The sequence below is a fragment of the Callorhinus ursinus genome, unplaced genomic scaffold (assembly GCF_003265705.2).
Source record: "Callorhinus ursinus isolate GAN/ISIS: 27379988/994484 unplaced genomic scaffold, GSC_fseal_2.0 scaffold9, whole genome shotgun sequence".
Lineage (NCBI taxonomy): Eukaryota > Metazoa > Chordata > Mammalia > Carnivora > Otariidae > Callorhinus > Callorhinus ursinus.
The window spans coordinates 59,007,909-59,070,344 of NW_027397071.1; the positions used below are offsets into that span (position 1 = coordinate 59,007,909).

At 48.3% G+C, this 62,436-nt stretch overlaps 1 protein-coding gene, 1 long non-coding RNA gene and 1 pseudogene across 2 annotated transcripts; 2 read left to right on the forward strand and 1 right to left on the reverse strand.

Annotated features, from left to right (window-relative positions):
• Nucleotides 1-17,378: 17,378 nt before the first annotated feature.
• Nucleotides 17,379-25,477, reverse strand: DMRTB1 (DMRT like family B with proline rich C-terminal 1). Its single transcript, XM_025871860.2, has 4 exons — nucleotides 24,832-25,477; nucleotides 23,037-23,242; nucleotides 19,538-19,730; nucleotides 17,379-18,265 (listed from the first exon to the last, which is right to left on the reverse strand). The coding sequence occupies exons 1-4, from the start codon at nucleotides 25,376-25,378 to the stop codon at nucleotides 18,183-18,185; spliced, it is 1,029 nt and encodes a 342-aa protein (XP_025727645.2). The 5' UTR covers nucleotides 25,379-25,477; the 3' UTR covers nucleotides 17,379-18,182.
• A 10,043-nt stretch (nucleotides 25,478-35,520) lies between these two features.
• LOC141373443 (uncharacterized) lies at nucleotides 35,521-60,553 on the forward strand. The gene is made up of 3 exons (XR_012379475.1): nucleotides 35,521-35,736; nucleotides 46,007-46,145; nucleotides 60,328-60,553. It is a non-coding gene; the product is annotated as an uncharacterized lncRNA (long non-coding RNA).
• On the forward strand, nucleotides 35,829-38,374 carry LOC112823996 (solute carrier family 25 member 3 pseudogene; annotated as a pseudogene).
• Nucleotides 60,554-62,436: the final 1,883 nt, after the last annotated feature.

Sequence of the window (62,436 nt, forward strand, 5' to 3'; positions counted from 1 at the left end):
GGCTAGGAGTAGCTGGTTGGCTTGGGTCATGGCGCCCTCTAGTGGCTGTTCCTTCAGCTTTCCCCACAGGCGCTTTTCCTGCTTGAAGTGCTGGGGGCAGGAGACTGGGGGGCCCAGAGACTGCAGGGGGCTGTCCCCAGTGGAGGAAGGGGCCAAAGACCTGGATCCCACTTGCACTCACTGTAAAACCTTGGACAAGCTCTTGAACACCAATTCATCAGAAGGGACTTGGAGATTACTAATCTCCCCCTAACTCAGGACTCAGAGAACAGCCTAGGGATGCCAGGCAGGTGTGACATGTGCCCAGGGAGCAGGCGCAGGGGTGCTGGGGAGGGTGCACCATCCTGCATGCGCTGGTCCTGGAGAGAGGGTTTCCAGAGCCAGGGAGACCAGATGAGAAGCCAGAGGCCCACCCCCACCCCTGCCCAGGCCCCAGAATCGTCTGGTCAGCCACCCCCCTCTCCCTGCACTGCTGCCACTGTCCTGCCTCCACACAGCCTGACTCTCAGCTGCTCCTCTTGCCCCAGACCCCCAGCACCACCGGGATGCTCACGGAGGCTGAGGGCGAGTTGGAGTTCCCATCCCAGCCTCTGGGCTGCCCCAGCCTTGGGGCCTGGGGCCCCTCTCCCAGCTCCGCACCCCTCCACTCTCAATGCTCACACACTGGAGACGCCCAGGAGCCGGCCCTGTCCAGGTGCTGGCGACAGACTCTCCTGGAGCTCACAGCAAGCCTCCTCCCATCTCCCTTCTCTCCTACCTCCCAGAGCCCCACCACAGGCCTGCCCTCCTGCTCCCCCCAGACCCACATCTGATGGCCCTCTTGTGACCACTGGCCACAGACCCACAGCCCTCCCCATCCTCCATGCCCCATCCCCTGCCCCCTCCGTCTGCAGCCTTTCTTCTGCTCTTTTCTCAGCAGCACTAAGAGACGGTCTCAGCTCAGCTTCACACACGCACTGCCCGCCTGCCCTCACCAGCCACTTCCCATTTCTGTCCTGCCTTCAGAGCCCAAGTGTTCTCCCACTAGCCCTTCCTGCCTCACATTCACTCCATCACCCCTTGTTCCCGAGCCCAACAGACATTTTTTCATCCCACTCTCAGCCCATTCACCCAACGAGCTGGCCAGGCTCACCCCACACCATGCCCTGTGCCCTTGGGTCTCTGGGCCTTTGCACCTGCTGTTCCCTCTGCCTGTAACACCTCCTTTCCTCACAAACTAATGCCTTCTCATTCTTCAACACCAAGCTTGGGTGTCATTTCCTTTAGGAACGCTTCTGGGATGCCCCAGGCTGGTTCGGGCATCCTCTAAGCACAGCCCATGATCCATGTGACCCGGCCCCTGGATCTCTCAGCCCCAGAGAATTTCTTTCAGTTTCTCAAATATGAAAATTTCTTTAAAAAAAAAAAAAATTTTTGGGCGCCTGGGTGGCTCAGTTGGTTGGGCGACTGACTGCCTTCAGCTCAGGTCATGATCCTGGAGTCCTGGGATCGAGTCCTGCGTCGGGCACTCTGCTCAGCAGGGAGTCTGCTTCTCCCTCTGACCCTCCCCCCTCTCATGTACTCTCTCTATTTCATTCTCTCTCTCAAATAAATAAATAAAAAATATATTAAAAAAATATTTTATTTATTTATTTGACAGAGAGAGGGAACACAAGCAGGGGGAGTGGGAGAGGGAGAAGCAGGCTTCCTGCTGAGCCAGGAGCCCGACACGGGGCCCGATCCCAGGACCCTGGGACCTTGACCTGAGCCGAAGGCAGACACTTAACGACTGAGCCACCCAGGCGCCCCTCAAATATGAAAACTTCTTTCCAACCTCAGAACCTTTACACGTGCTGCTTATCTGCCAGGTCCCATCTCTGTCCACCCTGTCCCCAATTTATGTTGGGAAAACCAGTGTCCCCTCCTCCAGGAAACCTCTGTCTCTTCAAGCTGGCCAGGTGCCTCCCCAGGTCCCACAGGTCCCACAGGTCCCAGGCTTCCTCCAACCAGCGCTGATCCCTCTGGGCATCACAGAACACGTACACATGCATCTCCTATAAGAGTAACAGCTCATCTTCCTGGGTACTTTCTAAGCACTTTGCATGTATTAATCCTATAGTGTATAGAATAATCCTACTGTTATCCCTGCTGCACAGATGGAGAAAGTGAGGCCTTGTGTCCTTCATCCAGGGCCAGAGCCAAGCACGCAGTCTGTACCGGGCAGGGCTTCCCAGACCCAGAGCTCTGCAAGAACAGATGCCTCCAAATCTGGTTTAAATGGAAACCAGCCTCGGAGGCACTCCCCTCCCCACCACCAGCCCTGGATGAAGGCTCTGCACCCCCTTTCATGCTGTTTATTCTTTTGAACAAATTGTGAGTTTTACAAGACATTCAGGGCCTGCGGAGGCAAACACATGCTCCCACGGCAATAGCTCTCGGACCGGCTGGGGCCCCAGCCCCGCTCCTGCCCGTGCTTTGCCATGCGCTACAGGCACCCTCCAGCAGGTTCCCACCCTGCCCCTCGGCCTCCAAGGAATGAGGGCCTCCCCATTCTGCAGCAGCTGGACCCTCATGACATCCTAGGACAGGGCACTGCCATGATGTCCGCTCAGCAAGGGAGGAAGCCGAGGCCCCGAGAGGAGAGGCAAGGTGCCCACAGTCATGCAGCTGGTTAGGGAAGGAAGCTGGGAATTCGAACTCAGGTCACCTGGCTTCTGTCTTCAAGGCCAAGAAAGCAGAGAGGTTTCGTGTGCCTTGTGGCTGGCCTGCTGTCCTCCATTCATACTGTCCTGCAAAAGCCTGGAGTCCTAGCAAGCAGGGACATTGTATTCTAGGCCTGGGTCTGCACGCTGGGAGGTCACACACCTCCCCAGGCCTCAGTTTCCCCTTCGAAAGAACATCAGGTCACACCCCTCTGAATGGTGACTCTGCCAGTGATAAGGTTCTCCCTCTCTCTTTTCTACCAATTTTCGAGTAACTCTCAGAACTGTCCAAAACACTGGAGCTTGTTTAGTCCAATATGCATTTCCCAACTAAAACTTTGTTTCTCAAAATAAAGTAATTGAACAAGTGTCCCATAAGTGTGAAACTATGTAAAGATTCAACTATGAGGCAACACCTCCTCTGAGGGATAAACTGGGCGGGGGGGGACCTTGCCTTGTATTCAAGCATATGTGGGAGCTGCCCGTCCTCAGAGGCCTGGAGGAGGACCCTGGAGGCGCTAGGCTTCTTTCGGGGGCGCTGATCCTAACACACTGTGGAGGACAAAGATGTGCACAGCCTCATTGCCACAGCATTCAAGGCCTTCCTGCATCTGCTCTAGAACAGCTTCTCTGGCCCACCTCTTAGTCCAACCTTGTGTGCCTGTGCTCCAGCCATCCTTCTCTGAGCTCCCCAAGACTCCAGACCCATGGGGACAGTTCCTGGGAGGGGAGGGTTGTAGACCCAGGTGGGCCAGGGCAGGCATCTGAAAGGTAACATTGCCCTGAAACCAGAAAGACAAACAAAGGGCCAGACCAGGAAAAACATTCCAGGAAGAGGAAACAGCAGGTGCAAAGGCCCTGGGGCAGGGATGAGCTCGGAGTGTTTACAAAGAGGCCAAACTGCTGGCATGTGGCAGGTGAGGGGAAGAGTGGTAGAAGGTGAAGAGAGAAGCGGGCCAGTAGGGGCCTGGGCAGTGATGTCCTCAGTAGCACTGGCCCACAGTGGAACCCTCACACCCGAGTGCCAGCAGGAGGGAGAGTGTGAAGAACCTGGGTCGTCATGTGGGAGCATCACTGGGGGGTAAAACAAATGGGCTACAGCAGCTCACAGCAACATGGATGAGTGTGAGCAATATAATATTCAGTGAAAAAAGTTTGCTCCAAAGACAATAGCCTAAAATAACTCTAAAAAACCAACCGTTTAGGAATACATATGGGTGTGATGAAATTTTAAAAAAAGGAAAGCAAGCAAATGAGGCACTGGGATTTGGGATGCTGGTGACCGCAGGTGGGGGAAGTGAGAGCAGGATTGGGGACCAGATGGCTGGGTGGAGGACTTTTGTCGTGGGTGCTTATCACATTATTATAAACAAACAAGCAAACCAGAGCGGCTCATGCATGGACCCGTGGTGAATTTGTCTAATGGACCAGCCTAGGGAGGAGCCATTTGATCCAGAACCTCAGAGACCAGGCCCGGGGCTTGGGGTTTTACTTGAAGAACAATGGGAGCCCCTGCAGGCTTTGGGGCAGGGGAGTGACTTGATTTGATTCCTATTTTATAAGGACCACCCTGTTTATGGAGAACAGAGTGAGGGGTGGGGAGGAGAGGGAAGTAAACCCACCAGTTAGAAGGCCCCTGCCATTGCCCAGGCAAGGGGCGATGTGGGGGTGCAGGGGGCCAGCAGTGGCTGTTAAAGTGAGGGCTCTGGTTTGCCCCTCAGCCTGGAGATGTGGGCTGCTTACTCTCCCTTTGCGTCTCACAGATGGATCTCCTCTCTTCTCCACACCACTTTGTGTCCAGAGGGGCTATGACCCCTGCAGACAGCATCCCCCGGGCTCCCTGTCTCTGGCTTCCCGAAGGAGACCAGAGGGCAGGAGGAGCTAGAATCTGGAACATCGCCACTACCATGAAAGACACATGGCTACACCTCCGACCAACTACTACTGCATAAGAAGCTCATACTGAAGGGGTCTCTTTGGATTTGGGAAGTTGTCTACACTACACCTGGGGGCCGTTTATTCATCTCCTGGGGGCCTGGCACGCCTGCCAGCCTGGGATGGGCTGGAAGTAAGAGAGGGCTCTGCACTCTGCCCGCCGCCCTGCCACACAGGCCCGGTGCCCCGGGAGACCCAGCGGAGCGTGAGTGTCTGGGGCAGACTGGGGTGGGGGCGGGGTGCGATCGCCCGCATGCGGCACAGAGTCCGAGCAGGCCACTGAGGTTCTGGAGCCCAGCCGGCTCTCCTCGGCTGGCAGCTCTCCTGCGGTAGAAAAGCTCTGGGAGAGGCCAGACCCCCCAGCCACGGGACACCCCAGGGCTGTGTGACCTGAGCTGCTGGCCAGATGTCCTCCGGCTGCCTCCGTTCCTCTGCCCCCTGTCCTCCCCCCTGCTCTGGGCCCCAGGAGGCTGACCTGTAGGGACCGTATTAAGGGGCTCCTTTGCCCTCTGGCTTCTGGCTGAACTCAGCGTCCAGAAGCCCTGGCAGGAGACTGGAGGGGGTGGGGATGGGGAGGTCACAGCCGTTGTTCTCCCAGCTCCCTTCCTCCAAGGTGTCCCTGGCAGAGGTCATTGCTCTGTCATAGCAGATTCCTCACGTGACTGTCTCCTTCCAGGTCCCACGAGCTGCTCTGTCCTCTCACTTCTTCAGCCCTAGGGACGCTAAGGAACTCTCCAGTTACTGCACTAACCTACTGTAATTTCCTCCTGCCTACCGAATCTTTTTATTAGTTCCCTTATCGACACCCCTCCTTAAATTATTCCAATTTGAGCATGCTGTTTCCTGCTGAGACCCTGTAAGATGATAGGTGTGCAGGCAAAATTCTATTTAAAAAAAAAATTTTTTTTTTTAGAGAGAGCTATAGTGAGGGAGAGGGAGAATCTCAAGCAGACTTCCCTCGAGCATGGAGCCGGACCCCAACACGGGGCTCGATCCCAAGACCCTGAGATCATGACCTGAGCCAAAATCAAGAGTCAGACACTTAACCAATAGAGCCACCCTGGCGCCCCCATGCAGGCAGAATTCTAAAATGACCACAAGGGCCCTGCCCCCGGTATATGTGCCCTGTATAATCCCCCTTGCTTGAGTCTCTCCAGCGTCACTCCTGTGATTACGTTACGTAAGACCCTATCCTAGCTGACCGGAGAGAGAATCTCCTGCTTGAAGAAGAAACTAGCATGCTGGGAGAGACCCATGTGGTTAGGACCAGAGGATGGCCTGTAGGGACTGAGAGTGATTCCCAATCAACAGCCAGCAGGAAGAGGGGAACCCCAGTCCTGCAACTGCAAGCAACCAAATTCTGCCAACAAGCTGAATGAGTCTGGATGAGGACCCTACGCCTCAGATGACCTTGCAGTCCTGGCCGTCCTGCTGATTTCTGCCTGGTGAGATACCGAGCAGAGAACCCAGGTGTGCTGTTACCCAGTTTCTGAACTACAGACACTGTGAGATGAGAAGTGGGTATTGTTTGAAGCCACTAAGTCCATAGTAATCTGTCACGCATGCAGCAAAAGAAAATGAACACCCTGGATTGGATCCAATCTGCTGCCCCAAATCATAAAGCTGGGTGTGAGCAACCGCACTTCCCTGTTCAACGCACATGCATGCACAAAACTGGGCTGGAGCACGTCCAGAAGGCACAAGCAAATCAAATGGGCACATGGCATAGATGCCATGGGACCTGCTGCTGGGGTTCTGCCATCCCTTTGGGGGGATTTCCTGTGACTGGATAGCAGAAGAGAAACCACTAGAAGCCCCAGGTTTACAAATGAGTGTGCACTGGAGTGGATGGAGGCACATTATAGCCCCACTCGGGGCTGCCCTGAAAGAGAGTCATGAAGGGAGGTTCTCCCATGGGTGCCTGACCGCCCCCTTCAGTGCAAGAAGAGATAGCCTGAGGTGTGCATTTCCACTGATTCATGGGCAGAGGTTCCTGGGTTAGCCGGCGGCTCGGCGACTTGAAAAGAACAAGATTGGAAAGCTGGGGACCAGGAGATAGGTATGTGGCCCAGTGTCTCAAGATAGACACGGGGCAAAGACCTTCCTCTCCCATGTAAATGCGCACCAGAGGGTAGCCACTGCAGAAGAGGCTTTCGCAAACCGGAAGGACAAGATGACCCACCCTCTGGATGTGAGTGCAACCCTCTCCCCAGCCAGGCCCGTCCTCGCTCCATGGGCTCGTGAACAAAGTGCCCACGGCAGCAGGCGTATTAGTCTGCGTGGGCTGCCATAACAGAGCGGGTGGCTTAAACAGCGGAATTGCACTCCTCATGGTTCTGGGGGCTGGGAAGTGCAAGGTCAAGGTGCCAGCAGGGCGGGTTTCATTCTGAGGCCTCTCCTCTTGGCTTGGAGGTGGTGCCCATCTTACCGTGTGCTTCCATGACCTCTGCATGGAAAGGAAGAGAGGGGGAGCTCTCAGGTGTCTCTTCTGATAAAGACACTAATCCTGCGGGATCAGGGCCCCTCCCCTAGAGCGTCATTTAACCTTGATTACCTCAGTAGAGGCCCCATCTCCAAATACAGTCACATGGGCGGGTTGGACCTTCAACATATGAATACCAGCCGGGGTAGAGGCTTCTCACAGGCTCAACAGCATGGACCTCCCCCTACCAAAGCTGATTTGGCTACTGCCACTGTTGAGGCCCCAGTCTGCCTGTAACACAGGCCAGTGCTGCCCAGTTTGGGCGCCACTCCCCAGGAAACCATGATGATGGCAAGTTGATCACATAGGAGTGCATCAATTAATCCTCCTGGAATCTGGGTATAGATTTGCCTTCTTTGCTGGCTGCTTCTGTCAGTGGGACCATCTGTGGCCATGCGGAATGCTTTCTCTACCACCAGGCGATGCCGTGCTGTATTGCCTCCAACCCAGGAAAGCAACACAGGGACAGCGGTGTGGCAGCAGGCTTGCACCTAGCAGCTAGCCTGTGGGCATGGTGGGGCAGCCTTCAGAAGGTTTAGTGACAGTGGCAGCTGGAAGCTAGCACCGTGGGAGGTAACAGAGCTGTCGCGTAGGATGGGATGTGTGCCTTAACTAGTGACCAGTGGATGGTGCTGTCTCCCACTAGGAGCATCCCCACTCACTTTTTTATTTCAGTAACAGCCTGCTTGCATGGGATTCGCATGTCACACCATTCACCCATTTCAAGTGTACAATTCAATGGTTTTTAGCGCCTTCACATTGTGCAACCATCACCAGAGCCCACTCACGCTTACACTTCCCTAACTCTCTTAACAGAACTTTTGTTTCCCATATCTGCAACACAGCAGATCATGTTGAGCTCTGCCCAGATCCCCTTGGATTTCTTTTTTCCATATTTGGGCCCCTCCTGGGTTCAGCATGTTTTTGCATCCAACAGGTGCATCTGAGGCTCATTTTGAAGAACATCCCTTGGACCCCCAGAACCTGCTTGGCCCACAGGCTCAGACAGCTTGAGGTGCCTGGGCATGTACATCACCCCCGGGCAGCCCTTAAGCAGTGACTGAGAGTGGAGGGGAGCGGAAGTCCAACTCTCTGGCCTCGTGTGCAGATAACTTGGAGGCATGACGTCCACTCCAGAGCTGTCATGCTGAAGCTGAGAGCTGACCTGAAATAGCATCATTCTGGCATTCCCCCCTTCCCTGTCCTGCCCCTTACTCCCCCTTCCTGGCTTCCCCCAAGAGTACTTCTTTCATAAATGACTTCTCCACCAAACCTCACGCTAGCGCTCTGTTTTTGAGAAATCCACACCATGACAGCAGGCTTTGGCTCAGGAGGCTTGGGGGTGCTCCTTTCTCGTAGCCCTTCTCAAGGGGCTTCCACCCGGAAACACAGCCATGATTCCACTCGATTAGCAGTTGGGCTTCTTCTGAACCACTCTGAGCTCCTCGAGCCACTGAACTGATAGGCAGAGTCACCATGCTGGCCTGGGTGGGTGCTCCTGATTACCAATAGGCAAGTGGGCTCTGCTGCACATGGGGAATGGGGCGTCCCCCGGGGAGCCACTGAGGTCAGGGACAGACGCTTCCAGTTGGTAGGAAGCTGCAGCATGCACCAAAGCCAGGATGATGAGGACTCAGGCCCCAGGAGGGTAAAGAACTGGGTCATCCCCCGCCCCCAGTACAGAACTCCCCCAGCCGTGGTGCTTCCGGAGCATGAGGGGAACATAGAATGGGTGCTAGAAAACAGCAGGAATGACTGACTTCTGCCTCTTGATCCGAACAGTCATGGGGACCGCCGCCACTGTCTACACCATAAGTTGACGGATTACTTTCCTTCCCTTTCCCTGCCAACTAGCTCACGTCTTAGCTCAGGCTTCAGGTGGGAGCATGACTGCCGGAGAGCACTCATGGCAAGGCAGCAGCTGGGGGTTTCATTTCTCTCCCCCCATTTTTAAGATGAACCTTTCTTGCTCTTAGAGAAGAGCAAAGATTGGGCGTGTGGCACAGGGGACTGCAAGAGTGACTCTCCGTGTGCCCCTCCCCATCCCATTCTCGGCCCTTCTCTGTCCTCTTCTGTGCCCCGGGACCGAACCAGAACACTATGAACAGCATCACCCAGGCTCCTTGGCCCTCTGGCCTGTGGTTGGGTTTGGCCAATGGAAGGCACTAGAAGGAGATCAGAGGGTGGGAGGAGACCAAGGTAGGGCTGTATCCACCCGGTTCCCTCTATGGTCTGGGCTACTTTGGGAGGCTGCAGTTCTATTCATTTGTGACCACAGCCCCTGTATGACAGACCCACCTCCACAGCCTCCAGCCCTCTCAGGGAGCACTATTTGTGAATCTCTTGAACCTTCCAAGTTGACTTCTGTTTCCTACCAGAACCCTCATGGCCAAGATACCTACCGGACCGGCAGTTGGAGAGGTCGCATAGACAAAGGTGACACATGTCCAGAGCCCAGGCTAGCCCTTACCATGTACTAGATGGAGGGTAAGGGACAGACCTGCATGAGCCATTTGAGAGAAAGAGCCCTGAGAAGCAGAAAGGAGAGCCCAGGCCCCACCGGGGAGTGCTGACATGCAGAAGGCAGGCAGAGAATTGGGGGAAGCACAACGGATGGAGGAGCAGCAGCCACGAGACAGGAAGGAGAGAGGAGTGTCCCAGATGTCTAGACAAATGCGTGAGAATGGGTTAGGAGGTTGAGGGAGCAGAAGACAGAGAACTGACCACTGGATTTGGCCCCAAGGTCATCACTGGGGACCACAATGAGGGAGTTAGATGTCATCCTTACCTGCGATGAACCCAAAGAAAAGGCAAGTGAGTGCCATGAAGTCTTGGAGGGAGACCTGCAGGGCACAGCTGGCCTCAAAGGCAAGCAAGGCCGGACTTCCTCACGAGGCTCTGAGCAGGCTCCTCGGAGGTACCGACGAGGCCCGAGGGAGGGCTGGCCTAGGCAGAGAACACCGCACCAGCAAGGCCTAGAGGCATTTGGGGAAATTCCAGTACAATGAGGACTAAAGGCATAGAAGACTCTAGAACAATCAGTTGAGTTGCAGGTTTTGAGGGCCTTGCAGGCCAGCCTGGGGAGCTGGGCCTTGGTTCCAGAGCAGTGGGGAGCCAGAGAAGAGTTTGGGTGGGGGAGTGGTCAGGTTGGGGTGTTAGGATGCCCAGACCAGGATCTGAGAGGGAAACACCCACCTCATTGTAGGGGCAGCGCAAGGCCGGGCCCACCGTAGGTGCCTGATAAATGCTCACTGACTCTGGGAACAGAACACAGGCTGTTGCGAATGTTGGAGGTGGTGGCTGACATCACCCCATGACTGATGTTAATATACTGCAGTAGTAAAAGAATTTACTCCAAATTGGAAAAAAAAAAAAATCTAAAAGCCAGATGTTCAAAAGCACTGGCTTAATTACAGACTGACCGTGAAATGGCCAGGGTTTCAAAACCAGGTATGTTTCACACATTTCAGACCGAGGTGTTATCGCTCGTTTTTCCCAAGTGGGGCGAGGGGGGAAGCAATTGTTTTGGCAAATGGCTGACGACGTCAGAAGGCAACTCAGTGTTTGCCGGGGAACTGGCTTAGAGCTGGGAATTAATTGCCCATGAATGTGGAAAAACGGCCAAGTCCCCACAGAATGTTCCATGGACTGCGTCTACTACCCAGAAGAAGAAAGAAAGAAAGAAAAAAGATGATCTGATTCCAATTATAAAAAGAAAAAAGATGAAGAAAAGACACCACCCAGCAGCTAATTACTGACAGGCCGATGCCTGCGCTAGCTCAAATGCAAGAGCTGACATGATAGAATGTTAGCATCTTACTCTGCTGTTAATAAAATGTAGCACAAAGGCTCAGAGGAGCTGAACATCTGCTCACAGGATGCTGCCCAGCTTGGGGAACCCTCCCCGGCCTGCCTGCCCGTTGGCTTGCCACAGCTACAGTGGGGTCCCTAGCCTGCGCGTGCGGGGCAGGGGCGAAGGATGTCCCGGTGTGGGGAGTGGACAGCCCTGGAAGGAGGGAGACGGCGTGGGCTAGAGCCTGCTAGCCAGGATGCCCTCCGCAGATAGGCTGTGGGCGTGTCACCAGCCGAGGGTCTCTGAACGCTGAGGGGTCAGCTGGATGGCCCCACTTGAGAAGAAAATTCCAGCAGGAGAAAAACACGTATAAAATTAACAGTCACAACAAACGATTGGAAACCACCTCAAAGTCTCATAGCAGGGCACTGGTTAAGTAAAGGAAGAGGCATCCCTTCAACGAAATACGACGCAGGGGCTAACAAGAACGAGACAGCCAGGAGGCTCTCCAAACTTGAATGCAGAAGTTCACGACTGGGGTCAGGGAGTGAATTAAAGGCTCTGTGAACTTGGCTGGGGAAGAACTACATCTTAATTTTCGCTAACCTCTAACTGTAATTTAGTGTTTCCTTCAATTATGAATGTAGGTCGCAAACCCTGGAAGAATTATCAGGGACTTGGTCACCAGAGAAGTCACCGATTTTTTCATATGGCTTTACAGTTGCTGCAGGTATCTCAGAAATATCAATTACATCACAACTTTGAAACTATTAATAATGATTACACCCACCGCTCGATCTTGTTATTTAATGCATTAGTAAAGAAATGCCTGTATTACTAAACCACAAATGTATTTCTCTATTTTGACAAGTATATTAAACATAATTGGTTTCCTCTGTAACCTTATGTGTTTTATTTTATCCATTTAAAACACTGCTCTGTGAAGGGGTCAGAGGCTTTCCCAGACTGACAAAGAGGTCCATGGCTCAAAAAAGGCTCAGAAGCCCTGATCTGGTGTTAATGAAAAGAGAAATGTGCAGAACAGCGTGGATCATATGCTACCATCTGGGTGGCTTTTTTTTTTTTTAAGTAGATCAATGGAACAGATTAAAAACCTCAGAAATAGACCCACGCAAGTAGGCTCAGTTGATGTTTGACAAAGGTGTAAAAACAATTCAATGGAGGAAGGATGGTCTTTTCAATATATGGTGCTGGAGCACTGGGACATCCATGCGCCAAAAAAAAGGAGACTTCACCCTAAACTTCACACCTTATACAAAAATTAACTCAAATGTAACAGGTAAAAGTGAATCTGAATAAACTGGGTGGGCTGTACTAATGTCAATACTCTGGTTGTGATCTTATACTATAGTTTTGCATCATGTAACCATTGGGGGAAACTGGGTCAAGCATCCATGAGATTTCTCTGTATTATTTCCGACAAGTGCATGTGAATATATAATTATCTCAAAATTAAAGATTAGTTCAACAAAATAAAGCTTGTACAAATTGTCTCTGGAAGGAGACACACACGGAAAGGGGGACATTGCTGAGGAGAGAAACAAGAAGGGACAAGGGAGGTAGGGGAAAATCGGTTTCTGGCTTATACTTATAAATTGTGTACAATTTCCATGCATTCCTTATATTCAATTATTTTTTAAAGAAAAACAAACAAACATCTCCTGGGGAGACATGAAGAAATGAGCATGAGAAGAAATTATCCCAAAGTCAAAACTATTTCCTAGGTTACATTTGAACTGCAAGCATTATTATTGATAAAATTTCCCAGCAACCCTGTGAAAGGATTTTGATTAAAATGTTAATATGCTATTAATACTCATTTCCTTAAAAACTGACTTCATGCTTCTTTGTTCATTTTCAAAATGAAATTACAGGGTTTGGGGGAAAAAAGTTTAAATGATTTCATTCCATGTGTGAGAACCGAGCTGAGTTGCTGTGTGTATGCAGCCTGTCCACGTCCTGAAGAGCAGCCGGGCTGGGCAGCACATCCCAGGAGGCTCCACAACCTCCCAAGACTCATACCTCTCCCTTGTGGGGGAGCAGGAGAGCATAAGATGGCTAAGACCTTAGCTCTAGACTCAGGTGGAACTCTGATTTAGCCCCAGCTCTGCCACGTATAGACAGTATGGCCAAGCACAAGAACCTGACCTCTGTAGGAGTCCATCTTGCCATCTGTCAGACGGGGGTATTATGGTGCCTGCCTCGGCGGGGGGGGTGTCACTGTGAGAATTCACAGAGAGAATTTGTGGAAGGTGCTCAGTACAGTGCCTGGTACATGGGGAGCACCAGGAAGTAAAGAGCCACAGATAGTGGGCTTTGCAAGTCTTCACCACCTGACACAGTCTTAAAGAAAAGGCTGCTGACAATCATCCGACGATACAGTTACCACATACACCCTACACCGAGGTGGCATCAGAGGTGGTATTTCCTGCAAGAGCTGCCTGCGTTCTCAGCACGCCCCTGAACCAATGTTATGGGGGACAAAGGGAGGCTCAGAGAGGATATGGGTTGTGCCCAAGAACACACAGCTAGGGAAAGGCAAGGAGGAAGAGCAGGGCCTGAAGACCCTGAGCCTTGGCCAGGGAGAAGAGGCCATGACTCATCCAGGGTCTCTGAGCAGCTCCCCAGTAAGAGGAACCTAGGCCCAGGTCCACCAAGACTACAGCACCCAGGAGTGGAAGGAGATGTGAGGATCCCCAGAGCTGCAGAGAGAGGATCTCGTCCCCTGCCCCGGGCCCCGAAGGGTGTGTTTTGTCTACAAGAGGGTGCAGAACACCCCCACTCTCCAGGAAGACTGGAGGGGGGGTGTCATGGTGGGAGAGTTCTCCAGGAGGGTTTTGGGGACCAAACCTATTAGTCCAGCCTTAGAAGACACACCTCCATGCTCCACACAAACCCCAAGAACAGGCATTCTGTCAGTCCTGGCTCACACAATGGTGCTTATGGTGAACGCCAGGCCACGACCAGAGCTCAGGCACCAGCAAATGCTGACCGCCTTTAGGCCTGGAGATCCCAAGAGCCCTTTCCACCCCGGTCACCATGACGCCTGCTTTAGCATTTTCTCAGGGGCTCTGTGTGCTTTGGTTAGTAGAGGAGACAGTGGTTTCAAGAGGCAAATGTCCTTAGGCCGCTCTCCCTATGCTACGTTAGAATCTGCTCAGAAACTAGGGTGCGTTCACCTGACTTAAAAACAAATCTGGGGGCGCCTGGGTGGCTCAGTTGGTTAAGCGACTGCCTTCGGCTCAGGTCATGATCCCAGAGTCCTGGGATCGAGTCCTACATCGGGCTTCCGGCTCAGCGGGGAGCCTGCTTCTCCCTCCGACACCTCTCCCTTCTCATGCTGTCTCTCTCTCTCTCTCTCTCTCTCTCTCTCTCTCTCTCTCTCTCCCTCCCTCTCAAATAAATAAATAAAAATCTTTAAAAATAAAAAATAAATAAACAAAAATAAAATAAATAAAAATAAATCTAAAGATAGTAACTCGGGGAGAAATGGATATTAAAAACTCTGTACTGTGCTTAGGGATGTATGTGGCCCTCTGCACCCCCTTGGTCACTTAGAAGCTATGTGACTTTGGGCAAATCACTATCCCTCTCTTTGCCTCACTTTTCTTCATCAAATAGGAGTAATACACCTCTTCCCTGGCTTGTTGTGAGGATTCAGTGAGGGAAGGAGTGTGGTGCTTGGCACACAGTGTAGTCTCAGCAAAGGCTCACTCCCCTGTTCCTCTGCCCCGTGTGGGCTCCCAGCAGACAGAGCACAAACGTAAGGCAAAAGATGCTGCGGTGGGTGGCCAGAGGCAGGGCAACTCAACTCTCCACCCCAAATGCACAAAGTGACCCTGAGATTCAGCTATTCGTTCTATAACAGGCACTCGATAGTACTTGCCTTACCGATGCTGAGCCCACACTGGGAGCTGGGGACACAGGGACAAATGACACCTTGTCTCTGCCTCCAGGAAGCTGGAAGACTTGTGGGAGGAGGGACATCTACTCAGTGGGGTCCGGGTGAGAAAGGGTGACAGAGGGCCTGGACAGGCCCTGCAGAAGCCTCCTAACCCAAGCTGAATTGGCCTGGAGGAGGGGGCAGCAGAGCTAAGATGAGTAGGTGAAGCTGGAAGGAGTCTAGGTAGAGGACTCCGCATGCGTGCAAGTGCAGAAAGGAGAGAAAGGAGAGGAATAAGCCAAGGGACCCGGCGGTGGGCTTGGGACTGGTGTCTGAAGACAGAAGGGCACCTATTTCACAGGCAGGGCAGCGCAAAGATGATTGCTGAGCAGTTGGCAATCACACAGCCCAGCCTAGAGGTTCATCATTTTGATCTCCCCGGGAGATCCCAGGTCTCTGGGGGGCGCTTCAAGCCCGGCGCTGCATTAAAACTATTCCTTTGGCTCCGCCGGCATCGGACCTGCGTGCTTCTCTGTGGCCAGTCGCTAGGCAACGGGCCCCGCCCACAGTTGCTGCCCGCCCGCCCCCTCCTGGCGACGCTCTGACAGTACATCCGGCGTCAGGCAATGCCCGCCAGCTGCCTTCCAGAACATTCTCCTAGCTTATAGCCAAGCCTCAGTCGTTAGGGATGAGTAGTGCTGCTGCTGGCTCCGTTTCTCTCTTCCCATACTTTTCTGCCTGGACCTGGCAGACTCTACTCCTGCAAGACCAGGCTGGGCCAGCCTGTGAGGAGAGGAGGCTAGAGAGGTGGGCAGACAGTGTTGAAGATGTTGGCCCCAGAGCAGTAGGGAGCCATAGAAGGTGTGTGAGCAAGGTAGCAACACGTGCAGATCTGGTGTTTCAGTGCTCATGCCACTGCTGCTGGAGAGCCTGGAGGAACAGGGCATTCAGGGAGCACAGACTGGATTGACTGGGAAGGCTACAGAGAGCAGGGGTCCAGTGACCCCTCCGAGGTAAGCAAGCATGGTGAGAACAAGCTGGGGCTATCAGAACTTGGGCTTCACACTAGGGGTAAGGGAGGAAGGCAAGTCTCCAACCCTGCCCCACGGTTGTCTTTTCACCCCGTCTGGCAAGTTTCCAGGAAAGATGCTAGACTCTAGAGATTCATCAGATCACAGGCCTGGAGGAGAACTGAGCAATTGTCCCCTCTGTGGAGTCCTGTGGAGATGGACTCCAGCAACAGGACACTGCCCTTCTCAGCAGGCCAGAGCTTCCAATCTCAAACCCCACAGGCTAAATAAACATCCTGTGTCCTTGCATTGGTCTGGAATGTTTTTTTTTTTTAAAGATTTTATTTATTTGAGAAAGAGAATGGTAGAGAGGGAGCATGAGAGGGGGGAGGGTCTGAGGGAGAAGCAGACTCCCCGCCGAGCAGGGAGACCGATGTGGGACTCGATCCCGGGACTCCAGGATCATGACCTGAGCCAAAGGCAGTCACCCAACCGACTGAGCCACCCAGGCGCCCCCTGGTCTGGAATGTTATGGAGTCCATGTGGTCAGACTCTCATACCTCTCTGCGTGCATTGATGAGAAATATTTTAATGCAGCTTGGCTGAAAAATCTTTCAAAACATGGAGTCTAAAATAAAACAGTGTAATGAGTAAGTAGGGGCACTAATCCAGCCTTACTTGGCCATACTGACAGGCCAGGGTCCAATGAGGTCAGGGGGAATGGGGCCAACTGGAAACCAGGGCTCCTGCAGTCCTGTGAACCCAGGGGCAGGACCAGCACTGTTGTGAGGGGAGGGCTGGGGTGGGAGGAGCTTCAGCTGCAAAACCAGGCTATTCCAAAATCACATCATCTGGTCCAGACTGAAGCCAATGCTGACCTACAGGCCTTGGCATACTTAGGTCGGCCCCACTGAAAGAATCGTCTGTAAAGCAGTAACTGAAACATTCCTAGGACTGTATCCTGCTCCAGTGCCTTCCAACAGAGCAGGCCCGGGCCCAGCCACCGCACTGATGTTGGGAGAACAGCCAAGTATCACTTCTCAGCAATCATCCTGCCACTTGTCCTATAAGGGTGCTGGGACACCCATGCCTATAGGCCAGGCAGGAAGCAGGTCGGCCTGTTTTCTTGACTGCCAGTCCTTCCCTGGACAGAGAACAAGACATGGTCTCTCACCCAGAATCCTTCACTCTAGTCCCCTACTCTGTGCAACCCCCTACTAGGAGTGCCTACTTTCACCTTCAAGATGGAGTTGAGACCCCAACTTCTCCAGAAGGTCTTCTCTGCCACCCCCACAGCTGGGTGAGGGAAACTAAAAGAAATCTTTATATTTTGGGTCTGCATCAGATTTCCTCAAAAGGTCTCCACTGCTTAAAAAAAAAAAAAAATGGTGATATACCCATAATAATGATAGTCAGAAATCTAGTAGCCTGGCCCAAGCCTCTCGCTGGCTAACAGAGGCAAAGGGAGAAGGGAGGCAGGTTAGGGAGGGACTTGCCAGACCCCGACCTGACCCCTTACCCAACACCATCCTCCCAACAAGGATTTAAAGAGAGAATAAAATTTGCACGACAATTTCTACTGCTTATTTTATTTCAACAGTCTACTGTCCCCAGAGAAGAAACAGATACAGAGGTGATTTAGAAGCACCATTCTACTCTCTGAGAACAGCATCAGTGCTTTTTTTAAAGTTGGCAATCACTATAAAAATGTCAAATAGTCAAACTTTAATAGATTTTTTTTTTAAAACAGAAATGATGCCTACAGTGGCTTGAACTTTAGGGAGGGGAGATGAAGCAGCCCCAGCGGTTAGAATGCTTAGTGAAGCCCCGTGGAGAAGGGGCAAGGGGCAGTAGCCAGGCAGCCCTCGAGGGACAGAGCAGCAGGGAGGGACGCTGCAGAACCGGCTGTCAGCGCCCGGGGCCCCGCTGCCCACAACGGCCACCTGGATGTGTGGGGGGTTTGGTGTCTGTGCTGCCCCCAGCTGGGACCAAACAGAGGCAGAAGCAGAAGGCTGAAATAGATGGTGCCTCCTGTGCTAGAGTGGGGCCTGAGGAAATCAAAGACCGCACCTGGGAGTGAGTTTAACAGCCACACAACCCAGACTTGGTTAAATTCATTCCTAATGTGAGCTTCCACCAGCCCCGCAATCCTCAGAGCCCTGGCCCTCCCCTGCTAACCATCCTCCACACTCCCGGCCAGTCCCACACCTCAGGATTGAGAGAACTTTAGAAATCGCCCTCCTCCCTCCTGTCTTGAAATGGAAATTAATTGCCATCTTATACCTACCACCATCCTTCCTTCCTACACACGGCCGAACGCGGACTCATTGCTGTAACACCCCCACGCCCCCAGCCCACTGGCCCCAGTGCCCGGGGCCTAGTCGGACGGCTCCTGAAAGGGTGGCTGGCTGGGCTCACGGGGCGGCACCTCGGGCCCCTCGGTCTCCTGGTCCTGGTCGTCTGTGAAGGACAAAGAGGAGGGGCTGGATTTACAAAGAGGGGAATGACCTACTTTCAGAGATAGACTTTCGGTAAGGCAGTCTCACCATCCCCGGCCCCAGCGGAGAATGCCTTTGCCGTTCCTTTGCTAGGTGTCCGGACGCTGGCCACGAAGCCGGGGCCCCATGACACAGACTCCAGCTCACCCTCCAGCTCTGTTTGTCACCAGCTGGGTGGCGGGAAGCAAGCTACCCCGCAGCTCTGAACCTCAGCGTCTTTCTGCCTCGCAACATCACGTCAGCAAGGGGATGACGGGAAACAGTACATAAGAACGAACACTAACGCCATCCCCGGGTTCAGGTTCTCTGAATCCCCTCCTGAGGTAGGCACCATCGGTCCACTTTGGCAGAAGGTGAAGCTGAGGCACAAGGAGTGCATGGACTTGCCGCGGGTCCCACAGCCACTAAGTGCTGGAGTCGGGACACCCAGGCTGTCTGGCTCCGCGGCCAGTGTGCTTTAAGCCACATACCCTCTCTCCAGGCTGTGCACCCAGGCGTCTCACACACAGCAAGTGTGCAGTAGGCCTCACTTCCTTTCCCTGAGGAATCTCAGGGAAGGACTGCAAGGGAAAAAAAAAATCCTAGAACCTTTAAAACCGCAAGAGCCCTCAAAAGGAAACCGAAAGCGTTTTTACATCCGAAATGTGCGTGGACTGTCACAGTAACTCTGTGACAGGACCCATTTTACAGACGAGAAGATAGGCCTAGCTCCCTCCCGGTCTGACTCTGCAGAGTGGCCCGGGGCAGAAGGCCATCCCTAGCGGCCCCAGCCCGGCCCCAGCCCAGCTCCAGCTGCTGCTCCAGGCTCCGCACGCTCCTTCCCTGGCCGGAGAGGCCCAGCCGAGCCAGAGAGGCCTGGCCCCACTGGTCTCCTGACCGCACTGCGTGCCAGCACCCCACCCACCCCCCCTCCCCCGCCGCACCTCTGCCCGCAGGCGCTGATAAGGGGAGGGAATTAGCATCGCAGCCGGAGCCAGACAGGTTCTGTTGAAATCTGAGCGCTGCCATCTGCCATTTACATATGCGAGACCCTCTCTGGGTTCCACTGGTTTTCTCACCTGAGACTGGGGACCCCCTCTCTCAGATGCTTGCATATGGAATAAAGGGAGGGGTGTAGGGAAAGAGCTCATCCCAGGGCCGAGTGCGGCCCTTCTCTCTCACTTCAGATTAGGCCCCCTGCCTCCAGAAAGTCTTCCTGGCTCCCCAGAAACTGGCGGACGGGAGCCCCACTTACCAGCGGTTTCCCTGTCTGTATCAGATGGGACAGCGAGAGAGAAGGAGGCCGGCGGCGGGGGCGGCGGCAGCGGTGGCAGGAAGTGGAGCGCAGACAGGAAGCCCGGCGGGAGAAACTGAGGCTGCGGGGTCGGCGGCGGCGGCGGCGGCGGTGGGTAGTAGCTGGGCTGGAAGTCTCCCACCGGCTCGGGCACCTGCGGGGCACACACAGCCCACAAGCCAGAGAGGGAGAGGGCTAGCCAGACAGCCTGGTCAAATGGGTTCTCAGGCTCCTCAATGGGGGGGCTCCCCAAGGGGTAGATTCACCAGTGTGGCCCCCACACCTGGGGACAGGGCACTTGGGACAGGGTGTTTGGCCAATACCCCCCAAATGATTGGAGGCAAGAAGAAATCCAGACACATCTCAGGTGAGCCTGGGGAACAGCCACACAGTCACACTGAGCCCTTTTGTATATGCACAGATCTGGGACCTCCATCTACCCTCATGACCCCAGGAGGGAGGTTCTAGTACCCTCCTCATGATAATGATGGCACACAGTGTCCATGAGGGGCAGCTTCGGGCCCAGGGCCACAGGGCTGGTAAGCAGCAGAGGCAGAACTGGATCCGTCTGTCGGACTCTACTGCTCCGTGCTGGGGAAGGTCCGAATGCATCCCAAACCCCCGTGGTCCCTTTTCCTGATACAGCTAAGGAGTTAGACTCTATAGAGTCGGGGGGCCTTTGGAGGCCCTATTCCAACACCACAGAAGAGCTGGGTGCAGTGCAGCCGTTTCTGAGGCAAGGGCAGCTGGGGACGCCAGCAAAGCGACTCCGGTGGGCAGCCCTCTGTGTGGCTGCCCCTTCTTCCGAACATGGAAGCCACACTTGTGCCACGGGTCGCTAAGGCTGGAATGGGGGCGTCTGGAGGGAGGACTACATGGCTTAGCACTGAACAGACAAAGACATGAAAGCAATAAAAAATCATAATGAATTTCAGATGTAGTTCCTCTTATTTACTTCTGCATCCAGAAACTTCAGAGCACTTTACAAGCTGTGTTCTGGAGAACCCTAGTGTCCTATAAGATATTTTATGTGCTTTCAAAAGTGTTCTTTGACAAAGGAGTTTGAGAAACCCCACGCACTACCCCCACATCGGTGAGTCACACATGAGCACATTAAAGCCCTGAGGCAGTCTGCAAAAATCTCTTTAGATTAACCCAGCATTTCCTAACAAGGAAGAGAAGAAAGCCCACCTTCAAGTATCTACTACGTGCCAGGCCCCGTGCCAGGCCCTTTCCAGGCATTACAGCTTCTTCAATCTGTCAACGGCCCCATGAGATAGGTACTCTTTCCCCTACTGCCAGAGTGAGAACCTGAGTCAGACCCTCAGAGGTTAGATGGCTTCCCCAGGTCGTTTGGCTAGCTAACAGTGGAGGCAGGACTGGATCCCAGGTCTGTCCAACTCTGAGCTTGTGCCGTCTTATGGGAAGAGAACAGACGAAGTGAAGCAGCAGCAAATGGGACAGGGACAGGAAGACGAGGCTGAAGACATCTCTGGGGAGTATCTCAGAGCCCAGGCAGGGGCAGCGGGACAAGGATGAAAGCAATTCATAGGCTCTTGGGTTTGAAAGAGCATCAGAAATAAATGCCTGATCCTCTATCCAGACGAGAAGGGGGTAGGAAGGGGGATTATTAGTGCTTTAATTCCAAGTGGCTCAGCCAAGTCTCTCCCTGGATCACAGCTCCTGCCTGGGGCCTGTGGTGGCAGCTCAGGCCCAGATAAACCAACTGAGATCACACTCTTAACAAAGGCCGTCTGGCAAGCCTGTCAATCAGAGCTCTACCCTGGACGCCAGGCTCCATCCGAGCTTCTGTGTGAGCAGACGGTGGGTGCATGCTGCACTTGGCCAGAGCCCGCTCTTTGTGTGAAGGCTGGAGGCACTGTGCTCTCCCTGGACTGCAATGGGGTGGCCAGCACCCATAGAGTTCAGGTGCGGCAGGGGTGGTGGTGAGAGCCAAGGGCCATGTCTCCTCTGCCTCTGCATGACAGACATACCTTGGGAAGGAGAAAGTGAGTCCCAGACTTGGGGTGAATGCTGTTACTGACCAGCTACGTAATTTGAATACCAGGCCCTCCCTCCCCAGTTTTGTGACCATAAACGAATACCTAACTTCTCTGAGTATTCTTCCTCTACTCTATAGTAGGGTAATACAGCATACCCTGATGGCTCCCATAAGGGTCAGTAGGCACCCTGGAAATTATCAAGACCAGTGGTTTCTAAACTCTTTTCCCGTGAATCAATGGAAAATGACTTATGTAAAACTTTACAATGTCTAAAACAAACAGAAGAGATGCTGCTGGGGCTGCAGCTGGGGTGGGGACCCAGCGCCCTGTGTGCCTGACCTGTGTGGACACATCTGGGAGGGCATCCCACTGGCTCGGCTCTGCAGCTAAGACTCTCGGTTGGTATGTAAATGTCAAGCGTTCCTCTTTTTCAATCACTTTCCACATTAAACAAGGAAGCCTGCCCTGTCCTCACTCTTTCCTACCCTCCCCGCAAGAGAAACATCTCTCTAACACCCAAGTTAGGCTTTCCGCTCTGAGAGAGCGAGGAAAGGTAATGGTGGTCTACGTTGCCATGAACGTGAGCTACATTAGAACCGACCTGCCCCACAGGTCCAGCCCGAAGGGGACAAGTCAGGACTAGTTACCCAGGGCTCTGACTATCCTGCAGCCCTGACCGGCCTCAGGGTTGCCAAGAGGTCTGGTCTGGAAGGAGCTGGTAACCAAGGCCACAAAACCTGTTCACCCCGACTTGTACCTCACACAACAGGGACGGCCTGACTCTTCCTTACTCAGTATTCAAAATTCCAGGCTTAAAGAGCACAGCAGTTAGTAAAGGACCACTGATCTTACAAAAAGATTAAACCTCATCCATTCTTTCAATAAATATTCCCTGAGGTGACAGGTGTTCGGGGGAAGGTTTCCCTAATTCTTCATGATTAAGCTTCAATTCCTCCTGAAAGGTGCCTGAAGTCTCAAGTGGCCCATACCTTTGGGCAGGGGACCTACGTCTGCTCCTGGCTCTACCCTCAACAGTGTGGTGCCAGGACAGTGAGACTTCCTTCCTGGTGCCCAGCAAAATGAAGCACCCTTCCGGCCCCAGCATGCCGTGAGTCCAGGCTAACGGTCACTCACTCAGTCAGCGGTACCGCGCAGGCTGCCCCCAGGTTTATCCGAGCTATGTCTGCATTCCTTCTTGTCTGATCCCCCAGCTCTGAAAAGTACATGCCACAGCCCAGACAGCCAGGCCAACCCGTTTACATGCGAATGGACCTGCCTACACGTGTGCACTCTGAGAGGTGAGCACTGCACATGGTCAATGTTGTGTCCGTCCTGCCAGTGCTCAGGGCCTGTCACAGACTGGCCCATCAGTTTGCTTCCTGGGACTGAGGATCCATAAGAGCAATAGGGCATCTGGGATAAGGAGGAACCAGGAAAGGAATGGAGATGGGACTTACCAAGGCTCCTCCATGGAAGTGGCTGCAGGACACATGCCGGAAGCCCCGCTGCAGGGGGATCCCCGGAGTGGGGGATCCATCCTGGTAGCCCAGTGGGAATGGGCAGTAGGAATGCATGTTGGAGCAGCTGGGGTACAGCTTGGAAGGCTCTCTCTCCAGGTACTCGGACCCCACCACAGAATCTGAGCTAATGCTCAGGGGGAGCCCTGAAAAGGTAAGCAATGAAGGAAGTGTTAAAAACACACAGGGCTAGAGAAAAGAGCATCACATCACCGTACAAAGGTAGCAGCACAACACTCAAAGCCACTTACAAAGAATTCCCATGTCCATTATGCTTTTGATCTTCCCTGCTTTTTAAGCCGTTCAGCCATGTCCCACTGCTCTTAGAAAAAGTCCTTGGCACAGGCATAAAGCCTCATGAGGGCTAGTTCTTGCCTCCACTCCAGCCTCCTCACACACTATAACCTAGCAGCTTCTCCTTTCCCATCAACCTCAAGGCCTTTGCAGATGCTGTTCCCTCAGTTTAGAAGGCTTTTCGCCCCTTACCCCACTGTGCCTCAGTAAGTCCTCAGTACTCAGCTCCTACTCTTCCCTCAACCACAACTAAACTATCAGTTATTAGAACTCTATACATTGATTTGCGTGATTCCTTGATCGGCACTGTCCCTCCCACAAGGACAAGATCCTTGAAGGCAACAAAAGTGACTTTTCCCCTTTCAGTTCTTCGTCACTAGTGTTGGGGCACAGTTAAGTACTCAGTCCCTGTTGAGATGGAACAGAGAAAGGCCCTGTGTCCATGGAAAGGTATCTTCTAGAATTGCTGTTTCAGGTCTGCCTTCCCCCTCTAGTTTCCTGGGGACCTAAATTTTCCTAGAATGTCCCAGAAGGCAGAAATGGCCTTCAGAGAACATCCAGGCCAATCCCCTTAGCATAGAGGGGAGAGACTGCCACAGAAGGAAGGAGCTTGCCTAAGGTGACTGAGCAGTCTCCCGGCCTCCTGTGCTCTTTTCTACCACACTGCCATAGAGAAAACCAAAAAAAAAATCATGTGTCTGCAACCAAAAAGAGCCTCAAATCTGTATGTGACTTGAAACTGTACTTTTAATACTGAAAACCACCAAAACATAAGGAACCATGTAATTTATGCATATGGTGGGAGGGGTGGAAAAAGAGGTAGTATCAAGACACCAACCGTTCTCCAGTGGGGCGCAGAGAACTATCTCATTCCCACTCCTCGCTAAAGGGCGGAAAAGGGTGCGCAGGCGCATTGGGCCAGGGCCCTTCCAAAGGAAGTTGGCTGGGAGGAGCCGCCAACGGCCGGAAAGGGAAGAGTGCGCAGGCGCAGTCATCGTTGCGCAGGCCCGCCCACACGGGCGTCTGGAAGAAGGCGCCACCAGCCCAAGAAAAGGGCGGGAAGAAGTGCGCAAGTGCAGTAGGGCCCATCTCGTTAGGGCGTCTTCCTGAAGGGGAAGCCACAGCTAAAGGGATTGGGGGCCATTTTCTTTCTCCCAAGACAGAAAGGGAAGAAGCTAAATGTTAAAAGCCGTCAGAACCACCCATTCCTTTCTGGCTCTCTTTTTACCTTTTTGCAAAATGGCCCCAAACCCAAATCTCTATTTAGAGAACAGTTTCCCACAGCAAGAGTACCTCTGAAAGCATTTACCCCACCCCACCCCAAGGGCCCATCCCGGCACGATCCCGGGTGGCCTGGGCCACCAGCGTGGGGCACGGGGAGGCTGCAACCCGGAGAGGCATCCCAGGTGGGGCGAGGCCACGCGGGGCCCGGGAATCTTACCGAAGTCGGCGAATGGTGGGCTGGGCACGGGCCGCAGCGGCCTGCGCAGCTCCAAGCGGCCGGCGTAGCCCTTGCCTGCGTCCTCCGCCCCGAGCTGGGGCCCCACGGAACCGGGCATGGCCACGGTGGCTCGTTCGCTCAGCCCCACGTGGCCGTGGCCGCCCAGAACTGGCTGGAAGGCACTCGGGCCCGGGCTCGGACCCCGCGGGGGCCTCTCCGGGAAGCCCGCGGCCACGCGGCACGCCGGGCCTACCTCCCGGTCTCCCGAAACTGCCAGCGGAAGCAGCTGGCGGAGGCTTGAGCCCGGGGCGGCGGCCGCAGCCCCAGACAACAGCTCCGGCCCGTGCGCGCCAAGGGCCATCTCCTGCTCCTCCTCGGAGGCCTGCTTCTTCAGCACCTTCTGCGCTGCCATAATCTTCTGGCGCTCGGTGATCAGGTAGCACTTCTCGCAGGTGCACTGCTTCCAGCGGCACTTGCCCGCGTGGCCCTTGACCGGCACCAGGAAACCATGGTTCCGGCACCGCGAGCACTTGGGGGTACGCAGCATCTTGTCGGCCAGCTTGGCAGGGTCTGCCTTCGTAGCACAACCGCTACCTCTGGAAGCTGCGGAGCGAGTGCAGCGAGGACGACTGGCGCCCCAGAAGTCTCTGGTGCTGGGGACTTTGGATACATTTGTAACAAAGTGGTTCTCAGTAAGTCCCGGGAGCTGCACGGGACCCTTGCATTTTCCCTCCTTTTTTGAAGTGCAGAATTTGGAGACTTTGTGTGTCTTGGTTAATTACATGCAAGGGATTGGACTGAATAAGTTCTTCATGGAATGCTATTGCATGTCAGTCATCTGGGTTATCTGAAGTCTTACCCATTTAATTTTCCAAACTTTCTATTCCCGCCACACCATAGACAGAAGATATTTTTGTAGCTTCAAAAGAGGCGGAGTGATAGTCAACGGTCCACAAATTTAAAGCTCCAGAAGTATGGAGCTCTCAGTAAACCCATTCCAGGAGAAAAGCATCCTAAGAGGCAAACCGTGCTTCTCCTTCCAAAAGTTGCTTCTTCTGCTGAATTTCATTTCTCTCCCCTGCTGAGAAGCAGCAGCTCACAGTGATGCTTCCAGAATAGTCTCAAGAGCTCAGGGCAGTGTGATAGTTGCTCAAGGGTGTGCCCTAATAGCAAGTTTTGTTGGTATAGAAATGCATTTCTGGCAAATGGTGCATTGCTGTTGCTGATGCCTTCCAAAGTAAAGCATACTTTAGACAAGGTATTTTAGCATGAGCTTTTATCATTCTTACTTTGCCATGAATTTAGTTATCCCTGTAAAGCAGCCCAAATTCTGGGTCATTTGAAAACTGGCACAAACTTCATAGTTTTCCAATGCTACTAAATTAATTCATTTTCTTGATAGAAATGTATGACACTCTGAGGTCTTTTTTTTTTCCAGGTCCAAAAAATGGGGAAAAATGGATCACTAACACCTACGTTGAAAAGCTTATAATCATAGGATCAGTTGTCTTTAAGGAGGTAGTTACACTTAAAACCTGGCTAAAATGTGTGTGTTTTAAACTGACCTCTTTCTGAAATTTTCTGTCTGGTAGCAGAGTGGCAGAAGCGAGGCCCGGTGTCCACCTTGATTTTGCAGAGCTCTTGGTTGCGGCTGGCTCCTTTGCGCTTCTCACCAGCGGCCTGACAATGGGGAATGGTTGCAATTCTGAGGCTGATTAGAAACCCAGAGCTGAACAGAGGTTTGTAAAGCCCTTTTCTGCTTTAAAGAAATATATTCCTCATTTTAATAAGAGGGCAAAAGTATACGCTTCCTGTATTATCTGGCCCTTCAGGGATTTCACTGGTAATTTTACATCCATTTAGAGAGATCTAGGTTTGTCTCTGCTTTGCTCTAACACCCTCTATCTTAGTTTTTGATTTAAAAAATATGGTCCTGTAGATAAAAGGACAGGAAAGCTCGTTTTCTGACTCTACCAATTCAAAATGTCTAATTTTTTCACTGAGAAGTTCAGTGAAACGGTACTTAAAAATCATAGTTACAATACTGCTGTCAAAAAATCTGGGGCATAAGCTGCATTGTTTCATGATAAGGTCATATTCTGCATTATCAAATTTAAATTTTAACATCAAATAACATGGAAGGATGAGACAAAAAAAAGAAAACTACTCTCATTTACATTTCATGCTTGACCACCCAAGCTCTCTTCATTTTCCTATTAATGATTTAAAGGAAAATCCTATTCAAAGCCAACTATTTGAATTAACATATTTTGGCCTTGTTAACTACAAAATGCTTCCATATTTACTTCATAGCTTTAGGGGCAAAATATACCCAAGGTGATGTGAATTTGCATCATGCTTTGACAACATTAATAAACAACCATATATCTTTTTAATCAGTAGTCACATTATAAGATGCAAAAACCCCAGGGTTTAAACAGTAAACAAATCTAAGAAAAAAAAAAGACTAGTTTATTTCTCTCTTCCCTGGAAAGTCTCAATTTATGTAGGTAAATTCCAACAGAGCTTTATTTATTTCACTCTTGGAAATTCAGGCAAATTGATAGTTTTGTTTTATTTTGTTTGATGACTGATTACTTCTTAGGCTGCTGCTTTTTAAAAGAAATATATACATTTCTTTGAATTGTTATTTCTTTAGATTGTTATATACCATTCTTTAAATTCTTAAAAATGATGGTAAAAGTGAAAAACTGGAAGTCATAAAAGGATGGGAGCGCTTTAGTGGACCCTATAGTAGACCCCTTTTTTTCCCCCATACCTAAACCTTAGGATATTTATGTTTAAGAAAGTCTGCATCCTCTTAAGCAGTGGTTTATAAAATAACAAGTCATAGAAGCTGAGGAATCACCAGTTTGACTAATGAACCACAAAGGGGCTGGTTGGTGGTCATATGTGACTCCAGCTTCGAGGCTCCTTTGCCCTCGAAGTCCCAGGTTTCCTGTCTTGAATAATGCCTCCTCTTTTCAGTGATATGTTTGCTATTGGTACTGTTTAATTTATATTCACTGTAAAGAGTCTTGTATTATACAATGCATGGAGGTATCATTTACAATCATTAAATATTGCATGCACTGTAATGCTTCCTTACTGGGAGTACACAAGAGTAAGGAAGGGCTTTTTTGCCCATAGCTTCTTTCCCCTAACAGTTATAACCCAGATATCTGCTATCTTCCCTTTCTTCAGGTTCTCTCCAGTGAGCAATGAAAACTTTATTGAAGATTTTGTACGGGATGGAGGAGAGGATTTACATGACACATCCTAGAGCAGATGCTTTAAAATCCTGCCTTAGCATTTCTGTTCTCTCAACATCCTACTCTGCTGTGCCATATCCACTGGAGAGAAACTGGTCTGCCCCCCAGCACCCCCCCAGCCCCCCAGACTCTCTAGCTTCTCTCTCCTTTCTTGATTTTTTGGGGAGCTCTGTAACAGCTGTGACTATCTTATTTTCCTTTATGTCTAGCACAAAATAGACATTCAGTAAATATTTGAATGTACAAATGGCTCTTGCCTCCCTCTCCTGCCAATGTCGAAATTTTCTCATCGCTAATTGGCAAAGTAAATCAGCTTGGCTTCAGCAACTCTCCCCAAACATACAAAACAGAAAGCCCACAGTGAACAGGACCACTCTCCCGACAAGCAGAATTTGCTGACCAACTTTGGTTCCTTGAGCTCACCCCAACCCCTAATGGTACTAATAGTAATAATACCAGCCAGCACTTAGTGTTTCTGTATGCAGTAATTCTTCGGTCCTTTGTGTGTATTCATGCATATAATCCTCACAACAGTCCTCTAAGGGAGGTGCTGTTGTTTTCACCCCCCACTTTACACATGAAGAAACTGAGGCCTAGAGAAGTAATTTGCCCAAGATTTTCCAGCCATTGAGTGGCAGATCTATGATTCAAAACCAGGAAATCTATCCTCAAAGTCCATATTCTTAACCATATATCTGCTATTTCAATATTTCTTCTAAACAAACACAGTGCTCTCCCCAAGAAAGCTTTGGTTGATGAATAGGAATGTTTGTCTTATTACATACCCATTACAGTTGGGGCAAAGGGGGTGAAGCTGGTGGCAACCTAGGGAAGCTTCCTTTGATGCCCTGCTTGGTTGCTTTCCACCACCCACAGCCAACATTTATTGAATGCCAACTATGTGCTAAGTATAAGAGACACAGAAGTAAATAAAAAATCAGGATCCTTACCTTTAGGCATATATTCTAGCTGGCAAACCAGACAGTAAACAAATAATTCCAAATGAAAGCTGGGGAGTCGCGGTGGCAGAGAGAACCAGGATGCTATAGGAACCCATGTGAGAGCCTAACCTGGATCTAGAGATCGGCTCCCAGGGCGCCTGGGTGGCTCAGTTGGTTAAGTGTTCGACTCTTGATCTCAGCTCAGGTCTTGATCTCAGGGTCGTGAGTTCAAGCCCCGTGTTGGGCTTGATGCTGGGCATGGAGCCAGCTTTTAAAGGGAAGGGAGGGAGGGAGGGGAGGAGAAGAGAGGAGAGGAGAGGAAACGGAAAAGGAAAGGAAAAAAAAGAAAAGAAAAACCAGCTCCGTTGAGGGGTTGGTTTCCCTGCTGAGGCTGAAAGGCTGAGTAGGAACCAGTCAGGGACAGGAGCAGGAAACGGGTGTCTCAGACAGATGGAAGAACATGTTTGAAGGCCTGCGGTGCGGTTCTAGTACAGTGGAGTCAGGACTGGAGAGAGAGAAGGTATAGAAGTTAAACAGTAGCCAGATCATGGAGGGAGTCCTTGAGGAGAAATTATGGGTGTCACTCTCTAAGATTAAGGAGAAGAAATGACATGGTAGAGGCAGGCCAGAATGGAACCCACATATCCCGACATGTCCCTGACCTTGGTTTTTTCTTTCAGAAAGGAGGACAATAAGTAACTAGGACTCACACAGGTATTACAAGATGAAAAGGAGTTGAGCATGGTTTTCTTTGGGGCGGGCTTTGCAGGTGGAGCACACACCCACGGCTAGCCATGGCCCTGGACTCACACTGTGCTAGCCCCTTGATTCTCCTAAGCCCACAGCCCTGTTCGCTGGTTCACGTGACCCCCTCCTAGGAATCTCCTTAGGAATCATAAAACAGCAGTGAGGGAAGACAAAAGAGTGACAGAAAAATAGAACGAGATGAACTCAAACAGGAAAGCAGTTGGAGAGGTTTTGTAGGTAAAGACTAAAAGATGCGATCCTGTGGAACAAACAAAAAGTATACAATCTGGGCAGAGAGGGCATACTCAAAGTGGTACAGTTAACTGAATTAGACCCAGTAGCACGGACATTTGTTTTGTTTTCACTTGCTAACTTGATGAAAAAAATATTCTTACACACAGAAGCTTTCACCTGTAACTGCGACAGGTACTGTCAAATTTCTATAAATTTCAAGAAATTTTTTGTCTTAAAAGATGAGAGGCACATGTCCCTATAAATACATTGTTAATAGGGAATAATAACCTTAATCTCTCTCTCCTTTAGTAACATGCAAATTTGGCTTAACACAACATGCATGAATTTAACGCCAATATATGCAAGGCACCGTTCCTTGATAAAATGAGAGTCAAAAGAAGAAAGGAGCAAAGAAAATTAAATTTAATCTTTCTCTATGTGTATGTTCCTTGTCTAGTTTTTTAAAACAGTAAATTCTTACTTACCCAAAAAACAAAACAAAATAAAACACCCAGAATTTCCCCGACTTCTGCTTCTATGAGAAGGGCAAGCAGAGATCAAGAATTGCTCTTTCAAGAGACCTTTTCATTTTATGTCACAGCATCAGTACAAATTCAGTCCATACTGTAAGTAAATGGCAAGAAATAATTGCTTTAGAGACAGGCAAACCGGGTGAGAACCTGGTCACTACTCATTCGCTGTGTTACCTTGGCTAGGTCACTTAGCTTCTTTGTACCTCAGTAGTAGAAGCATTAGTAATATTTGTAAAATGTGCTTCGAATTCTAAAGTATCCCACATTTATCCCATTTAATGATATTAATATATAATGAATGCATACAGCTTTGCAGGTGGAGGGGTTCAGAACAAGTCTCCCCAAAATGTACTACTTTGGCATGTGAACTATTTTGAGCTGAAAGCAATCAAGATCCTGCAGGCTTAAGAGAAATTTTCTACCCTTCCTTAAATACCTAGAAGAATCTAAATGGAGGGGTTTTGCCAGAATAAGAGTTACTATCAGAGATAAGTTTTATCTGAATGACCCATCTGTATGGCAGGGCAAACATCTAATTATTAATCTGTTCTTATTGCCCTCCTCCCTTTTGAAGCCCCAGGCCCCTACCCCATTCCTTAGCTCAAGATGGCATATATACTTCATTTAATTTTTCCATTATTGAACCCCTCATATACCTGAGCGTTCCCATACATACAAAATTAAATTTGTTTTTCTCCTGTTCATCTGTCTCATGTCAATTTACTTCTTCAACCAGCCAGAAGAACCTTTGAAATGTAGGCATGGTCTCATTTAAATCACAGAACAACATCTATAAGGGAGGTACTTTTGTTATGTCCATTTGACAGATGATAAAATCAAGGCTTAGAGAGGTTAAGAAATGTCTTCCCGAAGGTGTACAGAAGTGACAGAAACATGTGTGAATAGCTTCCAAGTCTGTTCACTCAACCGTTATGCTCTCATTGCCATCATTTATTTATTTACTTTATACTCTTTTATAAAATAAGATCTCCGACTCTTGCAGGATTATAATGCATTTACAATGCCCAGCACAGTGTCTGGTATCTGGCACATGGTTAGCATGCATTACATGGTACCAAAGAGAAGGCAGGGCAAGGGAATGGGGAACGAAGAGAAAGAAATAGTATCCCCACCTCCAGCCAGGACATTTGATTCAGCCGCTCAGCCTTTCCGGGTGGCTCCAGGCTCTCCAAGCATAGATGAAACCTGAGCTAATACCATAGCTTTACCCCCATGTGGCTGTTGAACACTTTGAAGTGTGGTCAGTCCAAATTAAGATGTGCTAAAAACATAAAATACACACCAGATTTCAAAGACATAGTATAAAAAGGAATGTAAAATATCTCACTGATAATTTTGTATAGATTATACATTGAAATAATGATATTTTGAGTATATTGAGTTAAATGACATACTGTATTTTAATGTGGTTTTTCACTTTTTCAATGTGGTTACCAGAAAATTTCAAAATGCATATATGTCCCTACATTGTATTTCTACTGGACAGCACTGAAAGAGAGATTTGTCTGTGCAGGCCTTCTTCTACTTCCAAAGAGCAGGTTTTTAACAGTAGCTCCGATTCAAGCTGTTACACCACTGTCATGCATAGTAGGCCACTTGGACAGGTCCCTTCCTCATGTTGGTGAGATTACCTTCACTAACTTGAATTTACTCTTTGTCATTTAGGGTCTTTCTAATGGAACCGAAACTCTGTCTCATGCTTTAGAATTGGAAATATTTATCTATTAGAAGATGTCAACTAGAAGAGTCTAATAAAACTCTGGATTGCATTTTGAATCTTGAGATGCATTGATGTTATTTTTATAGGAATGTTTTCATATTTATCTTGTTAGGTATAAATTACTAGTAAAAAACTCTGCAAACTAGAAAAGAAAGAACGTCATTATATACTAAGGTCACACCATTCCTGAGATACACAGCCCTTTAGATTCTAAGATCACAACCAGAGGGCATGGATCAATTATGTACATGCTGCTTGATAAGTGGAGTCCTTTGGACATTTAATATTGTTAAGAACTTTGGAAATTTAATAAAAAAATTATTTGATTTATGCCCTTCTCCCCTAGAACCCACCCTAGATAAACAATTGCTACCCTGGGAGCGCTAATGTTACTTTGCACAAATAACTCCTTAAACAAACAAAAAGGCATGAAGATTTGTTATGAACAGTTTTCATCTAAACATCTAGGGATTATTACCTCCCACAACATTTTCTTTAAACATGGTTAGACTTACTTAGTTTAATGAGTTTGGGGATTGTTGCCTTTTCCCCTGCAACTTGCCAGATAAATCAGAAATATTTATTTTCAGAGACAGTTTAAGGAACTCCATAATTCCCAGTCTGTTTAAGCTTTACAGTAAATCTCAGTTGAATGCCTGTCATTGTTTCCAATCTGGTCAAGCAAAAAGAAAAAAGGCATACAATTCATCAGAATAATTAGTTGATTGGGGTTAAATAATTCTAGGAATAAACATCTGACTCCCTGGCACATCATAAACCTCCTGGAGTGAGAAGGATTATAAATTAAATGTACAAGATTTAAAATCATCCAGATATACCCTGAACATTATTGCAGGCATGTGGGACACATTTAGATAAGTTAAAACCAAGTGCGGGTTTAGAGTTTAGCCATCTTTGATCAGTGGTTTACTAAAGCCTTACTGCTTTGGTGTGAGGAGCAAAGAGAGGAAGAGTGGCAACAGTGCCCCCTACTGCCTAATGGCCACCTCCCTTCCCTGAAACAAGTTTCAGGGATATTTCAGACATCTGGTACCCCAGGAGATAATAAAACTCTCCCCCCAAGTATAAGGAGGTCAGGAAGGAAAAAAAAAAACAAAACTAACATTCGTTGACGGCCTACATCGTTGCAAGCACTGTGTTGTCATTTAATTTAATGATAATATGAAGTTTATCACAAATTCAGGAAAGAATAGGATGAGGTTTATAGATAAACTGAGGTTCAAGAAAGTTAGATGACATTTACAGGATTTGTAGCTAGAAATGGAACGAGCCAGGATTTGGACCCAGGTATGCCTGGCTCCCAAGCCAGAGATTATTACACTGTAGCATGCTAGCAGTGGCTAGAGGCCTTGGGCATGGTTGGGACTCAGAAAAGTGTCATGACCAGCCATCCTGATTTGCCTGGGACTGAGAGGGTTCTGGGGTCGCTGGACTTTCAGTGCTGCACATGGGAAAGTGGGGGGCAAACCGGGACAAGCTGGCTGCTCTAGCTAGAATTCGACTGAGTAAAGTACCAGGCTAGGAGGGGCAGTTTGGAAAAGGAGGGAGGCTGCCCAGCTGTGTCTGTCCTGTTCCTCTCTGTGGCCCAGGCTGCTATGCCACAGGTGAGCCATCTCTGTCCTATTTATTTGATGCTGTGACACATCCTGGGGCACTGTCAAAGAAGTTCACATTCCTGCCAGTTCTGGTTTCTTCAGTTCCCATCCTAAATCATCAGTCAGTGGGAATTTAGTTAACTGAATAAATCATTCCCTCAAGTGGAGGGGAAATTTCTTAACATTGACAGATTTGTAGGCTTAGGTTTTGGTTTCCTTACATAGACTGCTAAAGCATTAAAGCCACCTTAGTCTATTTGCCTTGTTTAATTAGTTGAACACTGGTATAAGACTACAATAAGGACAGGAGTTCAGTAAGACTTGTTGACTGAGAAAACCTGTATCTGCCTCTGCTCTCCTGATAGCCATCATCCTTACTTTGTGATTAGAATTTTATACCACCAATTAAAAAAAATGGTATAACATACATAAAGTGTCTAATGTTCACTAATCTTAAGTGTACAGCTTGATGAATTTGCAGAGTTGTATACACACCTACTTCCAGATAAAATATTTGATCAGAGAAACTTTAAGAAATCTTTGACCTCCCATCATCCACATACTGTGGTTTTCAAACTTTAATGAAGTTTAACGAAGAATCCACCTAAGAGAGCTTATTAAAATTGCATATTCCTACCCTCAGAGATTCTCATTCAGAGGGTCTGGGGTGTGATCTTAGATTTTAAATAAAGCATTCCAGGTGATCCTGATGCAGGAGGTCTATGGATCACACTTCTGAGAAATGCTGGCCTCCCTACAGCATAAAAGTCAAAGTGCTGAACAAGGTGTTAAGGTTTTGCCTAATTTGACCCAATTCTGTTTTTCCAGACTCAATCCTGGCTAGTTTCCACCATGTTGAATTACTTATCTCTCCTCAATAGTTCATATATTCCTGTTTCCCCTAACCTGGACTTACTTTTCCATCTACTCTATGTGACTGATGGACTTCTACTCATCCTTCAAGACCTAGCTATGTTGTCATCTCCTCTGGGAAGTCTTCTCAACCTCATGAGGCAGTATTAGTTGCTCCCCCATTGTTCATACAGAATTTTATTCAGACCCCTATTATACTACTTACCGTACAATGCTGATTTCTAAATCTCCTTGTTTAGAAATAAGCAGGAATATGTCTAGCTCTTTCTTAAACCCCTAACTCTGCACACGGCAGGGCACAAAGTGGGTGAATGAATGAATGTATGCTACTGATTTACACATGGAGTCACTTAGCTCTCATTTCCCAGGCCAATGAGACTGCAGTCTCCCTCAGGGAAGTGAGGGGTTTGGGCTCACTTCTGTGATCTCCAAAATTATGCCAGGGACTCAGTAGTCAATGAAAAAATACCTCATGAATGAAAATAATCAACAGACTCTCTGTCCCCCCAATTTAGTGAGTACCTCCATGCTTCCTAGGCCCTCACTGCAACTCTTGGCGGGAAACAGGAGTGGAGTGTGAGTGCTGGGGTTAGATGTCGCATCTAACAGATGAGAGTGTTAGGCTAGAAGCCGCAGGACTGGCCTCCAACACCAGGTTCCTGGTTCTCTCTACCCGTTCCCTCCACAGAACACTCTGTTGTCATGGAGACGACCATTGTCCTAAGTGGGCACAGTTAGGTGAGGACTCAAGAAAGGCCCCTCAGGAAGGCAACAGTGCATGGCGACTCTTCGCCCCCTCGTCCAACTCCTTATCTATTTGCTCGCCTATTCCTGTGTGTACTCCTGTTTGTACTTGTTGATTTATTTCTTTAGCGTCTTTGTGGAGAACTAGGCAGCTGAGCTGGACAGAAGCCACCTGGACAAGCAAAGCCCTACCTGCGGCTCAAGGTGAGACCTAGGGACCACTGCCCTTTGGCTGAGGAGGGCTGACAGGAGGGGCTGGAGGTGTGAGGGCCAAAGGTGTGAGGGAGGGATGGAGGGCGGTCCTGGACGTGAAGGGCAGGGGGATACTCCTCCTCGAGGGGGCCTCACCGGGCCTCACCGGGCCGGTAGCGCCTGCGCAGGCGCGCATCGAGCTCAGGCAGAAGCCCTGCGGACACCGGCTGCGCCTGGGGTGCACCCCGACCGTTGGGCTCGCGGGCGCGCGGGGGAAGCTCACGACGCACGCGCACCTGCCCTGCGGCCCCTGCGAGGGAAGAGCTCGGGCGAGGGAAGTGTGAGACCGGACGCGCAGGCGCGGTCATGCGTGACGCTGGCGGTTACCGGGCCCGGCACGCGAGAAGCGCGGGCCCCCTCCCGGGCAGTCCCTGGGCGGCGGCGGCGGCGGAGCAGAGCTACGAGTACGGCTCCACGAGGCACCTGCTGCTGTGCGGCCTGGGCGGCATGCTGAGCTGCGGACTGACGCACACGGCCATCGTGCCCCTGCACCTGGTCAAGTGCCGCGTGCAGGTGGACCCCGGCAAGTACAGGGGCATCGTCCGCGGCTTCGGCGTGACGGTGCGCGACGACGGGCTACGCGGCCTGCCCCGAGGCTGGGCCCCGACCCTCCTGGGCTACTCCCTGCAGGGCCTGTGCAAGTTCGGCCTCTACGAGGTCTTCAAGATCCGCTACACCCAGCTCCTGGGCCCGGAGAAGGCGTACGAGTGGAGAACCATCCTGTACCTGGCCGCGTCGGCCAGCGCCGATTTCTTCGCCGACGTGAAGCTGGCGCCCATGGAGGCGGGGAAGGTGCGCATCCAGACGCAGCCCGGCTTCGCCTGCACGCTGCGCGCCGCCGCCCCGCGGCTGTACGGCCCCGGAGGGCGCGTGGGCCTTCTACAAGGGCGTGGCGGCGCTGTGGCTGCTGCAGATCCCCTGCGCCATGATGAAGTTCGCCTGCTTCGAGCGCACCGTGGAGGCCCTCTCGAGGTACGTCGTCCCCAGGCCCCAGCGCCAGTGCACCAAGGCCGAGCAGCTGGCCGTCACCTTCGTGGCCGGCTACATCGCCGGCATCTTCTGCGCCGTCTTGTCCCACCCGGCCGACTACATCGTGTACGTTTTGAACAAGGAGAAGGGCAGTACGGCCTTCGGAGTGCTCCACAGACGGGCTTTGCGGGCGTGTGGAAGGGCCTGTTCGCCCGCATCATCATGATCGGCACCCTGACTGCGCTGCAGTGGTTCATCTACGACTCGGTCAAGGTCTATCTCAAGCTGCCTCGCCCTCCGGTCCCCCAAGGCGCCCCCAGCTGAGAAGCAGGAGTAGGCGTGGATTTGTCAGCTCCCGGGGCCATCCTTGGCCCAAGTGTCCAGGCAATGCTAGCGTGTAAAATGTTTTGTTTTCTGGCTTTGGAGAGGTGACGATATGTAGTCCGAGTTCTCTTTAGATGATTGATTCCTTCCTTTTTGGCAATCCAAGAGAATTGCAGCCGTTTCAATTAGGAGTCCAAACCATTATCTTTGGGGAGTTGGCACGGCAGCTTTAACTCAATAGCTTTCCAGCAACTGTAAAGAGAAAATTCTTAACGGGGAGTAATATTAGGTAATTTAGGGTTTCTAGATTGTTTCTCCTCTGATTCACCATTCGGTGGAGATTTACTGAATAGCCTACTAATGAGGTTTGAAGGTCAGCACAACTATATGGGGCAGGGAACAAAGTAAAATTCTGCTACAAGGTATTCACCTCAATAGAAATCGTGCACCTATTGAATAGATGAAGGACTCATTCCATGTTTCCTGTTATGTCCATCATAGGTAAAAATTATTAAAAATTAAATTGTGACTTCTATTGCCTGATAACTTAGAAAGTATTCCCTGTTTTCAAAGAGACATGACATGAGAAGATCTGCATTTTCTCATTTTGCTTTGTCCAATTCTCTTCCTGATGTTGCTGATTAGAACATAGCTCCCTCCAGGAAGTGCTACAATTGGATCAATGTGGAAAGCCAAAATGAGATGAAGGGCAGGCTCTGGGAATAAATATGTAAAAAAAAAGCCTCTGTTCTCTAAAAATTTCTTTTGTACAACTCAGCTTTCAACAGCCATACATCCAAAGAAGATCATACCACCCTGACATTTAAAAACACACACATGAAACCCTGCAATTCCAACTTTTTGTTGAATATTAAAGAGTGGTTTTGGTGACTTTGGAAGGAAAAATCTCACTTTTAATGTCACAAACGCCATTTATTTAATTTGGTACATGTTTCCATGATCTTTGTGATGGTTGAGGTTCATGAAATTTACTGAAGTTATAAAGGCACATTTTCAGTTTTCTGTAGCCTTCACATCTCTCATTGGGGAAATTATAAAATTAGTGAAACTGTGAATTAGAGATGTTTGTAGAATGTAAGTAGGAAATAAACTTCAATGTGATATTTGCTGTTATTTACACAGCGTTACATGATTGCCTTAACTTGTATTAAAGCCTGCAGATTTAAAATATGTTGGTATTTTAACTATGTAATAGTAAACTGTTCAGTGGTTAACAGAAGTTAAAATGTCTAAATTTAAGTATATTTGAACTGTCTTGATTGGATAATAAAGAACTTGGAGGAAAAAATCAGAACTTGTGAATGAGCTAGAATCAAATTTATATTTAGTGTTTCTATTTTGTTTGTTATTGGGGAGGATACTAAGTATTATTAAGACACTAACTTTCCGGGGCCCCTGGGTAGCTCAGTTGTTAAGCGTCTGCCTTCCGCTCAGGTCATGATCCCAGGGTCTGGGGATCCAGCCCCGCTTTGGGCTCCCTGCTCCACGGGAAGCCTGCTTCTCCCTCTCCCACTCCTCCTGCTTGTGTTCCCTCTCTCTCTCTCTCTCTCTCTCTCTGTCAAATAAATCTTAAAAAAAAAAAAAAAAGACACTTTCCTTAAGCAGTTAGTGTCCAGGTTTTTGAAAAGTGAAGTTCTCAATGAAGGAGAATGATAAATTTCAAGGGACTAAGTTGTGCGGGTTCTTTCTTGGAAAGTTTTAAGACAAATATTTCTGTCTAGTGTTGCCTTGTAAAATGTTTGTAGGAAGTTTCTTTGGTCAACAATTTATTAGAGTTCTTTATATCTGTACTGTAATTTAGGGGGGTTGCTGCAAAATCTTTGTGGAGTTTCAGGATACCACTTGTTCTGCTCTGTGGTATTTCTTGATTGTTCTGTTGAGAACACCAGATAATTTCCGCAATATACAGTGTATGCTTAGAGAATTATAATCTAAGGAGAACTCTTTGGCATGATTCTGACTATCATGGACATGGTCAAGGAAATTTACTTAGTTTGGCTCAGCAGTTTTCATCTTCAGTTCCTAGATTTCTATTCACCTTTTTTTGTTGCTAGTTTACAAATTAAGTAAGGGCCACTGTAGCGAACAGTAAAGAATAAAAATTAATTCAAGTAAGGTTAATAAATAAATGAAGGTTAATAAACAAATACATTTAAGTAAGGTAATAAATAAAAGTTAATTAAGTAATTTAATGACTCTTTTACGTTCAAAGTCATTGGGGATTTTTCTTCCTAGTTACTATTCCTTTGGTACAACTTAAACTTCTATTCAGTGTTTTACTTTGTAATTACCGCTCTGTGAAATTATGCAAATCTGTTAGAATTAGAAAAGCCATAGTATATGTCTGGTATTGTGAGACTTTTTTTTTTTTTAAGATTCATTTATTTACCTGAGAGAGCGAGCAAGCGAGCATGTGCATGCACGCAAACGGAGGTGGGAAGGGGGTGGGAAGCGGCAGAGGGAGAGGGAGAGAATCTCAAGCAGACTCCCCACTGAGAGCCGAGTCCAGCGAAGAGGGGCTCAGTCCCCTGACCCTGAGACCACGACCTGAGCCAAAACCAAGAGTCAGACGCTCAACTGGCTGAGCCACCCACATGCCTTGGAATTGTGAGACCATTTATATGCGTTTTCTCATAGTCTCAATACTTGAAGTAGTACATTTTATATATAAAGAAACTGGGACTCAGGAGCTAGGTAACTTTCTCAACATCATATAGCTAATAAGTGATACAGTCTGAGTCAGAGTCCACATTTTCTTTCCTACTCAAGCTCAGCACCTTGACATAACCAATAATTATTCTTTTCATAAACTGCTTTTTATAGTACCTCAAAAATATTTTTTTACATTTCTATTTGTAATAGAAATGTATTATTTGTATATACTATATTCATTTGTATATATTATAAAGCTTTCCTAATTTTGCACTAATGGAAAGTTTGTAACGTGTTTTAGTTGTGAAAAACCTATGGCATAATTGCTTAGAAGTAATCAAACTGCTAAATATTTAAATACATTTAATTTAATATTTAAATCATTTTCCACATCAGGTCAGTGCCTCGGTCCTAACTTGAAAGGACCGATGGTTATAAAAACAGTGTCTGAATTTTTTTTTTTTTTGTAATTTGTGGTACTGCAGTTTCAAGGCTTTATTTTATCACATTTTCTAATTCTTTAATCTTTAGTTCCTACAGCTAAAAAAGCTGGCTTAGGCTATTTATCTTTTCCCCCAGGTGTTGATCAAAGTAGCTTTTTCAAGTATATGAAATTAATTTCATGATAGGGAGCTGTAATCTCATCCATTGATCTGCTCTTTGAGAAGTGAGTAAAGAGTAGGTAAAATCTTGAAAAACAACGGCCATCTTTACATGTTAAACCACACTGATAAAGTTTGGAAAGAATCAAGGTATTAATGTTATGAGTATTTTTCCTTGCTGTATAAGCATGTCTTTAGAAAGTATTTCTTTTGAGCCTTTCAAAGGCAAGAATAAGCACCAAAGTCAGAAGATCACATTTTGATAGGCAGCCATTCAAGTATGGTATGCTTATTCTATGTGCTCTTAAAGATCATTTAAAAAAAAGATCATGAGCAAAGAACTGTTTGAAAGGGAATTTACTTATTTATTTATCTATCTATCTACCTATCTATCTAGTCATTTATTTATTTAAAGTAGGCTCCATGCCCAGTGTGGTGCCCAATGCAGGGCTTAAACTCACGACCCTGAGATCAAGACCTGAGCTGAGATCAAGAGTTGGACGGTTACCTGACTGAGCCACCCAGGCGCCCCTGAAAGGGAATTTAAATTTTATTATTATTTAGAAGGCTTCGTCTTGTTTTTTCTTTTTTATTTTCTTTAAGACTTTTTTAAAAATTTATTCTTTAGAGAGAGAAAGAGCGTGAGCAGGGGGAGGAGCAGAGGGAAGAGGACAAGCAGACTCGGCACTGAGCGTGAAGCCTGACTGAGGGCTCGATCTCACAAGCCCGAGATCATGACCTGAGCCACAGTCAAAAGTCGGTTGCTCAGCTGGCTGAGCCTCCCTGGGCACCACTGTCGTGCTTTTTCTGAGTGCTGTATTTGAGTGGGTGGATAAGTAGAGAGAGTTCTAACAATGTAATTATAACTAAGATTTGTGTGTATGTGTGTCCACGTATTTTGAGACCTTCAGGGATAGAGTATCCAAAATTTCAGAGGCAATTTGGTAGTTCTGCCCATGCCCAGCCTATAACACTATTGCTCAACATTTGCCATATGCCAAGTGTTGTGCTAGGCAGAAGGGTTGTTGTGATGAGCATAATACATGGTTCCTGCCATTGTGGAGCTTACAGTCCAGTAGGAAAAATAATTTACAGTTCTGCAAAGTGCTACGAAGAAGTACAAGGTGTTTGTAAGATTGTACATCTGGTATTTGAGATGAGACCTAGAGGATAAATAGGAGCTAGACTGGCAAAGAGATGGTACATGGCTGTGCACACAGTATGTGCACCTGCCCTGAAGAAAGAGAAAACCTGATGGTTTTAAGGAACTGAAAGAAGTTCATTTTGAATGGAGCCTTGCAGTTGTTGGGGAGGGGGGGTTATGAAATGAAGTAGGAAAAGTAAACAGGAAGAGGGTCACTCCCAGCTTTGTAGCTCATGTTTAAAAATCTGGGTTCCTTAGAGTGTTCTTACAACCATTGAAAAACCCGTAAGGGCCATAAGCATGGAATGACCTTCAGGTTGCTGTGTGGAAAGAAATGGAGTCGAGGGAGAAGAGATCAGTTAAAATGTTGCTGTGATCCAGGTGCGAGAGAGCTTAGGGAAGCCTGGACTAGGCTGGTGCCAACGGGGGTGTTAAAATATCATGAGACGCCAAAAAGTGGAAACAACCCAAATGTCCACTGATGGATAAACAGATGGATAAATTGTGATATATCCATACAATGGAATATTATTCAGCCATAAAAAGGAAAAAAGTACTGATATATGCTACAATGTGAATGAACTTTAAAGACCTTATGCTAACTGAAAAAAGCCAGACACAAAAGGTCACATGTTATATGATTTCTTTTCTATAATACATCAACATAGGCAAATCCATACAGATAGAAAGCAGATGAATGGTTACTATGGGTTGGGGTGAAGGGAATGGGAAGTGATCATTTAACGGATATGGAGTATTTTCCTGGGGCGATAAAAAGTTTTGAAAGCAGCCAGGGCAGTGGTTGAACAACCTGGTGAATACACTAAGTGGCACTTAATTGTATACTTTGAGATGATTAACTGTGTGTTAAATTAATTTCACCTCAATAAAGATATCATGAGGGCGCCTGGGTGGCTCAGTCTTAAGCGTCTGCCTTCGGCTCAGGTCGTGATCCCAGGGTCCTGGGATCGAGTCCCACATCGGGCTCCCCGCTCCGCGGGAAGCCTGCTTTTCCCTCTCCCACTCCCCCTGCTTGTGTTCCCTCTCTCGCTGTGTCTCTCTCTGTCAAATAAATAAATAAAATCTTTAAAAAAATAATAATAAAAAATAAAGGTATCATGAGATGCTTTATTCATAGTAGCCCCAAAGTGGAAATAACCTAAATGTCCATCAGCTGATGAATGGACTAAAAATGTTGCATATCAGGACACCTGGGTGGCTCAGTCAGTTAGTGTCTGCCTCCAGCCCAGGTCATGATCTCAGGGTCCTGGGCTCAAGCCCCGCATCAGGCTCCTTGTTCAGCAGGGAGTCTGCCTCTCCTTCCCCCTCTGCCTGCCGCTGCCCCTGCTCGTGCTCTCTCTCATTCTCTGTCAAATAAATAAATAAAATCTTTTAAAAAAAGTTGCATATCCATACAATGAAATATTTTCACCATAAAAAGGAATAAAATACTATTTGACATAATAAAATACATGCTACAACATGGATGAAACTTGAAATCATTATTCTAAGTGAAAGAAGCCAGACACAGCCAAATATTGTGTGATTTCATTTGTATGAAATGACCAGAAGAGGCAAACTCATAGAAAGTAGATCAGTGGTTGCCAGGGGCTGGTGTGGCTTTGGAGGGATGGGAGGGAGGAATGGGGAATGATGGCTAATGTGTAAGGGGGAGTTTCTTTTTGATACGATGGAAGTGTTGTGGAATTAGTGGTGATGGTTGCACAATTTTGTGAATATACTAAAAATACTTTAAACAGGTGAATTTCATGGTATGTGAGTTATATGTCAATAAAGCTGTTATAAAAAACGTTTTGAGACTATTAAATACACCTCAGATACCTTTTTCTTCTTCAAGATATAGCCCTTCTGTCTTTCTCAATCAAGTTAAGACTACGGCTGCAGGGATGGCAACTAGACTTACTGTGGCGATCATTTCGCAGTGTATGCAAATATCGAATCATTATGTTGTACACCGGAAACTAATACGATGTTATATGTCAATTATACTTCAAACAATAAGAAACCTAGGGTTAAAAAAAAACAACAACAAAGATTACAGCTGCAAAAGTAAATTACTAGCTGGTGTCATTGTCAGATTAAATTCCATATGAGTGAGTAGGGAAAAATCCACTGTGTTGTAAAGGCTGGAAATCACCTCTAAGCAATGAATGATCTCTTCATCTCTTAGTGATGCAGAGATCATTCATTTTGGAGAATCACTTCGCAATGTGAGTTGAGCCGCCAACAATTTTGCCCTTTATTGTAAGAAAGAAAGAGAAGCAGATAGCTTTTGAGAAAAGCAGACATGTGTGTAAGGTGCAAGAAAATCTCAGTTAACCAAAATGTTCAAGAATTGGTGGTTTTATTTAATTAACTGCAAGGTAACCAAAAATCCTTTTTTATCTTCAATTCTTGATGAACTTTTGTCTATATGTCTGAGTACTTCTTTTTTATAATATGCCGAATATGATGAATGATTCAGGGATTTGGAAAGCCTCGTGTCTATCAGTTATGAAAATCAATGCTTACTGTCTAGCCATAGAAGGTATAAGGCTTTTGGATGAATGTACACTGACCCTATACATAAGTGGATATGGATGTGAGTATGTGTGTGTTTAATCCTCAGTGTTACTTTGAAATCTTGTCATTTGCTTCTTTGCTAAAGCACAGGGAAGGGGAAAATCTGGCTTACTTTAAGATTACTCAGTGTCTACTATATGATATCACCTCTATTATGCTAGGTACTTTCACAGGTTATCTTAGTGTATCCTAGTTATCTTTGTGTTCTATTAGGTCGTTTCAAAACCTAGTGATTTCATGTGTAAACTATATGTTGTCCTGGGAGTCATGACAGTGCTCCAAAATGGTAGGCTATATCTAAGGAAATGATATTCCTAAGTTATTATATGTTTAATATATGTCAGTATGTCTATCTCTCCAGCCACAAAGACATAAAACATGTTTTTGGAAAATACTCGTAAAATTTGGTATTCTGGAAAAAGATTCTGTGGGTTGAAAGCGTTCTGCCCCTTTGCAAGGCTGGTAATTCACATACGCGTAATTGTTAGTCTTCAGACATGAATCAGAGCTGCTGACAGGACGATTGTCCGTTTGTAAGAGGGTGGACAGAAACCTGGCAAAGAGCCCCAGTCCTTTCATCTCCATTAACGTCCACGCTCGGGCCCGTAGTTACATCTTACTCCCAGACATGAGGATTTGTTGCAGCAGTCATTGTCTTAGACCTCAATGTCTCCCCCGACCCTTAGCAAAAATATAAAGCTTTTTTGTTGTGCTAAATCAGTACCATTCACTTGATTCGTCTGTTGTGTTTGGAAACTTTTGTTCTCTTAGATCATCACCTGTGTCTGATAACTGTTGTTACTAATATTTATAGCAACAATTCACTGGGCCAGGTATTATGCTAACTACTTTACATCCAATGTATCGTGTATTTATAACCATCTTGTGGGGTTGGTACTTGTAAAAGTTAGGATATTTTGGGGGGTTGCAAGCAACACAAAACCCAATACACAACAGGTTAAACAAAAAAGACATTTATTGTTAATGAGAAATCTGGAGATAGGTAAACCGAGTTTGGTTCAATAGATGAGCATTGCTCCGAGGACCTAAGCTCTTTTGGTCCTTCCACTCTGCCATTTTTAATGTGTCAGCGATGCTCCCCCTTGTTCTGAAGGTACAGCTGCTGTCACACCAAATGTCATGTCTCGGCAACAGCATCCAAATGAAGAAGCAAGAGGGAGAAAGGCAGAGGGGCTTTCTCTTCACTTGTCTCTCCTATCAGAGAGGAAAATCTTTCTCAGAAGCTTCTGCCAGATTTCCCCTTTGGCCTCATTGGCCAGAATTAGGTCACTTGCTTTCCTGTGGACCCTGCAAACCCATCACTAGTTACAGCATGGGACGACTTAGGTCAGTGCGATGCATCCGCTGGGATTAGGCCCACTGCGAGCCAAACAAATGCGGGATTTGTTGTTGTCGCTGCTGTCAGCAAGGAAGAAGAGTGAACTAGCTCTTGGGCAAGCAGGCCCTGCCCTAATAGCCTCCCCTATTTCACAGATGAGGAAACGGAGGCTCAGAGAGATTAAGTGAGATAAAACCATACTGACAAAACCAGGATTCAAACCAGGGCTGTCTGCCCCCACAGCAGTTTGCTGTCACATTACTTGTTTAGCCTGGAACTTGCTATGAGGCAGAGCTACTATAGATCATATCAAAAGAGATTTATTACTGAAAGTGTCAGAAAAACTGCTTTCTAACAGTGACTAAATCATAATGAAGTCTCAAAGCCAGGAATCTTTGCACAATGGCAACCCACAGATAACAAGATATGATTAGGTATACATTTGCTGTCATGCCCTGAAAAAGAGAAAGTAGGTGAGAAAACACACACAAAGAAACATCTAAAAAGAAAGCAAATGTTTATGATCCTGTTTTGCAGGCATCCTCAGTCTTTTCATTCTGCGCTTTTTCCCCCCTATTGACTTTCCAGAAATGGCCGATTTCTTTCAAATGCTGTATACCGGAAGAATCCAAAGGATTCATCAGATGAACAAATTTCAAAGTGCCACTACCAATTTTTTTCTTTAAGAAATGCATCAAGCATCTGATTCGCTGCTGATAAATTCTCTGTAAGTAGCATTATAATTAAGCACACACAAAACCATTCTGTGTTTCCAAGAATACAGCTGGGCTGGCACTGAATTGGCGATAGGGCATGGGCACCGAGCGGGAGGGTTCCATTGCATCTCAACTACCATGTACCTTCTTTGTGTGGGGACCAAGCCGTCTCCGCCTGCCCGCCCCGCCCCAACACCCTCTGAATCTCGGGCCATTGCCCATTCACCCCGTGTCCATCACTGAGTTGGTTTATTGGGCACCTTCACTGGGTCTTGAGACAGGCTGTCCCGCTTCCAAGCACTGGTCAGAAAAAATGCCAGGAAACCAAAGTGGTGCACCTCTCCCAGCACGACTCCCTTCCATCCCCAGACTGGTAGACCCGGCCCTTGGAAATGAGACAACGGTATGCAGCCAAACTGGGGAGAGAGAGAGGCAGTGAGGGGGTGGGGGTGGCAGGGAAGGGCTGAGTGAGGAGACCAGGCTCCCAAACCTGGCTTCACCAGTGCTGGCCCATGTGGCTTTGGCAAGTTACCTTACCTCGGGCTCCCCAAGCCTCGGTTTCCTCCCAGGTGAAATGGGGAACCACAGCACCTACGTTGAAGACTGTGAGAATTCACAATAATTTATGTAAAACACATGGTATAAAATAAAAGCTCACTATATTATTATTATATTATATTATGACTACCAGCTCCTTAGGAAACATTGAAGTCTGTTAGCATAGAGAAATGTAGCCTGTGTAGTTATTGTTCTTACAGCTGTTCTTGGATATATACAAGAAATATTTGCTTTAATTTTTAATGCATCATAAAGTACATAACCCTTTGTGGGAAATGCAGCATATAGGAAAATGAAAAGCGAGTAACCTGGGGGTGTTGTGTGTACAAAAGCCAACAGTGGCAACCCCATCTCTCCCTGGCTTCTATGCAAACAGTTTCCTTTACAAATGTGTTTTTGGTATGCAAATCACTCTATGCAGATTTCTGTGTGCAAAATACAGCATAGAAAAATGGCCCTCTTGCCAAGGAAATAGGAGATGTTGGCTGCCATCAAATGAATTAGCAGCAAATTTTAGATTTCTTTTCCTACTGCTCTTTCTAACAATGTGTGGGGTGAGCGTATTTTTGGCACATTAAACTGAACTATTTTGGCTTTCAATTGTGTGTTCTTGTGATAAAAGTGCGCTTATTGAAGCCTGTAACTACTTTTTGAAGCCATAATAATGTTTGGTGGTATTTAATTTAGCATTTCACAACAGCGTGCCACCTCCAATTAGTAAAGGTGCCTGTTCGAAAGTCACAGATGGCTTCCCAGCGCAGGTTAGGCTGATGGTCTCCGTTACTTCCTACTTTTCTGTGAAGATTTGTGCTTATTAACAGATTCAAGTTTATGTTTTGGAAACGTTTTCCTCATAATTAATGTATGTCTTAGGAAGTGAAAGGAATACATTTAATATTAAAATCATCCTTTTCTAAGGATGGGAAGATGGGACGCTAGCTCTTATTTCGCAAGGCAATATTTTACCATCCAGGCAGGTAATAATACATCTTTTGCTGGTGTTCCTTACGATTTTCAGTCTTTTCCTCTTGGCTCCTCTTGGGAGGAAAAACTTTGTCAGAGGTCATTTGTAACAAAGGGTGCTTTGTTTTTCTCAATCACGCTCAGGGGAAACAGCACCTGTCAGTCAGTGGCCCACCATGCTTGCCCTCTCAATTCGCCTTCCCTTTCTCTTCCACCCAAGCATTTTTGCTAGTTTTGGATGTTTCGTATTTGCCAAATGAGACACTCACTAATTTTACAAAAACAAAGCTTAAATTGGAGACATTTTTCTTTTTTTTAAGATTTTATTTATTTATTTGACACAGAGAGACACAGCGAGAGAGAGAGAGAGAGAGAGAGAGAGAGAGAGAGAGAACACAAGCAGGGGGAGTGGGAGAGGGAGAAGCAGGCTCCCTGCTGAGATGCGGGGCTTGTTCCCAGGACCCTGGGATCATGACCTGAGCCGAAGGCAGACGCTTAATGACTGAGCCACCCAGGTGCCCTGGAGGCATTTTTCAAAACAAAGTACCTCATCTGGGAGAGAAGGACAAGTTAGCTTTCTTCTATCCGACATGGGGAATGGCTGCAAAAGAGGGAGGAGAATAATAGCATCACTCACTCCTTTACTCATTTATGGAGAATAATAGCATCACTCACTCCTTTACTCATTTATGCACGCATGCATTCATTCATTCATTCACCATCATGCTTAGCGTGGGTCAGGCATTACCGGAGGCACAGGAACACAAACCGGAAACTGGTCACAACCATTGCGGGGTTCACTGTCTATCAGGGAAAGCAGATGTAGAAACAAACTCGCACTGATGTCCCAACAGAAGTATGTACATCGTACAAAGGCGGGATTATTAGCTCCATCACGCCTGTAGTGAGGAAAGATTTTGGAGGAGTTACATCTATGAGATGTTTTGAAGAACAAATAGGTACCTCCAGGTGGGTAGGGGTGTGTGGGGGGAGAGAGCACCGAAGGCAGAGGAAATAGTAAGTACAAAGGCACAGGGGCCTGAACCAGGAGAGAGGGTGGGGAAGTTTTTCATCGGACAAATTTCTTTGGCCTAAGAACAGAGGACAGGAGAGAGATGGGAAATAGTCTCAGTATCTCATGTATTTGCTTCCCCTTTTGTATTTCTACTCCATGTTAGGTCACCTTACAGCGTGTCCAAACTATTGTCATAGCTTGTAACTGATCTTGTTGCCCTCAGCTTCTTCCCCCACTAATATGTAAGAATACTTCAAAAGCCCCTGAAGTGTTCATCCTTACCCCTGCACACACACACACACACACACACACACACACACACACACACACCCCACTGTGGGATAAAGTCTGAGCACCTTACCCAGAGCATTTGAGGCTTGTCACGAGTCGACCCCACTCCCTTCCACGCCACTAGCATTGATCGCTTCCTGCTCCACAGGCCCTAAGCCTGGCCTGCCGACTTCTAGCTCCCTCCTTTGCCCATGTCAGTCCCACTGACCAGGCTGTCCGTCCCTCACTGATCTTCACTTCAGTCCCTTAAAATTTAGCTCGGGTGCCCTTTATCCGTGAGGGATTGGCTCCATCATCCTGTCTGCCAGCGTGGTGTCAGGGACTAAACAAAGGCTTTGGGGTCCCAAGACGTGGGCTTCAATCTTGGCTTTGGCTTTAGACAAGCTTCTGAGACTCAGTTTTCCCACCCATAGAAGATGACTGCCTACCTTGTACTGTTGTTCTCGGATTATTAACAGAGAATGTTTATTAAGTGCCTGACACGCAGCCAGTCCTTGGACATTCAAGCTATTATTATTGTTATAATAATTTAACCTCTTTGTGAAATTCAGGCCCTAGTAACCACCTTTCTAACTTGCTATGAGGATTATACAAACTTATGAGTAGGCAACTCCTGTAAACTGAAAAGCCTTTTAGATAAAGCTAATTATTATTGGTATCTCTACTAACATATTCATAATTTTTTCATTCATCCATCCACTTATTCATTTAACATTTATTAAAAATTCCCAATATTCGGTACATCCTGAGCCCAGCATGGGGGATATCAGGATGACTTTGAAATGCTCCCAAAGAGCCTCATGGGAGAATCAGACAGGGAGGCAGTCAAGTCTAAAACCAGGTGGGGAACACTGTGACCAAGGTAGGTCCTGCAGCATATGGGAAGGCTTAGGGATGAGTTCTAGAACCATAGCCCCGTGCTTAGGTCTGGAAGGATGTGGTGAGGGGGAGAAGGGTGTGGAGGGAACTGGGAGCTGGGTCAGCCTGCCCGAGGGGGTGTGAGACTGCTTAGGGTGTTGGGAATCTGCAGTGGGGGCTAAGGAGCTGGGTCTGGGGCTATGGGTTAGAGAGGAGAGTGGGGTGAGGCGGGGTGGACCTAGGGAAATTGTGGCAGGACCAGAGGTCGAACAGGCAACCCTGGCCTGGGGTGAAGGTTCTCCGTGCTTGTGTGCAGGGGTGGTACAAAGGGTCCCATGGTCCCAGCCAGACTGAAAGTTCCTTGAAGGCAGAGATCAGAATCAGTCCCTCTTATTCCTCCACATTTCTCAGGGTCCAGCCTGTGGGCCATAGTGCTGAGCAGTGAGTCTGAAGGGCGGACCATGATGGGAAGTTCTAAAGGGCAGCAAGGACTGCCACCCCAGCCACTAGCCCGGCTGTGCCCCCTGAGTCCCCAAATCCTCCTTCCTGGCACTGACTGGCAGGGTGTTGTGTTTTTGCCAAGGAGTTACAACATCCATAATGTCATAATGCAAGTTAACAGGAAGATAGGGTTTGTGTTACAGACTTTCACTTTGAGTCAATTTTGCTGAAATGCATATAGTTACGAACTGAAGGCCAGTCTGCCAAAAGGCTTTCAAGTTGCAGGGAATGATTCCCTGTAACCGTGATTCCCTTTAAAGTCTGCGGGACAAGGCCAACAGCCATGTAGGTGTTAAAATAAACACTAACTTGTTGATCGCAAAACAGGCTATAGGGTACTGATTATAAATGGGTAGAAGTTGCAGGTTAATGGCCTTTTTTCCCTTCCATATGTGGAAAAATAAGCACAGAACAGAAACACCCTCTATCCAAATAGGAGGAACGCAGTCAGGTCTGGTACTATGTTACTACCACCCTCTGAAGTAACGTTTTGAAAATAAACACTTGAAAGTCTGCCCGGATTGTTGTAATCTTATTAATCTAACAAAGAGACTCAGTAACCGCCTCAGCCAGGGGGATCTGTGTTTACCATGTAATTTGCAACAAGCTGATAAACACACCCCTGCCGCACTTGCAGAAAAGTCTCCTGTTCCTTGCAAGGAAGGGTTGGCAGAAAAAATAGTAATAAAAGATTAGAGACCCAAAAACCATGGTTTAGGTCCTGGGTAAATGTTTGTCATCTCCCTTACCACCCCCCCCCCATCCCGGCCTCCCAGGCCCCTGCCATCTTCAAGTTCAGAGGTATGGTGTGTCATTTCTCCTGGCCTTGCCTTCCTAGGGGCTCTGTCATGATGTTTCTGGCCCTTCTGGGCAAGTCTACCAAGTTCTTCCTATGAGGGATATCTGCCCTGGGGTCTTGTTGGTCAACTCTGGAGTCATTCTGGATTCTGCGATGGATTTTTAGGGCTGTCTTCTCTCCCTAGTCTGAGGGAGGTCCAGAGGGCTGTGCGCCCTCCCCCTGGTCTCTAGCAGGCATGGTATTTGACAGCACCATGGAGCACGGCTCCTCTAAGAGTTCTCGGTTGCACATCACAGGACGACCTCTGGCTAACTCAGCAGAAAAGGAATTTATTGCAAGAGCAGGGGCAGGAGCTGAGGAGGCTAGACAGCCAGGGCTATGCCAAGTTACCACAGGGACAGTCCAGCCGCCCCAGCATATGGACCCAGCCATCCCTTCCTCATGCCTACCAGCTCTTCAAATCATGCCCAAGTATGGTCCAGCGCCTCTATCTCACTCGCTCGGGATGAAAACCCCAGGAGGGGCGCATGTGTTTGGCTGCCCCAGGCCCACCTTCTTGCCTCCTCCAGGCAAAGTAAGCCCTGCCTCCACCAGGACCCACACAAGAGGAGATTTGAATGTTGGGTAGTTAAAAGAGGAAAAATGTCCACTTCACTCATCCTGATAATAGGAGCTAACATTTACAGAGCACTGTGCCATGCACTAAAAGGGATGAACTCATGCAGTCCTTACCACAAGCCTGTGAGATGGGGCTTCATTTTATGGATGAGAAACTGAGGCACAAGAAACTGAGTAGCATGGTCAAGGTCATGCAGTTAGGAAGTGACAGAACTGTGAGTCAAGCTTCACCATCAGGGTTTAGACGGAGGTCAGTTGTTATCTGCAGAGGCCCTGGAAGCCACAGGTAAACCACACACGAGCCTTTCTCATATTAGCCAGCTCCCCCACTTTCCATCACTAGCCTTCTCTCCTTCTTTCTGCCCTGTTTTGCTTTGCTTCCAGGCCCGCCCCATCCACTGTCCATCTGGGGTCTCGCCCCGGCCCTCACTCTCCCCCACATCTGTCTGTACAGCGCCCCTCCTGGCTCCAAAGAGTCTGTGGCCCAAATCGGAAATGCACCAGGATGCAAAAATGCCCGGATTCATTCTAGATGATAAATCCCTCCACTATATTTTAAAAAGTGTTTGTCCTTAGGAGCATCTGTTCAGGATCTGAATCATGAAAATAAAGGAGTATATTAACATTTACAAACCTAATGTTTCTAAGGTTTTTCTTTTTATTAATGTCTTATCAATCTGTGATTATAACATGGATAGCAATAGAATTTGACATTTCGGGATTTCTGTTTTTTTTAACTGGCATGTTTGGAATCTGGTACATGGAAGGCACCTAATCAATACTTGCTGCATTAAGGAGTGAGAACCAGTGGCTTGTCACTCTGGTAATTAGAGCCCTTCTTGAAAGATTGACATTTTTTTTGTGTGAGCCTGTTACAAACAAAGCCTCATTTTCAGTCTTAAAGTATCCTAATTTTTTAGTCCTTTATTGATTTCCCTGTTTCTTACCTCCTTTTGATGACTGATTACCTCCATTTGCACTGTTGGAAAGGGCTTGTTTTTGGAAGTAATTTTCGTTCTCTGCCCCCCACAACACACACACACAGCATGAGAGAATTCTTCGTGTTCCATGCCGTTACTGAAATCTAAACACGGCAATTTCGATTCTGAATCTATCAGGCAGGACTGTGTGTGTGAGTTCGTCTTCTTCTGCACAGCCCATATCCCACTGTGATTTATCAGCAAGAGGTAATAATTATCCGTAATTGTAGTGGGCATGACAGTCAGATAAAGTCTGAACATTAAACCTGTCCTTCTAAAAACAAAAGATAGACCGCCACTATGTCTTTGGCAGGCCCGAGTTGTAGTTAAAGGTCCCCGACAAGCTCCTTAAACTCAACTCTGAGTCAAGTTTCTAAAATGATAATGGGCCTTTAAAATAAATGTGTTTTGAATAAAAAAAAGTAATTTAAGGTTTAAGACTCCAGGAGTGCTGCAGCTGGCTGGCTCGGTCAGTAGAACATGCGACTCTAGATCTCGGGTTGTAAGTTCGAGTCCCACGTTGGGTGTAGAGATTACTTAAAAATGCAGTCTTGAGAGAGAGAGAGAGAGAGAGAGAGGCTCCAGGAGTGATACAAAAAGGAAGGGAAAGGCCTCAAGACGCCTTTTCCTAAATCAGAATGATTGAATTTGTTTCCACCAGCTTGATCCTTTCCTGAAGGCGGTGAACCAGAGTGCATCCAGTCACCCTCAAACATCTCATCCATCTCCTGCCACAAAAATGAATCAACGTTCCATCCAGACCCTTATCCTACTTCCCCTCAGCCAGAGCACCTGCCAGGCTGCATTAGAAATGCCAGCACAGATGGAAGTCCACACACTCCGGGGCTGGGGGGGGGGGGGGGGGAGGAGAGCAGGAGCCCCCACCACCTCTCCTCCTAGACACGTCCGGCTCACACTCCCTCCGGCGGGAACGTGTCCTTTCCCACTGTCAGCAGCAGAGCTGCCGGACAGATGTGTGCGCGGTCAGCCGACAGAGATGCTGCCACGGTGGGAAGCTGCCGGGGCGTGCTGATGCAGGGGGTGGGTGCTGGTCCCTCGGCGGCTTCCAGACAGGCCTTGCCGCTGGTTGCTTAGGGGGCTTGTCTCTCCCAAGGGTCTAAATTCCATAAAAGCATTTCCTTAAAACTTCTCTAAGGTTGACGCCTGGCCCTGGCCCGTCAGGGTGAATTTTTAGCATGTGGTACATCCACTGAAATGGCCAGGGCCCCAAAGCCGCCATTTTTTTTCTGCCTGGACAGGCGGCTGAGAGTCTCCTGAGGTCCCTGGGCCTCCTTGTGGGGCAGGCGGATCTGGAGGCAGATTCCAGCACAGCCACCAGGGCAAGCTTCCTAAGCAAATATGAGCCTCCCTCTCTTCACCAGGAAAGTGGGGATCGTAATGCCCACCTCCATGGGTTGTCGTGAGGCTCGCAAGTGCATAAGCACAGTGCCTGGCATGGCGCCCCGCATCTCTAGCTGCCCCGTTCACTGGACTTATACGTGGTCAAGATCTATAAGACAGCCATCCATGTGGCATTTAAGAGACTGTCCTGAGGTCCGAAACAGTGATGAGCCACAAGGGACTCCCAAGCACACAAGACTCTCCTTCCACTGAGCTCCCCAACAGTATTTAGACTCCCACCTCGGCCCGGGGACGTGGGCCAAAATCCCCCGTGGGTTTCCTTAGCTTGTCTGTGACAGGGCTTGCCAAATCCCCTACAAGGGCTTCTCTTGAAGGCACTTGCCTCTCCTCTTGTGGGTACTTCCTTCATAGTTGGCCTTAATGACTTCAAAGAGCCAGAAGGGACCAGACTGACCATCTGGCTCCCAGATGGGGTAACGGAGGGCCATGGCAGAGTTGGGTGATATCCCCAGACTCCCGGTCCAGTGCTCCTTCTGTTCCCCATGCTGCCCCGGGCCAGCACGTCCTGAAGTGGAGTTGCCAGGGAGACACTGTTCAGATGCGCCACTCCAGCTGCCCCAGCAACACAGCCAGCCTAGCGCTGGCAGGAAGGTGGGAGGCAAAAGCTGTGCTTGGAGCAACTGTTTTGGGGTCTGGCCGCTGTTGATTGGGGAGCCTCCTAGAAAGTCGGACACGAGTCATCCTGGCACCACTGTCTAGAGACTGACATGACTTTCTCCTGTGGCTGTCTTCAGATCCTGCACGGTTTATGCCCCAGGAGTGCACCCTGGCCCCTCCTCTCCTTGCCAGGCCCAGACTCCGCCCACAAACATGGGCCCCCATCCTTCCCCCACCCTGCTGGCAAACCCACCCCAAGGACAATCCTGCAGCCCCCCTCCTCTGTGCCTACCCAGGCTGCTGAGCGCTGCCGGCTTCTCAGCACCGCTGGGCTGTTCCCAACTGTCATTCTCCCGGTTCCAGTCCACCCGCAGCTCAGCCCCTTGCTCCTCTCCTGAGCCCCCTGCCTACTCACCACCGTCTCCTGGCTCCAGCTCTCTCTCAGGGGAATCTCAGCCTCCATGTTCTCTAAGCTCCGGCACCACCAGCCGACCCCCACTCCCCCTGTTCCTCGTACCTGGGAGTCGCCCCTGATTCCACTCTCCCTTCCCTCAGGTTGTCCATCCCGCTTCTTGACAGGCTGGCTACCTTCTCTCACTTCCCATGGTCACTATCATCCTGCCCCCAGCCTGGCCGCCTCATTCAGTCCTTCCCCAACACTGAATAGGTTAGCTGTCCAAGTCAGATTCCCTCCCAATCCGTGACTCTCAGGGCTCCCCTGGCCTCCTGGGTGGGGTCTACCCCAGAATTTGGCAATTCATCCATGGCGCTCTGTGATCTGGTGTCTGTCAGTCACTCTAGCCACGTCCTTCCCCTCTATCTTTCCTACTTCCTGGGCCTTCTCCGTGCCGGTCCCCTGCCTGCGGCCCTACCTCCCCTCCCAGCCCCCTTCTTAGGGGCTGACTCCTTGCCATCCTTCCAGACTCAACTCCTTTGCATCACCACCTCCTGGGGCAATCCCCAGCCTCTGGGTTAAGGCTACAGCTCCCGATCAGCCCTCTGTCCAGCCTGGATCACAAGCTGCTGCTGTGTGTTTATACATGCGTCTGCCACAAAGCTGGAGTGTCCTTCCCAGGGAGCAGGCATTATCCATTCGCCTCTGGGCCCCCCAGCCTGGCACAAGGGGAAATTATTGGAGATCCCTGGGGTCTCCTACGACCAGTAACTGACTTGTGATGGGGCTCAGGTGGGAATGTGAATAACGTGTCGTGTTTACGTGGAAGGACCACATCTCCAACTTCACCTTCACCCTCTCTCAGCTCTGATGCCCAGAACGGGGCTACAGGGCCAAACAGTCCCAGCTCCCAATACTGACTCGACCAGTTACTAGTCTGGGGACTTGGGACAACCTCTCTGAGCCTTAGCTTTCCCATGTGTAAAATGGGGATGCTAATGCTTGCCTCATAAGGTTCTGATAAAAAATGAAATGAGGGGATGCAAATAAGGGCCTGGTAGAGGGCCTGCACATAGTAGACACTTAAAAGTGGGAGTTACTCTCCCAGTGGTCTTTTTAGTAAACATGTATTAAATTAAGTATGATAGGCCTGAGTCCACTAGGATGTACTATTGCATGGAGGGAGCATTGGGAAAGGAACAAAACGGCACCAGTTCTACCTATGTCACCAAACCAATGTCCTCATTGGTTTAAAAGGGGGGGGGCGGGATTGGTTAAAATGGGAACTAAATTCCCTCCCAGCCCATAGATTGTCAGATCCTAAGATCCTTTGATTCTATAATTTCATGAACTACCATAGGAAGCCTGAGGCCCTACTGTGGTTTTTAGGGCAAATGCATCCAGAAATTCTACTGAAGGGCAAACAACCAGCATTGGAAGGCCAAGTCAGTGGGTAAGTCCCTACCTGCAAACATTTCCATCCACATGAGAAGGTGACTTTCCTTCTGAAGGGTTCAGAGGCAATAATGCTCAAAACAGCCACTTTGTGAATCTCAACAATGCTCAGCATTCCAGCAATCACTGTGAATGGCTGGCAGGAGCTTACGTCTGCAAAATGCAACCTTCTAGATGAAATTTGCAGAGAAATAGAGGCTTTAGACATTACAGTGTTTTCAAATATCATTATTACTGTTCTATAAATATCCCACACCCACTGTGTATCAGGTGCCACATGGGAAATATTGGATTCAGTTGGAGATTTTCTTGAAAGACTCATAACAGTACCATATGCCAGTCATCTTGGATAATATTTACGTACATGCTGCAGAAGCAAAGATTAGCTGTGTCAATACGTATAGAAAAACCCCACAAAAGAGAGTCTGTGGGGTGTGTATTATCACGCTTATGATCAAAAACATTTGCCTAATTTGTTCTCTTCTTTAAGAGCTGTTTCACCCATAAACTACAGAAAGGTTGGAGGAGTGAAGAATTAATACAACAATAATCCAGGGGAAATTATCAGAGATCCCTGGGGTCTCCTACTACCAGTGATTCAGAATCTCTGCAGTTAAACCAAGCAGTTCCAGAGCTGTGGACAGCAATTAACCCTTCCATTTGCTTTTAACTACTGGGATTCAAACACTGTCCATTCCTTTTCAATGGTCCTTGCCAGCAGACCAAAGGGGAAATTGCTTGGAGGCAAAAAAGTTTTTGCATAGGAGACATGCAAGAGGAAAAGCTATTCCTACTAATATGATTCCCAGTGCAAATTTGCACAAAAGCACTGTGCAAACAACCAGTCAGCTACTTTAGTAGGTAGGTGCTATGGACTGAATTGTGGGCTCCCCTCTTCCTATGTTAGAGCTCTAACCCCCAGTGTGATGGAATTTGGAGATGGAGCCTTTGGGACGTAATTAGGTTTCGATGAGGCCATGAGGGAGGGGCCCCATGATGGGATCAGCGCCCTCTTGAGAAGCAACAGCAGAGAGCTTGCTTCCTCTCTCTCTGTGCCATGGGAGGACAGAATGAGAAGGGGTCCTCTACAAGCCAGGAAGAGTGCACTCACCAGAACTTGACCCCATTGGCACCCTGCTCTTGGACTTCAGTCTCCAGAACTGCAAGAGAATAAACTGTTGTTTAAGGCCCCAGTCTGTGGTATTTTGTCATGGTAGCCCAAGCAGACTACTACAATGGGATTCCTACACTCTGAACTTTCATCTTAGACAGTGATGAGATCAAAATTCAGGGTTGCTTTAAGCAAAGGGACACACTCAACCGGCCATGTAGGCGGGGAGGGGGGGTTACTGCCTTTGCCAAGCGGGTGAGGGCAGGTGTCGCTGGCTCCTGGTTCCTCAGAGCTGGTTATTGACTGAGAGGAAGTGTGACTATCTGTTCGGGAGTCAGTCCCAAGCTAAAAATATTAAATTGTTTCATTATTTGGAGAACAGAGCAGTACTAAACAGCCTAATGCCAGCAAATGGTTTGAAACTGAGAAACACTATTGTGGAACCCAGGCGGGTGGAGGGCAGGGAGAGGAAAGAACTTAGTTTACTGTGAATTGCATTTCCCTTTACTGCACAGTTTTATTTTTAATTGCAAAGTGTCTGGTTGAGCAGTTATTACTGGAATTTATTTTTGTAATAAAAGCCCTTTGTTAAATCACAGTTATTAACAGTGACATGAACTGGATTTTGCTGTAATAAGATGCTGAAGTGCTTTTAAAATTGGGAAAAACAAAACCAAACCTCTGCAGCCCACCCCAAATCTTACTATGAGTGTGAGGCAGAAAAAAAACAAACAAAAAACAAAACAAAACAAAAAAAAAACAGTGACCTAATTGTATTATCTGAGAATTCTTGGACTACTTGTGTTGAGCGTGCTGCGGGCTTGGCTGGCTTCCGAGCCTGGTGTTCGGGATTCGGCTCGCCCTCAAATGGCTGTGTGACCTAGGACAAGTCCCTTCCCCTCTCTGGGCCTTGGCTTCCTCCTCTGTTCAAAACAAAAACAAATACACGAGGAGGCTGGATCCTTCTGCTGTGACATTTTCCTCAGGAATTTGAGCCCACTCAACAGCAGGCAGCTCTGAAAGATTAATTCCCGGACCTGGCACAAAATGAAGGGTTAGGGACAAAATTGAAACATAAAAACCATTCACTCACCCAGGTGTGGAAACGCCAGTTTGTCACCATTATTATCTTGTCCTTCACTTCATGCTGGTGGCTGGTGGGGGCTTGGCAGGAAGGGTGTCCAACGCCATGTGTGGGAAGCTCCAGGTCATGGGAAGGAGGGCCCAGGCCAAGGCCTGCAGGGAAGCCGGCACAAGAGTGACCTGGGGGAGCAGGCGGTTCAGAGGTGCATCTTGGGCTGCTTACCTGGGGGCTAGACGAGGATTCTGTGCTCCTGGCGGGGCTGGGCAGGTGTCTGGAGGAGCCCACAGCACCACGTGCTGACTCCTCCATCCCAACCGGAGCCCGCTCATGGCAGTCATGGAGGCCAGCAGGGAAGCAGGCAGGAGAGGCTCCAGCAGCCCTCCCACCCAGCAGGGCTGGTGAATGCCAGGGTTTGGCGGGGCTATATTAGTTTGCTCGAGCTACCATCACAAGGCACCACAGGCTTGGTAGCTTAAACAACAGAACCTTGTTTTCTTATAGTTCTAGAGGCTAGAAGTCCAAGATGCGGGTGTTGGCAGGGCTCATTTCTTCGGAGGCTCCTCTCCTTGGCTTGTAGATGCTCATTTCTCCTGTCTTTACACGGTCTTCCCGCCACCTTTGTCCGAATATCCTCTTCTAAGGCGGATTAGAGCTCACCCTAATCACTTCATTTTAATGTAATCACTTCTTTAAAGACCTTCTCTCTGAATACAGTCACATTCTGAGGTGCTGGGAGTTAGGACATCCACATGGGAACTTGGAGTGGACACCATTCCGCCCGTGACAGGAAGCTCTGGATGCTTTATTTTCATAGGGACCCTGTATTGGTTTCCTCGGGCCGCCATAACAAATTATCATAGATTGAGTGCCTTAGCGTAACCTAAGTTGATTTTCTCAGTTCTGGAGGCCAGAAGTTTGAAATCAAGGCGTCGACAGGGCCATGTTGTCTCTCCAAAGGCTCTAGGAGAGGTTCTTTCTTTACTTGTCCCAGCTCTGGTGTTTTCTGGCAAAGCTTGGCAGGGGAACGGCTTATAGAACCATCTCTCTGGTCTCTGCCTCACTTCACATGGCGCTCTCCTCCCCAGGTGTGTCCGTGTCTAAACTTCCCCTCTCCTTAGAAGGTGCACCCCGATCTAGTATGACTACCCTTAACTTGATTCTACCTGCGAGACTCTCTTCCCACATTAGGTCACATTCACAGGTATTGGGAGTTAGATCTTGAACATACCTTTTGGGGAGACAAAATCCAACCCATAACAGACCTCTTCTCATTATGGCCCTGCCCTCCTGGCCTCAGTGCTGCTCAGGTATCGTTATTTGGCTGAAAGGTTCAGAAAGAGCGCTGACTGATCTCCCTTATTCAATACTTTTTCAAATGACAAACATCTTTCTCTTTTCCTGGTCCCTTTTCTCTCCCTCTCTCCCTCTCTTTATCTCCTTTCTTTTTCCTTCCCCTTCCCTCTCTTGTTCTGTCCTGTTTTTGTCTCTGCTCTGCCCCTCTCTCTCCCTGTCCCCACTCCCCTCTTGGTGTGTCCCACCTTGCTTAGGTACCTGCTGAGAAGACATCATCTTTTTCTCAGACATGATGACCAGGAAGAATGTTTCTCGGTTGTTATAAAAATCCTGAGCATCTGCTTTGTTCTCGTGAGCACGCAAAGGCTCTCCTCTCCAGCTTGTCATGGATTGGGGCTGCTTTTTTCAAGTGTTATTTGGCTTTTCACCCTTCTGCATTCTCTCTGGAATTAATAAAGTTAAAAAAAATTTTTTTTAAAAGACTGGTTGTTTCCTTCTTCTAAGGAAGCCCCAAACTGAGACGAGTCAGTTAATTCAGCATGAGTCCACTCTGTGCCCAGTGGAGGAGACAATTGCTGATCCCAACTTTTTCTAAATTTTCCTTGTTAGTGCCCTTGAAGCTTCTAAACCAGATTTTTTTCTAGGCTGCCCCTGTCTATCTGGTTGGTCTATTCTGGATCCAAATCTTGGTTCAATACCCTCACCAAGAATGCAGATGCTTAAGCCCTGAAGGAACAATTAGCAAACCAAATCTAGCAGAGGATTAAAAATAGGCCATGACCAAGTAGGGCTTATCATAGGAATTCAAAGAAGATTCCAAGAAATGAACCATTGATTCACACCACACCATGGATGAATCTCAAAATCATGATTCTGAGTGAAAGACGCCAGACAAAACAAGGGTACATATAAAACTCCAGAAAGTGCAAATTAACTTATAGTGACAGAAAGCAGACTCGTGGTTGTCTGGAGATAGGGGATTACGAGGGAGGTTGTCAGGAGGAAGTGACTTCAAAGGGGCAAGAGGAAACTTTTTGGGGCAATAGGTATGTTCTCTCTAGATGGTAGAGATGGTTTCACAGAAGATATACATATGCCAAAACATCAGCACATACCCCCAGAAAGATCAAAGAAGATTCCACGTTTAAGAAATCTATTAATGCAGTCAAGTGTACAAGATTTGGTACAAGGGATACAACTTGACCAGGGACCCCCCCCCCCAGCGAGTACAAGCTGGGACTTGCCCACAACTCTTTAAGAACTATGAGTCCCCACTTACTCAGACCCGAGAGGCTCTTGCTGAGGGCACCACTGGCCAGAGCCCGGGCTCCAGGTGTCTCTGTCTCTCCGATCCTCTTTTGTCTCCTCCACATGGACCTGACTCCCACAGGGCCACACTTCAGCCTGTGCATGAAGGGGCTTTCTAGCCACGCTGCCCACCCACACAGGGTAAAGAAAGAGACCCCTGCAGCTGCTTCCTACTTGAACAAGCAGGGGTGCTCCTGACACCCCGATTTCTCTGCTGAACTCAGGAGAGACAGGCATAATCCAGGAGAGTGGATACAGCTTCTTAAAGACCTTTAATACCTGCCCAGTGGAAAAAAAGAACATCCACACAGAAAATTAAATGAATGCACTGCTCAAAAGACAGGTTGGGGAAGGCTTTTGATCAGATCTGGGAATGCAGCCAGGAAAAAATCATTTCCACAGCCCCGCTGGGAATGGAGACAATAACCCCCTTAGAGAAACCTTTGGGAGGGGCCAGTCCTGACTGTCCTCTCTGGAAGGGGTCCCTACCACCCCTTTTACCCTGGAGCCACATCCTCTACACAGTTTTTTAGGACCTTTGATTGTTCTCTCTTAGCGGGGGGGGGGGGCAGTCCCTCAGCTGGGGACTACGCTAACTGTGGTACATCCTTCCTATGGAATGCTACTCAGCAATTAAAAGGAGGGGACTGCCCACACACGCAGCAACATCGCTGAATCTCAAGAAGAATATACTAAGTGAAGGAAGCCAATCTCAGGACACGTACTGTTTCCCTTTCTATGATATTCTGGAAAAGGTAAAGCTACAGTGATAGAAAGCATAGAGGGACCAGAGCTGGGGGTGGGGAGGCATCAATGGCAAAGTGTCCCCAGGGAACTTCTGGGGACGATGGAAATGCTCTATGTTTGTTTGTCAAAACTTCTCAAACTGTGTTAACAGGTAAATTTTATCACATGTGAATTATCCCTCAATAAAATTGATTGAAGATCACTGAAAAAAGAAGGAAGGAAGGAAGGAAGGAAGGAAGGAAGGAAGGAAGGAAGGAAGAGAGAAAGAAAGAAAGAAAGAAAGAAAGAAAGAAAGAAAGAAAGAAAGA

Coding starts and splice junctions, on each gene's coding strand:
- DMRTB1 (XM_025871860.2), bottom strand. CDS start 25,378: ATGCTGCGTACCCCCAAGTGCTCGCGGTGCCGGAACCATGGTTTCCTG. Junction 23,243..24,831: donor CCCACCATTCGCCGACTTCG/GTAAGATTCCCG, acceptor TTACCTTTTCAG/GGCTCCCCCTGAGCATTAGC. Junction 18,266..19,537: donor TACAGACAGGGAAACCGCTG/GTAAGTGGGGCT, acceptor TGTCCTTCACAG/ACGACCAGGACCAGGAGACC.